The following is a 67,783-nucleotide window of genomic DNA, read 5'->3' as shown; positions in this document are numbered from 1 at the left end:
TGTTTTATGCTTCAGCAAAAAAAAAAAACATTACGAAACCCTTCTCAGTTTTTCCAAATCATGTGATCATGTGACAGAACGAGGCAGTCACCCAATAACGGCGTTGTAAAGTCTGGAAAACACATCAGTACAAAAACACCTGTGCGGAAACTGCTCTGAAACAATGTCAGTTGTGAAAAGTGCTATATAAATACATTTGACTTACCTACAGTAGCCTAAAGATGTGCATGATCTGTATTCAAAAATAAAACATATATTTGTAAAGCATATATTATCCCATCGTAAGTGAATTGATAATATAATGCATACTGATCGTTTTAAAAGTGTAAAATAGGCCTACGTAAAATGTGATGCAACACAACAAAATAGAGGAATGTGCACATTGAATGCTATTAGTCAGTAGCCTATTATTTCGTTTGTGTCCCCGCATGAATATTAGTGGGTTGGGGAAGAATAAATTGTGAGCTTTGTCATTTTGTTAGGCCAATTTTATCACCCGGTTTCACAGACGAGACTTAAGGCCTAGTCCCCGACTTAAAATGCATGTTTGAGCTGTTTTAACTGAAAGTAACTTGCACTGACATATCTAAGGCACGTTTATAAAAGCTACTTAAATGCCATAATTGAACTAAGGCCTAATCCAGGCTTAATCTAAGCCCTGTCTGTGAAACCACCAGGCCTATCTTATTAAGAGAAACTAAAATATGATAACATTGAGAATGGGATCTTAGAAACCTGTTTTTCCGTGCCCAATCTGCGAGTGATCGTCCAGCATGGTAAGGTATAATGCCTTCACAAGTGTGTCATGGAAAAATGAACAGTGCTTGGATCAGGCAGCGCTTAATTAAATCACCTCCTGAGGGTGTAATGGGACTGTAAGAGAAAGAGAGATAGTAAAACACTGAGGAAAACCGAATTCTCGCCACAAGAGCCTATCACTCTACAAATACCTCTCTGTGGATCAATTTTGGAGCAGTCATCAAGGGTCTCGCGCAGCTAATTAAACACAGACCACCTGAAAAAGCCGCGAGCGCAGTGACGTCACCATTAATGTGCCGTCTGCCAACCAGATGGAGAAATTTAGTGGAGTAACTTTGCTTCCAAACGCTGGGATATTAGAGCACAATGTTGACCGAAAAAATAGCTATTTGATCCGAGAGGGGCTGCATTAAAAAAACAGCATGTATTGAGACTTGAAATGAGACACAGAAATGTTGTGCAGCGGAAACACTTCAGCTTCTCCAGAGAAGACACTGGACTGCCAATATCTACAATGAATATACAACACAGCACATGATGACAGATTAATGATAACATCCCGAAACTACCTTCCACAGAAACATTTTGACAGGAAAAGTAACATTTATGATGAATTATATTGGCAAAGAGCAAGTTTTCTTAACACTATCGCTCCCCTGCGTCGTGTTCTGTGTGTATGTTTCTCTTTCTCTCAGTGGTGCAGCTCTGGTGACGACAGCATCTGATTGGAGATAACTGCAGGAAATACTTGGAGGAGGGGGACAATGGAGGACTAATTGGATCTCTAAAATGAGACCGATTTCCTGAGCTGGAGTCCAACCCAGTGAAGGTAGGCATATGGATCCCACCTTCCAAACTAGGACAACGTACCAAAATGCCTGACTTCAACAACAATCTGTGACTTAGGCTATATTCTTCTGCCATATATCTCTGCCATCACCCTCACTGCTTCTATCCTCCTTGATCTTCAACTTCTCCATCTCTTATTTTCTGGACTGGGCCTTATTTTCTGATGCACTGCTGTCACTATCATCATTACTTTCTGGAAAAGGTGCTTTCCCTCTCTGTCTTCTTAAAACGTACTAACGTCAACCTAGTAAAAAGGCTATTATAATGAACAATAGTGCCAGCTAAACAGAAAATATGTATCCAATAAAAAAGGACATTGACATTTTGAAATAACACACAGATTATTAATTTTTTTGGTCTTTGAGTTATTAAATTTGACAAAAAGTGCATTAAAAATTATTAAAAACTTTAGAAAACACATTTGGATGTACAATTATTGCCTTGACAGCATGTGACCTAATATGTTCCAATGTCTCCTTCACTTAGTTGTTGCCAAAAATGTCAAGCACATGCCACATACATTTTAATTTTATTGGCTGAAGGGGATGTCATATGATAATACTAAAATGTATATTTTTTTGGTTAAATATTATAAATCTATTTTAAATGCGTTTTTCCATGCGTCATTTATAAATGAGTTTTCTTTTACCAAAGCTTACAACATAAGATGACACTGAGATTATTATTTTTTTTCTACATTGTCATATGATGTTGCCCTGGCTATAACAACCTCTCCATTTAAAAATAAGAATAAAAATTACTGTTGTTGGATGCTTTCTGCCCTCTAGTGGACAACTGAAGCATCTATCTATCTATCTATCTATCTATCTATCTATCTATCTATCTATCTATCTATCTATCTATCTATCTATCTATCTATCTATCTATCTATCTATCTATCTATCTATCTATCTATCTATCTATGAATCAATTGAAATGGATAATTATGTCCCTGGAAAAGCCCTTTCTAAATAAATACAATATATAGGCCTGCAATAATATAATTCTGTGCATTATAAATGTATAGCATTCTATAAAAGATAGTATATAGTATGCTACATTTATAGTGGGAATTTATTGTCCTCTACTGCAAACTTGAGCTCTTAACTTTTGCTCTTTCTATCAGACCCAATGACTGTGCACTTCTGTTATTTTCTATGAAAACACTCCATCAGCAGGTTCATGGCCTCTGTACATCTGATTGTGGACAGTGCAGTTAATCTTTTAACAGAACTCACGTTGTTTCCCTCCTATATCACACACATCACTGTATGGCCACACAACTCACACAAGCTTTATGTGTAGAGACAAAGTGTACTACAGGGTAACTGAATGATCTTGAAAGAGTTTTTGAATGAATACTAAAGACTACGTGATAGTAAACAAATAGTCAACTAATCGATTATGCCTAGTTCGTTTTAAGACAGTTCCGTAGAAATATCAATTTAGTCATATTTGAAGAGTTGTGAATACATTTTAGGTCCGATTTGGGGAACGTGATTTCACCAAGTACATCATGTTCCTGGATCAACATCTCTGTTGATCCTGGAACAACATTCCAATCAACCAATCAGATTTCAAGGACAAGTTTAGAGTTTATGTCAAGTTTAGGAAGCATTGTCAAGCCTTTCATTTCCCTCTGATTTTATGAGTGAGTTATGGTTAGGGTTAGGACACATTTTTCGGACATAAATGTCGTTCCAGGATCAACAAAATACTAAATATGTATGACAAATACTAAAATGCATGAAAATAGCTGTCAAAACCTATATGTTTTTAAGATATGTCCAACAAACACATTTAAAGGACTGTATCTGCCACTTAAAATTTATAGAGGATTTGCATACATGTCTTTGTCTTAGATGACTAACTAGACATGTATGACCGTATACTGTAAATCAGAGTTACAGAAAGGGTCAAAGTGTTTATCATGAGAGAGAGAATCTTATAGGGTCATATACGCTTTTCAACTTATTTGCTTTAAATGGGACAAGTTACAAGGAACTTGTTGGAAAAAAAGTTACTATAAACCAGATTTTTATAGTTTTATGTTTCTTTTTTATGAAAAACAAAACCATAACACTACAATATGTCCTCATTTGTTACCATTAGTTAATGCATTATCTAACACAAGCTAACAATGAGGAATATATTTGTACATCCTTGTTAATGTTAGTTAATATTAATACAACTCTTAGTTCATGTTAGCTGAGGTCCATTATTAACAGATACAACTTCTTATATTAATAATGTATTAGTACAGTTTGAAATTAACATTGACTAGGATTAATAACTGCTTTAGAAGTAATGCTCATTGTTAGTTTGTGTCCACTAATGCAGTTAACAAATAAAACCTTATTATAAAGTGTTACCAAAAATACCTACTGACCATAAACTTTTGAATGGTAGTGTTGGAGATAAAAATATGATTCAGCTGGTGTTATTTAAAATTAGTTTGATAAATATCAAAAGAGAGAAATCATCACCATTTACTTTGCCAGAGAATTTGTCAAACGAGATAAAAAGTTGTTTTTGCAGAGGTCAAGTGTTGGGTCTCGCTGGTCAGACATTGGTGTATGTAGTTAAGATAACTTAAGATGAGGTTTATAAGGGGCAGGAAGGTTCACAACAGCTCTTAAACATTGCAACACTTTTGTGGAGTGTAAATATTGTGATTTTCATGGCTCAAAAAAAGCAATTTACTTTGGTGAATCTTCAGCAAAGAGATAAAATTAGTATAGAACTAAAAATGGATCACTGATATATCTTTGACCTGGACTAACTAATATTAACAAATGAAAACTTTACTAATTAAGTGTTACTAATAATTATTATGGCATATATAGCTGTCATAATCCAGTTGCAAATATCACATACACCTGAACTGAAACTCTAATCAATCTGTAACTATTGTTAGTTGGGGGGAATTTTTTAATGAATCATAATTAAAAAATGTAAAAATAGAAATCTAAAAATAGCCGACAATTCTTTTTCTAGCAGGATTAACGTCTATATGCTTTTGAAAATGACTCAGAGTAAGGCTCTTAGGCGGGGTTCCAATGCGGCCAGGAAGCTCAAATTCTTATAACTCTTGGCATATTTTGTGGTCAGAGACTATAATTATTATAATTCTAGGCATCTTATGTGGTCAGAGTAGATACAATTCTTATAATTCTACGCATCTTATGTGGTCAGAGTAGATATAATTCGTATAACTCTAGGCATATTTTGTGGTCAGAGTAGATATAATTCTCATAATTCTAGGCATCTTATGTGGTCAGAGTAGATATAATTCGTATAACTCTAGGCATATTTTGTGGTCAGAGTAGATATAATTCTTATAATTCTAGGCATCTTATGTGGTCAGAGTAGATATAATTCTTATAACTCTTGGCATATTTTGTGGTCAGAGTAGATATAATTCTCATAATTCTAGGCATCTTATGTGGTCAGAGAAGATATAATTTGTATAACTCTTGGCATATTTTGTGGTCAGAGTAGATATAATTCTTATAATTCTAGGCATCTTATGTGGTCAGAGTATATATAATTCTTATAACTCTTGGCATATTTTGTGGTCAGAGTAGATATAATTCTTATAATTCTAGGCATCTTATGTGGTCAGAGTAGATATAATTCTTATAACTCTTGGCATATTTTGTGGTCAGAGACTATAATTATTATAATTCTAGGCATCTTATGTGGTCAGAGTAGATACAATTCTTATAATTCTACGCATCTTATGTGGTCAGAGTAGATATAATTCGTATAACTCTAGGCATATTTTGTGGTCAGAGTAGATATAATTCTCATAATTCTAGGCATCTTATGTGGTCAGAGTAGATATAATTCGTATAACTCTAGGCATATTTTGTGGTCAGAGTAGATATAATTCTTATAATTCTAGGCATCTTATGTGGTCAGAGTAGATATAATTCTTATAACTCTTGGCATATTTTGTGGTCAGAGTAGATATAATTCTCATAATTCTAGGCATCTTATGTGGTCAGAGAAGATATAATTTGTATAACTCTTGGCATATTTTGTGGTCAGAGTAGATATAATTCTTATAATTCTAGGCATCTTATGTGGTCAGAGTATATATAATTCTTATAACTCTTGGCATATTTTGTGGTCAGAGTAGATATAATTCTTATAATTCTAGGCATCTTATGTGGTCAGAGTAGATATAATTCTTATAACTCTTGGCATATTTTGTGGTCAGAGACTATAATTATTATAATTCTAGGCATCTTATGTGGTCAGAGTAGATACAATTCTTATAATTCTACGCATCTTATGTGGTCAGAGTAGATATAATTCGTATAACTCTAGGCATATTTTGTGGTCAGAGTAGATATAATTCTCATAATTCTAGGCATCTTATGTGGTCAGAGTAGATATAATTCGTATAACTCTAGGCATATTTTGTGGTCAGAGTAGATATAATTCTTATAATTCTAGGCATCTTATGTGGTCAGAGTAGATATAATTCTTATAACTCTTGGCATATTTTGTGGTCAGAGTAGATATAATTCTCATAATTCTAGGCATCTTATGTGGTCAGAGAAGATATAATTTGTATAACTCTTGGCATATTTTGTGGTCAGAGTAGATATAATTCTTATAATTCTAGGCATCTTATGTGGTCAGAGTATATATAATTCTTATAACTCTTGGCATATTTTGTGGTCAGAGTAGATATAATTCTTATAATTCTAGGCATCTTATGTGGTCAGAGTAGATATAATTCTTATAACTCTTGGCATATTTTGTGGTCAGAGTAGATATAATTCTCATAATTCTAGGCATCTTATGTGGTCAGAGAAGATATAATTTGTATAACTCTTGGCATATTTTGTGGTCAGAGTAGATATAATTCTTATAATTCTAGGCATCTTATGTGGTCAGAGTAGATATAATTCTTGGCATCTTTTGTGGTCAGAGTAGATATAATTCTTATAATTTTATGCGGTCAGAGTAACCACACAGGCGTCAACCAGCGCGGTCAGAGGGAGTCACCTGAGGATAATTTGCAGGACAACCGGTTTAACTTGAGTCGGGTGCGTAGAGGAATTTCTACCGCACTACGGTGACAAACAGGCAGGGAAATAGAGAACAGAACCAATGAACAGACTAGAAGCAAAAAACAAACTAAAACAGTTGGAAAACAGAAATACAAACATGAATGAAAACAAACTCAAAACATTACATTAGCACAATGGTATATATATTTTTTTAATTATGAAAAAAAAGTCCACTTCCACTGATTTGGAGCAGTTCATTTGTTTATTCAGTCATGATGGTCTCTAATTCAAAAAAGTGGTCACAAATATTTACCATCAGAAGCTGGTGAACTGGGATGGAGAAAATTCTGGAAAAAATGTAGTTTATTTTAAGTAGTGATGGAAACATATTTGTTTATTGATGTGGTACACAGTATGCTCACTTAAAACTTAGCATAAAATTTGCATTTCAACTACAGTCCAAATTACATTTTATATAATATTTTGTGTGTGTGTGTGTGTAATCAATGAGCCGCATTCAAAAATATCCTTTTATTGGTACAAAAGACATTTTTTACATACATGTTTCAAATATAAATAGTATGTACAAGATTTCTTGATTTGTTTGTATATACACAATTACTTCATCATTAAACTTCCTTTATCTAGCCTATATCATCTGGAGAGAAGTTTCTAGTTTTTCGATATCTAGTAAATTACGTAAATGGAGCAAAAAGCACAAACTTTAGCTGATCAATAGAGTACTTGGCATTATTCCCGAGTTCTTGGACATTATTTCATTTCATCAGCCTGGACAAACAAGTCTGATCTTCCTAATCTGAATCCTCACCGCTGCATGAATTGTAGGAGCTGTCGTAACACTCGGCCATGTAGGGGAACTTATGGATGTTTGGGTTCAGTTTGGGCACCCATGCACGAGGTACCAGGAATGATGCCAGGTTGAACAAATCCACAAACACTTTGTAACGATCACTGAAAGATGAGAGAACGAGGCATCATTGATTTATGGCAAGCCTTCATCTTTTTAAGCACTTTTCTGAGGTTAAAGTGTTTCTGTTTATCACTGTGTGAAACCCCCATAAATGCATTAAAATGCAAATAAAAGCCTTTTATCATCTTCAAACACATGTAACAATATGGAAGCTTGTTTCTGCCACAAAATAAAACTATTTAAAACATAATTGCGACTTTTTATCTCACAATTCCAACTTTTTTTATCTCACAATTGCGAGATTATTATTATTTTTTATTATTATTTATTTATTTATTTCAAGCAAAATAGTGTGACAACAGAAAAGATACACAATAATAACAAATTATACACGTATGCTTGAAAATGGAGTGGGAAGAAGTAAAACTTATTAAACCCCACCCCAATTATGTAATCTCTTTGACCTTTTTTCTCGCAATTGACAATCTTTTCACAGAACTGTGAGATATAAACTTGCAATTACGAGTTATAAAGTCCAGTTCTGAGGGGGGGAAATAGTTTTTTTTTTCTCTCTTTCTCAGAATTACGAGTTTGCAACATGCAATTGCGACTTTATATCACACAATTCGGACTTTTTTTCACAGTAGGCTATTGTGTGAGATAAACTCGCATATAATCTGAAAAATAATCTGAATTGTGAGATTAAAAGTTGCAATTACCTTTTGTATTTTTTATTCTGTGGCGGAAACAAGCTTCCATGGAGCGGTTCTCAAACATTTTGGGTCACACCCCCCTTCAAACCTTAAAAAAATTTGGCTTTTCTATGGCGAGGAACTTCTATGTTGGGTTTGTTCAGACGATGACAAGTCAACGGTCTGAAGAAGAACGATTCAGTGGAATTGGCGTTCGGTAAACCACTAGGCAGAGTGCCAACCGCTATTCACACACTTGAACGCCGTTGCAAAGGCTGTTTTCTGTATCTACATAATCAGTAGGCCTACAACATTAACGTACAGCGTTGTGTGTTACCGCTGGTTTTAAATAACAACATCATTTTTTTTATGCTAGACATTTGATTGAGATGCACCCCATATGAACCACTGTGTAAATGAGCTGTAATCATGCCACCATGAGTAAGACGACCAAAACACCACATGAAGTTTAGTATTTCAGACTGGCACAGAAAAATAAAAATGAGACACACACCTGACAGTCGAGCGCAGGTAATGGTATCCTGAAGATCCACCTGTACCTGCCTTACTACCAATCATTCTGTGCACCATACAGACATGGTTATCTAGAGAAAACGTTTTGTTATGTTAAATGTGGGACATCATGGCTGTAGATTTCTGAATGAGAGCTCAGAATCAAAGGCTTACATCTCCACTTGGTCATAAGCGTATCGATCTCCATCAGCGCAGTCAGGAGCTGGAAGGGCACCTGGAAGCGAGGCTCTTCCCTGGAAGGGGGAAAATTAAGGTCTGTCTCCATTGTATAATGAATGAAAATAATATTTACATGAATTTAGTGGATATTACATGAAATGCATACCTATAGAAATTGATCATTAGAGCTCCTTGAAGGGCCTTGTAAGAAAGTCGACGTTCACCTTTTGGAAAAAGATTAAAATCGCAGCAGTGTTAATTCATTTTTTTATCATTAACTGCTGAGGTAATATAACAAAGCATAGCGTTATAAACGTGTAGGCCTATTACTGTAGCGGATGGACCAAACAGACACACAATTATCCATTATATTTACTGAATAATCCAGCAAACACCCTCACCCAACCACAAAACAAGGTGCTAATATGCAAAACAGCATGCTCAGACAAAGGGTCGTAAACGTTCCCTCTGTGTTTGTTTAGATTAGTTATGTGTTCGTGATTTAGTCAAATAAAACCTTTGTGCATATTCATGTGGGTTTTGATTGTACACAAAAAAATATCCTTTCTGAGAATTGATAGACGATCAATACTGAGTGCTCGCTGGACAAACAGATTCATTGAATTGTAATATTAATTCAGCTACATCAAGTTAATTTAATTAACTGATCCAAATATTTATAATTAATTATAACAAGTTTATTATTCATATTTCCGCTTTGAGCTAATTTGCTACCTTTTTGTTTTTTTAAAACGAGGAACAACTTTACTAGACTTGCGATGTTGATAACTGTGGAAACGTGTCATCGCAGTCTGTAAAAAGAGTCCATAGTTTTAGTTAAAGGAGAACTCCGGTCAATTTTAACATTGAGCTCATTTTTTGTACATTTGGAGTGCTGTCAGTACAGACAAAAACTTCCTGTTTTTGTTTGAAGTCCACAGTAGCCGATTGTCGAGTTCGCGCGCGCGCGATCATTGGTAACTAATATAACTAATGATCGCGCGCGCGCGAAATCGACAATCGACTACTGTGGACTTCGAACGAAAACAGGAAGTAAATACAGGTATGTGAGCTGGCTGAATTAACATCATTTTTATTAATATCTTTCACATCTACTGCAGTCAGATTGACCGTGGTCACTCTTAATAACACCACTCACATGGCTGTGCACTTGTAATGACACATTAAGGTTGTTAAGAGGCTAAAAGCAGGTTTAGAACTTGCCCCATTGAAGTCAACAGGGTGCGAATTTTAAAAAGAGGATAACACGGTGTAGGCAACACCGATTTTTGCCGTTTTTTTCAGTACTGACAGCACTCCAAATGTACAAAAAAATGAGCTCAATGTTAAAATTGACCGTAGTTCTCCTTTAATAACCCTACTTATTAGTCTATCCTACCTTAGCGGTTAGTGGCAAAGCATTGTGGGCCGGTCCTCACCTTTGCTTAAAAGATGCTCATGGCGTTTTGGGTCAAATAGGGCAGTGAAGACCTCAGTCTGTTTGTTTCGATCCTCTAGAAGCTCCTGCTTTACCTCAGAATCTTCCAGTTTCTATCAGTGAAAGCAATAAGTTAACTTTAAGCTCAGTAACATGACTGGAAAAAATAATAATTGTGATTGGAAATGAGAGCAGAACGAACTTCCAGTTTCTGCTTCTCCATCTTGAGACCCTCTTCGATGTTGGCTTGCAGTTTCCCCCAGAAATTAAACCCATCACTTTCAAGTCCAGGAGTCCTCTCCAGCCATTGCTACAAAACACATAATAGCTTTGACATAGCATTCTAATAACGGAAAAACAATAGTGGCAAAATTTCTATTTCTTTTGAACCTGAAGATGAGAGGTTTTACCTCCACCAGCTGAAGGAGAGAGGGTTCCCGCTCTGAACTCAGCAGTGTCTCACTCTCATGTTCGTGGAAGTTATCTCTGTAGTGTCGACGGTTGTAGGGGACTCTTAAGTGATCCGCCACACCAATCTTACCCTCCAGAAGACGGAACTGAAGACTCTGGAACCCCGAGGCTGGGGACAGATACTCCCTGCAACACGTACACACCATAGTCTGATTCAATTACAAATCACCTGCAGCAAGCTCACTCATGGAAATATATGTTCTAGGGTGGATGTATCAGCAAGATTTTTACAAATTCTGTGTACAATTGAGGCCAGTTGTTTATGGTTGTTTGAGATTCTATGAGTTGACTGAGGCTGTTACCTAAAGTCAAAGAAGTCCAGGGAAGTCATGGTCTCCAGGACAGCAAACTGTTCCACCAGCAGTTTGAAGATCATGGTGACCCTGTGGATCCTGCTCACCACCTTCAGCATGTTTCTCTCATCCCGAACCTGTTGGCGACGTCCACATTTCATCGTTTTTTAATTTGATCGCAAAAAATGCATCTAAATAAAGTCATAATCCTTGAGGTAAAGTCAACTCTTCTCTTTAAAGTTACACTTGTTTGACTCAATATTCACTTTGTTAGTTTAACTCACATGGTTTTTAATGAATAGGTCCCGAACTGAATCGAGCTCCCACAATATCTGCTTAAACCACAACTCGTAGGCTGAAGGAGAAAGCAGGATAATACAGTCAGGATCTGTGAAAATGGAAGCTTAGAATGCGCAATATTTTTTAATGCGACGTGAGAGCGAACAGAGCAGGTTTTCATATGAATACATATAAATCGATTACCTTGGTGTGTAATGATGAAGAGATGCTCATCATGGATTTTGTTGCCTTTCAGTTCACTCTGCAGAACTTGAGCGTTCAACACCTTGTCAAGCTAACAGCAAACAGACTGACGTTATTGCACCTTAATGCACATCAGCTTTTCTTGCTAAATCATTTGCCGCAAAATAGACTGAAATGTTAGATATGAATAATTAATATTTGGATCAGTACAAATATCGATAAAGGTTGATGACTTGAAGTTAATTACCTGTAGGTATTCTCCATAGATGATTCCTCCTTTACTGGCTTTGTTGATGCCCTTTTGGGATTCATCCTCTTCCTCTGCTTTACTGGTAAACAATCTAATTTTGAGATAAAAAAAAGTTTTTGAAATTTTGTTTGGTTAAAAAAATTAAAACATTGCATTTTATGTTGATAACATTGCATTTCATTTGATTTTGATAGAAAATCAAAACATTTAGTTAAAAAACAAATTCTAAAACAATATAAAACCCACTGATGCTTTCTTTCAAAAAACGGACATCCACTCATGTTTTTCCTCAAAAAGTCCAACAGGAATTGATCTTATCAACGTTGACTGAAGGTTATCACAAGGTTCTGGGTGTTTAAAGGTTTACAATGTGAAACCTTTGTGAAAAGTGAAGCATTTAAAGGTTTACAATGTCCAATCAAATGCTGGATTGCCAAACCCTGCCTATCTAAGCAGGATGCAAGGCATGTGAGTGTGTGTTTGTGTCTACAGTTTACAATGTGATTGTGTTTTATTTATTTTGTAAATCAAGCCATTTAGACCATGGGTTGCTAGTTAATTAAAACAAACTAAAACCACAAAAAATAAAATAGTAAAAATAAACAAACCGAAATAAAATAAAATATAAAAAACTTATATTTCGGCTAGATGTCAAAGCAACGTTTCTCATTTTCATTTAGTTTAACGATGTATTAAAATAACTATAAGCGTAAATAATTGTATTTAATATAATAAAAACTATAATCGTATCTCAATGATACTAAAATGTAGACTTTTCTAATGTCTAATTGAATCATGTGACAATGCTGCTCACAGATGTTTTCAAAGCCTGCCTTTTTCAAATGTAAACATTACATTTAATTTTTCATAAAAAAAATGAATAGAATTCCATTGGGAAAAAACCCCGGTCCTTTTATGATTGGCCCATCTTTATGATCCCCAAAAAACTCCCACTGTAAGATTAGACTTGGAGGGTTTGATTATGGATAAAAATAATAATAAATAAAAACCTGTCAAAGCTGCCAAAAAGCCATATGTGCTTGTTGACCATTTAATGTGTTGCCCAGGCTACGTTTGGCCATTTAATGGAGTCTTGAAAATGAGGATTATTTAAATGTTCTGCAATTTGATAATGTGCTTGATTGTCTCATGTCCAAAGGGTAAATGCAGTTAGAATTTTTTTTTTTTTAACTTTAGCTACTGTAATGGTAGGACTACCATGTTTATGGACAGGTAAATATTTACAAGTCCGTATGTTATTACCCTCTTAAAGTTTAACAGGAACAGCCAATGGCATATCACGATGGTCAGGGGGCATGTCACGACAAGGTCATGTGGGTTTAACTGTGTAGAAACTAACGTAGATAAAGACGTCACAAGCACAATATCAAAATGTAGAACATTTAAAAGGTCATGAAACCCCCCTCTTTCAGCTCAAGTCTAGCTCCCAATCTTTTCGAAAAATGCAATTTAAATGGGCGTGGATGGCTGTGAGAAGAAGGGAGGGGAGTGCTTGTGGTGTGGTATGGCACGGCAGGGGAGGGGGACAGCGGGATAACTGTCATCGGCCAGTGGCCCATGCATATCAACTGTCACTAAAAATCAGTGGTAAAACGTGAGGAAATGCTAGATTTTTTATAGCTGGCAAAGTTAAAGTCTAATGAAATACACTGACATCGTATTTTTGTCCTTTCAAAAGTAACTGGCCTGCTACATAGGCCTATATTAGTAATCGTAATTCTATTTAAAACATTAATGTACATGTACAATTATAATGTCATTATAAAATATATATTTGTTTATATACACACTATAAATGCATATATTTGAAAATAATTCATTTTGAATGATTATAAAGATATACTGCTCTTGCCTGGGTGAATAGTACCTATTCGCTGAGTTTTGTTTAAGTTTAGAGACGCGCTCCCGAAAAAAAGTTCACGGAGAGGCAGAAAGCACATCCCGTTTATTTTCTTTATTTTATAAAAGCACACGGTTTTGTTTCGCTTGTAAGTGGACACATAAGAAATGTAGATGAGACCAATGATGAGTCATCAAAGCAATCACTCACACAATGAAGATTTTAAACCCAGAAGACAAAAATAGCGGAAAAAAACTACTATTAAATCTAACAGATAGTGATGGGGACGAGACCTCCTATGCCGAGTCCGAGTCAAGACCGAGTCTTTGAAGGGTCCAGACCGAGTCCGTTCAAATACAGTCCAGTCCGAGTCTTTGAAGGGTCGAGTTCGAGTCAAGACCGAGTCTTTGAGGAAGCAAGTCCGAGTCGAGATTTTGTCTCGACATGTCAGTTTTGATATTCATGATTTAATATCACCCCAGTTAATAATCAACAGTTAGGCCTTTGCATTGCACCATGGGATGTCATTTTCAAATAATGCCCGTCAACATTGCATTTTATTATTATTGTTGTTATGTGTTGTGTGTTTTTTTTCATATGAACATAAAAAAAATGCGTTGTAAAAAAAATCTAGAGGACTCGGTCTGAAATTACGAGTCCTTCTCCTCCCACTGTGGTCCGAGACCGAGTCAAGACAGAGTCTTTGAAGGGTCGAGACCATAGACAGTAAAAGAAAGGTCGAGACCGAGTCTTTGAAGGAACAAGTCCGAGACGAGTCCGAGAAAGCAGAAATCGGTCTCGAGACCGGACTCGAATACTACATCACCACTAACAGATGCTAACTTTGTCTTCAATGGTGTTCAACACACCTCTGTTAAAATCTCAGAAAATTGGGTTTAGGGTTTCATGACCCTTTAAATGCAACCCTCATTTTCAAGACCCCATTAAATGGTCAAATGTAACGACACCATATTAAAACAAGCGCATTTGGCTTTTGTGTTCGGGTGTCCTTTTTGGCATTTTTATCCATAATTAAACCTTAAGTCACTAATTTTCATTAAGCGAGTCTTTCAGGGACTGTAACTATTAGAGCTGATTTTTGCTTTCGCATGCTATGTCCTTGTGGAACCAGCATCAAAACAGTCACAGAACATTACTTGGAGCCCGGCCAGAAGGCCTGACCTAAAAAATAACCAAATCGATATCTTAGAGACAGAGCTTCAGGTCAAAGGGTGATGTAATTTTAATGGGGCTATAGTTCGGTTAATGTGCAAATTTCTATGCAAACACAAGTAAAACACACCCCATGCTCCAAGACACACAAACAGGTGTGCCTAAAATGATGGGAGTATGGTTGGAAACAGTGGACAATCCTAGTAAGGGATGACATTACGTGACATTATTAAAGGATTGCCCACGCTAATTGAAAATGGTGTCCTTTTCTCCGTGGTCTGCAGTTTCCAAGCAGCTCCCTGTTCTATTATATCTGTTCTCACCTGCTAAAAGCCAAAAAAAAGTGAAGAAATTATATGCCAAGTAATTCAGTAAAATCGCAGACATACCTCATACTCTAGTCACACTAAATTAATTCATTATCACTTTCCAAGTTTCCATATTAGATTTCGCTATATTTTTTACTTTTTACTTGCACTTTCGTTGGTGTAAGATTTGTTTACTTTGAAAGAAACTAATACTTTTATTTAAATTGATCAAAGATTTAGCTACATTAAAAAAAATGCTCTTCTTTTGGACTTTACATTAATCAAAAAAATCCCGAAAAAAATTAAGCAGCACAATATTTTCAACAAGAAATCGCAAATCAGCATTAAACATTTTTGAAGGATCATGTGACACTAAATACTAATTACGCTGAAAATTCAGCTTTGTATCACAGGAATCAATTACATTTTATTATATTGTAAAATAAGCCAGCTAAACATGCACTGAAATCTGAAGGAATCCCACACCCCATTTGCATTTTACAGCCAACATGCTGATAAATGACCGATAAGAATTTTCTGTTTCTGCCATTTATTGCAGAGCAGTAAGAAAAAAAGAAAAAAAGTAAAAGAAAAGGGGGAAGAAAAAAAGTAAAAGAAAACAATATTTATTAAAGCAAATCAAATACAAAATAAATAAAAATTACATATTAAAATATAAAACGTGACGGGAGAATATCTACTGAACACTGACCCACGTGACTTTTTCCATATGCATTTATTCAGCAATAATCATTACAAATACAGATATTTCCCTGAGGAAATTAACCACTCCAGCCTTAACAGAACCAGTGGCTGAACTTTTGCTCATGTTTGATAACACCTACGTTCTCACACAAAAAAATGAATATGACATACGGTACAAAATTATGCAAAAGCAAGGAGTAACTGTTTATTGAATGACCTCCAGTAATCAAACACTGTGCGTTTGTATCGTAGGAAACTGCAGATATGACAAAGACGACGTGAACATTGCCCCAGTTTTAAAAAAACACATTTTTTCAGCACATACATGATTGCTATGGAACTTAAAGGGACAGTTCATACCAAAATAAAAGTTCTGTCATAATTTACTCAACCAAGTTGCTGGTCCCCATTAACTTCCATTGTAAGTCAATGGGGACCAGCAACTATTTGGTTACCCACATTCTTCAAAACATCCTCGTTTGTGTTCAGCAGAACATATACTATTTTATCATAAAAGTTTCTATGACAGAATTTTCATTTTTGGATGAACCATCCCTTTCAGTGTTCATCTGCAGGTGTAAAAGTGAACAAAACCAACAAAAATGTGCTGTGCATAAGGTGCAGGTTTGTTATTGTGATGATGTTCTCCAAGTCCTAGCAGCAACCTACTGCCTCCTAGAGGAAGAGAAACTGATTGCGACACCACACAGTTCAGATCAAGACAAACTAAACAATTTAAATTAAAAAAAATACTTCAGAATTAACAATACCAATAATTAAAAAAAAGAAAATAATTTAACATTCCCCAATCCCAAAAGCATTGCATTCACATTTGTTAAGGACATACATGTAAAAATAATAATAATAGGCATGTCTGTTTAACTATCCTGTCTCAGTAGATGGTGCGAGTAGATGCTTTGAGATGTTGTTTTTAAAACGTATACATCATATAATTGATCGTGTCACCCAGGTCAATAACAGCAAGGTGATTTGTTGTTGCCTTGCTCAAGGAATGCCCAGCAAACACGCGTTTATGATATTAACAAACATACAAATACGACATTGGAACGGTTGAAAAGAACACATTGCAAATATGGCAGATGATCAATACCATTTCAAACATCAAACAGTACCAAAGTATTGCAGAAACGGAGCAATAACAAGACAGACAGATTCAGCCCTTTTTCAGATTAAACTGAATTAAAGATGCCCCATATACAGCAAAACAAATCAACATGAACTTGAAAACCAAACAATAAATAAATGCAGACATGTAGGAAAATCCGTGATTAGATTGTTGGATTACTGTTTGAAATTCTATGTTTGCACATCTTGTTCCTTCGTATTCAAAGAACATTTCATGCCAAGGTTCATGTAGATCTTTAATATGTTTATAAATTCTGTTACCTCACATAGTAATTATTAAATTAAGTGCTGTCCAAAAGACATGGAATTGATAGTTTCCATTTATAATAGTACATATAACTATTAATCATTTCCCATTTGATACTTTTTTGATAACACGAAAAGTTGCCGGGAAAAACAACAACAACAAAAAAACATAAAAAGGCATGAAACTTTACCTCAGTGAAATGACTGACCAAAACTCTTCATAATACACTATTAATGGCTTGGATTTTCAGATGAGCAACAATACAAACTGTCAGTGTAATGAAAAAAACAACGGTGATCACCTGATATTGCTTAGTGGTTCTTTTCAGGAACGCCACATATAAAATTATTATATGAAAAACCTGTTTTTGTTTTGTTTTTTCTTCAAAAAACAAATACCAAAAGATGCAAATCTGCAAGTTGAGAATAGTTACGCTGCATTGTATAAATTATGCAAATACATCACATCTGGAAAGGGGGAGGGATCATCTGCAACAGATTTCGAACCTTCCAATGATCATTTAGGATGAAAAATGTTGTTTCCCAGATTAGCAGCAAAACCATTAAGTCGTCATGCACGAGTAATACTGTTAACTGGCCAATTGAGAATGATTTTTTATCAGCGAACTGCTTTGATTTGGATTGCAAAATTTCAACATACAATTGTCAGATACTTAAAGGACTCCAGTTTAAAACTATCATTTGTACTTTTTCCTAATGTGCCCTATATTTCTCGATGTACATCTAAGCCCCTTCCCTTTCAGGACTTGAAATTCAGAGACCGTTTTAAACAAAACCGGTAAAAAGTTTCAGGATGGATCGAATCAAAACCAAATCGCAAATGCTGCGCCAGGAAAAGTGAACAAAACACAAACTTTTACAAATTTGGCCTTCCACAAGTGAATCCCACCTCGATTCTTCCATGGGAAGAGATATGAAAAGTAAAGATCAAGTATAATTATATATCTACGTCGATATATATATATTTTTAAAACGAGCTGGCTGAAAACGAAGCTGGATCTTGGATTCTGTGAGCCACTAGAGTTTGGTTTGTTCCGCATGCAGCGACGGTTTCCAAAGCGTTAGCATGCAGCCCCTGCCGCAGAGCCTGTAGAGATGATGCACTACAGACTACAGTAACAGGACGATGCTTGAAATCCAGTGAAGAGCACTGGATATCTGTAGGAGAGCCACCAGGACCATGGTGTCTGAAATCATGGAGGTGGTGATCTAAAGAGACACATTTGGTAATGAGTTCAATGACTTTGCGGTCTACATGTCTTAAGGGGATATCGGTGAGGTGCTGACAAACAGCACGCATGAGTGGGCGGGGCTTACACAGTTCCCAGCCTGTGAACCCCGCCCATTAAAAAAAAAAATCATCTTGTGCAGCAAAAAAAAGAAAACTATAATGGGAGAACAGAACCTCGAAATATCTTCGAAGTGTTATTAAAAACTCTCCGTTGCAGGGTTTTGTTTTTGGTGTCTTTTTTCGTATCTGTTTGAACAAAATCGTTAAATTTGACAGTGTTTAGGGAACTCCCTGGTGGTTCGGATGTGCAATACGGAGTGTGAGCGGGTGGAAATGCTAGGAAACAGCCTCGATCTGGTAGGAGCAGTCGTCCGGATGAGGGCCGGGTTTGGCTTCAGTGGTGCTCTTAGGTTTGGGAGGCCAGTCGGGATCCACGCTCAGCTCTTGGGCCAGGTGCATGTACCGAGCCTTGGGCACTTTTCTCCGTCGGCAGCACAGCCAGGAGAGGCATTTAGTTCCATACAGCTCCATTCCTTCCTATAGCCACACATACACACACATCGGCCAGAGAGGAACACAGGGGAAGGTGAAGATAAGAAGTCGGTTTTTTTATCCTTTTCTTCAAAAGACAGAATTCAAACCTGTAATGGAATCGCTGTAAACTACAACAAAATGAAATGAGATATTCATATTCATCTGCAGAAACAATGTCAGAGCCTTTGGTCTGTCTGTAGAGTATGTCATGCCTCTGAGCACATGCAAGAGTAATGAATTTTTATTCTTATCCAAATTAATAGCAAAATTTCAATGAAATATAGTTTTTTTTTGCTTTAGCTGAGCTCAAATGGTATTAAAAAGAATGTTCCGGGTTCAAATCCATGGCATGCTTTCAGTTACCACAGAAAATAACTTTGACTTGTCATCAATGTAATGTGCTTTCAATGCAAAATACAAAGTATTAAGTACAAAGTATATGGGAAAGGACACTGCACTGTGATAAAGGTTCAGTTTTAAACGACTTACTCATTATAGTGTTAAATGGAACCAGTAAGAAAAAAAACACTCACTAACCTAATGTGTGTGAAGATATATAACTTTTCTGAGCCCGCTAATTTTATACAATATGCGCACAGAGAAAAATCCACTCACAGGAATCATATTAGTGAAGCATAAACTAAACTACAGTTCATCCACCATTGACATATTTTGGTGTAGAAGCATTAAAATAAGTGCTTTAACAAAAATATGAGTGTATAGCATTTCATCTTCAAAACCCTTCTGAAGGGCTGCTTCATGGACTTACTGTAGACAATATTAGCTTGTTTTAATAATCTAAGGGCTCAAAATTATTATTTTTTTTTTTAAATTGAAGGCAGGCCACAGATACTGTCAATAGAGCTTCCTTTTAAACCCGGGACACTCCTTTAAAAGAATATTCCAGGTTATTTGCAATCTTTTATTAAATATTATTATAATTTATTGACAAGCTAAAAAAAAAAAGTCAACCTGGTCAATTTCTCAGTATCAGTGTTATTATTCTTAACCAAAACTATTTTTAAAAAGAACTGTTTTCAGTAACTGAAATGAAGCTGAACATTTTTTTTAATGAAAAACAAACTAAAAAAAGTTTAAAACTTAAATTAAGCAACTAAAAAGTATGTAATACTAAAATACTACTCCATGTCTGCATGAGTACACCATACAAATTGGTAACTTGAAGTTCATCCACCAACAAAAATAGTCCCAATTTAAAAGGATGATGCAACAATAAATTATTTGTCTGTGATCATCGACAGCAGGCCACAGACTCGTTCTGAACCCAGAGCATTCATTTAAAGGAATATTCAGAGTTATTTACACTTTAAACAGGACCTATTATGCCCCTTTTTACAAGACGTAATGGAAGTCTCAGGTGTCCCCAGAATGAGTCTGAAGTTTCAGCTCAAAATACCCCCCAGATCATTTATTATAACATGTTGTAAATACCAATTTTTGAGTGGAAGCAAAAACATGCTGTTTTCATGCATGTATCTTTGAATGCAAATGAGCTGCTGCTCTCCACCCCCCGCATTTAGAAGAGCGCTGTGCCTTTACAGCCCGAATACTCTGCCAAAACTCACTACACTACCGTTCTAAAGTTTGGGATTGTACGATTCAAGTACAAGTCTCTTATGCTCACCAAGACTGGATTTAAAGGGGTCATATAATGGTACATGCACTTTTACAAGTTGATTGTACTGAAATGTGTGTTGGCAGTGCCTGTACACAACCATCATAAAATGATAAAAATCCATCCAGTGGTTTTGTTTTAATCTCCTTATATGTTTTCCCCTGCCTCAAATCAAGCCGTTCGACCGTGTGACGTCACAAGCTCGCACGCCCCTCCCACGATTGTTGAATGACAGCCGGGTTTCAACACAGGCCCGCCCTCGCTCGTGAGGGAGCTGTCAATCATAGTCCGCGCGGATCGGCGCGGTCATTGTTGATATGCTGGAGCACTGTCTATGAGCAGAATGGCGTCTAAGCGATTCTGGTGTTCTGTTCTTGGGTGTAATAACGAACACAGCAGTCATTTTAATGTTCCTAAATCTGAACCGCTGAAGACGCAGTGGCTGAGTTTGTTTTCGAAGGGAATATTCCCCACGAGCAACGTCAATGCTTTCATATTTGCGCAAATCATTTCACACACTAGACTGCTTATAAACGAGGAGGGTCAGTATAAAGCTGGTTTGCTAAGAAGCTGCTCCTGGACCGGTACCAACTATTCGTGTTCCTGCTGAACCTCCAAAATAACTGAAGTGAGTGTAACGTTTTATTAACCTTTAATATTTATATTAATCTTTGCAAATCGCTAGATGCACGCTTCACAATGAATGCGTCCAAGGTTTACACTCAGGGTACATTACGGCATGTTTTCTATGGAGGGATTATTGGGTCAGATTGAAAACTAAAAGTCTAAAACTAAAAGTCTTAAACGAAAACCAAAAGTCTAAGTTTGAAACTAAAAGTCTAAGTCGAAAACTAAAAGTCTAAGTCAAAAATGAATTTGGTATTTAGGATTGGGCATTTGGTATTTAGGATTGGGCATTTGGTATTTAGGATTGGGCATTTGGTATTTAGGATTGGGCATTTGGTATTTAGGATAGGGCATTTGGTATTTAGGATTGGGCATTTGGTATTTAGGATTGGGCATTTGGTATTTAGGATTGGGCATTTGGTATTTAGGATAGGGCATTTCGTATTTAGGATTGGGCATTTGGTCATTTAGCCATTTAGGATTTAGGATTGGGCATTTAATCATTTAGCCATTTAGGATTGGGCATTTGAGGATTGAGGATTGAGGAGTGTATGCAAATAAGGAGGCGTGGCCCAAATACTGGAGGCTGGGTTTGAAATGGCTGGTGCAGATGCACCTTATGGACAGCAGAGGGAGCTCCAGTGCTAAGGAGCACACTGTAATGAAACCAAACAGAGCGAGTGAGCAGGTCTGGAGCGAGGACTGTACTTTATAATGTGATAACTTCAACTTAATGACAGCGTTGTATAGGGGTACTGGAACGGTACATGTATTCCTATTGAACCGAACCGGTAGCCTACGGGCGTCACGGTTCGGTGCACGAATTTACACGGAGAATAAACGGTATAAAAAAAAATAAAACTCTAAATAGCGATACATTTCGCTCTACTCGCGTTTGGTGTGAACGCAGCATAATAAACAGGCTGCGACGTCAAGGTTGCAATGTTGGAGTGTGTGCTGCAAAGTTCAAACTGCAAAGTGTGTATATTTGTGTACACTCGCAATAAAATACAACATTGTGCTTTTGTCACACTCTAAAATCTTGTCAAACTGTAACCTACAACTGTCACCCAACCAAAATCACACACACACACACACACACACTCTCTCTCTCTCTCACTCACACACACACACACACACACACACACACACACACACACACACACACACCTAGTTCGTTCGCGCCCACGCCTCCCCCGCTCTCTCTCGCGCGCACACACACACTCCAGCATTGCAATCTTGATATCGCAGCCTGTTTATTATGCTGCGTTCACACCAAACGCGAGTAGAGCGAAATGTATCGCTATTTAGAGTTTTATTTATTTTTATACCGTGTATTCTCCGTGTAAATTCGTGCACCGAACCGTGACGCCCGTAGGCTACCGTTTCTGTTCAATAGGAATACATGTACCGTTCCAGTACCCCTATACAACGCTGTCATTAAGTTGAAGTTATCACATTATAAAGTACAGTCCTCGCTCCAGACCTGCTCACTCGCTCTGTTTGGTTTCATTACAGTGTGCTCCTTAGCACTGGACTGACTGGAGCTCCCTCTGCTGTCCATAAGGTGCATCTGCACCAGCCATTTCAAACCCAGCCTCCAGTATTTGGGCCACGCCTCCTTATTTGCATACACTCCTCAATCCTCAAATGCCCAATCCTAAATGGCTAAATGATTAAATGCCCAATCCTAAATCCTAAATGGCTAAATGACCAAATGCCCAATCCTAAATACCAAATGCCCAATCCTAAATACCAAATTCATTTTTGACTTAGACTTTTAGTTTTCGACTTAGACTTTTAGTTTCAAACTTAGACTTTTGGTTTTCGTTTAAGACTTTTAGTTTTCAATCTGACCCAATAATCCCTCCATAGTTTTCTATGTACGATGTTCTCAATATAATTCATAATCCCACGTCCATAATGAACAACGCGTTATGGTTATTGTGTTACAAACAGTGTACACACAGAACAGAGAGGCGGCCAGGCGGGGTGAGCAAAGCTCATTATCATTTAAAGTCATATGCACTGAAACGGCGTGCTGAAAACAGAGCTGTTTTTGACCAGGTAAAATAAGTGTTTTCTTACAATACTAATGAGAATTTTTAATTAAAGTATATTACAAAGTTTTAATTTAGACTCTAAAGAATCATATTAGCTTGTACAAAAATGGCATTATATGACCCCTTTAAAATAAAAAAATACAGTAAAAACAGCAATATTGTGAAATAAAATTACAATTTAAAATAACTGTTTTCATTTATAATATTTTTCAAAATGTAATGTATTCCTGCTGTGACAAGGCTGAATTTATTCCATTACTCCAGTTTTCAAATGTCACATGATCCTTCATTCTAATATGCGGATTTGCTGCTCAAGAAACATTTCTTATTATTATTACCAATGTTGAAAACAGCTGTTCTGCTTAATATTTTAGTGGGAACGGTGATGCATTTTCTTTTCAGGATCCTTTGATGAATAGAATGTTCAAAAGAACAGTATTTGTTTTGACATATATTTTGTAACATTTAAAGCAATTTAAAGAATCCTTGCTGAAAAGTATTGATTTCTTTAAAAACTAAAAAACATCTTACTCACCCCAAACTTTTGAACAGTAGTGTAGTCTAAAAAAAGTAAACCTGGTTGTTTTTTCATCAAGGACTAGTTAAGATGGCACTGCAAATTAGTTAAGCAAAACCAGAAGTAGAAAAAACTGCCCCAACTTCAAAAATGCTTTCCACAGACATTAAGTTGCAAACAACCCAGAATATTCCTTTAACCAAACCAGATGCTTTATAAACACACAAAACACAATATCAGAAGTTTAGTGCAAGTTTTGCAATTCATTATGTTAGACGTTAAATATTGCTCTGTTTGGCACATACCTGCACCGTCATTCCAAACACGGTTGAAAAAGACGCATAGCTTACACACGTATGCAGTAATTGCCACTACAGAAGGAGCATTAGAGGAAAATGGGGGAAGGGGGAGGAGGGGTAATCGTAAGCCCCCGGAGCATGACAAAACAAGAGTCCCCACAGGGGGCGCTAGAGAGCGTTCAGAAAAAATCATGTCGGCGCATGCAAGGCCAAACGTTAAAACAGGGTGTTGCGTGAGAGGGAAAGAGAGAAAGAGAGAGGTTGAGTGAGAGGGAAAGAGAGAGAGAGAGGGAGGGGAGAGCGGGAAAAGAGCGAGAGTGGGAAATAGGGCGGAGTGGACACCAGGAAGTGAAAAGGCAACGGTGAACAGAAGTGTCAGATTTTTTCCCAACCTGTGGTGTCGGGCCTGCAGGGGAGACGCCATAGCTTCCCTGCTTGTCTCTGCTGAACACATGCTTCCATAAGATGACGTCAAGCACGACGGTCTAAAGAGTATCGCAGTAGGGCGGAAAGAATGAAGAGAGCTACGGATCACATGGCTAGCAAAAGATTTATGGTCATCAATTGTTTTTGCTTTTTCCTTGTCAAGAGCAAAACTAAATACATTTCTTCTTGAATTTTTTGGATTGTGTGTTAAAGAGAAATAGAGGGATGCAAGAGAATTATTTTATTCTGTTCTAAAAATAATCAGTTTATTGGCAATGAACATCCAACGAGATCACAGAATCGCGTCCCACTGATTGGCTGCTGGAGTCTAGTGTTCTATGATTGACAGGCGAGAGAGAATGGCTGAGGAGGAGCGTGACCTGTAGTCCGCACCGGGAAGACGGCGGGATCTAGAGGCGAAGCAAACAGCCGCTATATGCCACTACGATGATTGCTGGCATTTCTTTACTAAGCGTGAGGAGTTTGCCCAAAGAGGACGATAGTAATTTGACCTTTTCTTTGGGATTCAGAGGCAGGAGCTGCTGATGGAATCAGACACGCTGTACAATTCATGGCCTGGCTGGCTGTATAGCTCAAAATATAACTTCTGTTTCCTTATCATGTGAATCAGCCTCAGCAGAGCAGATGAAATTGACTTTTGTGTAGGGATGGGAATCGCTCCTTCAATTCATTAATGATTCTTTTAGTGCTTTTCAGGAAGCACCAAATTACTGATCCTAATACCGTTATAACATATTTATCATATAAATATATATTTTAGAGCAATTATATTTTTTGTAATTTATTTAATTACTTGAAATTCTTATGAATCAAATTAATTGCAAATTGTCCCAAATACTTCCATGATCAAGCTATTTTAGACGAATGAGTTAGAAGCTCTTTTGGCTCAATATTCACTGAAAAGAACTGATGTTTTTAAAGAGTAATTTGTTGTGACTATAGAAAAAATTAAATACTTCCCTGCCCCCCAAAAAGTCACTGTTTGGATTTAAATGGGAAAATGCTTAAGAGTCTATGATTGGATCATTATTGCATTGATTATTATGTTTCTAGCATGTTATATGTTTGGAATCAGTTCTTCTAATCCTAATTGATGGAGTGTGTAGCTTTTCATTTCTTAAACAACCGTGTAGAAAGAAACACCATGGCCATATTCCAGGATGACAATGTCAAGACTCATCAGGCTCAAATTGTGAAAGAATGGTTGGGAGGAGCATGAAGAATCATTTTCACACATGAATTGGCACTTCTGAGTCCAGACCATACATTTATTGAAAGTCTTTGTGATGTGCTGGAGGAGACTTTACAGAGTGTTTGACTCTTGCATTGTCAATACAAGATCTTGACCAAAAATGTATGCAACTCTTGACGGAAATAAATGTTGTGATGTTATTTAAAGTAAAGGGAGCCTGATGACACTTGACATTGTCATCCTGGAATATGGCTATGATGCGTCTTCCTACATGGAGTGTGTAGCTTTTCATTTCTTGAACAACCATCAATTAAGGTTAGAAGAACTGTTTCCAAACATATAACATGCTAGAAACATAATAATCACTGCAATAATGATTCAATCATAGACTCTAAAGCATTTGGCTATTTAAATTCAAACAGCAACTTCTTTTTCTTTTGGCCGGGCAGTGTATATATATATAAGAACTTGTGTTTACATGCATATATAGTACATTAACTAAATGATTTTTTTCCATGTTATATAAAAATGGAACCAGTTCTGAAGAACCAGGTTTTGATTCCCAACCCTATTTTTGTCTTTTTTTGTAGCAGTGTATATGCCATCAAGTACAATTGAGGGTTTTAATTGGGTTACAACAAGAGCAGTGTGTTATTGACCCTGGCTGAAGGGTCAACTCTATCTTCCCTAAATACTGTATATGAACTAGCAACAGAATTACATTGAAATACAATTTCTTTTCATATGTAAATATCCACAACAAATAATGTGGGAGATGTAAGAGTCTGATGTTCCCACTTACCTCGATGAACACACTCACTAAGGTGTTGCCCAGCACGATAAGCACCATAACCACACGCCAGCTTAAAGGAACACACACGAGCTGAGGAGAATGGAGACAATGAAGAGAACTTCTTAAAACATGCAGTAAGATCAGTAAAAAAGTATTTTGAAAGAAATGAATACAGTACTTTTATTCAGGAAAGGGGTATTGAATTGATCCAATGTAACATTAAAGACATTTATAATGTTACTTACAAAATATTTCTATTTTTAAATAAATGCATGGTTTTCAGAAAAATATGAAGCAGCACAACTGTCTTCAACATTGATAATAATAAGAAATGTTTCCTGAGCAGGTAATCAGCATATTAGAAGGATTTCTGAAGGATCATGTGACACTGAAGACTGGAGTAATGAATAACGCTTTAATAAATCACATTTTAAAATATATTAAAATGATTAATAAATAATTGAATTGTGAAAGGTATTGAAATAATTGAACAAACAACAGGACATATATTATCTAAAGGAATCAATTAAGAAACAACTATACCTCCAAAAATTGATAGATTCCAGAGATTGGGACAAACATGATGAAAAACAGGAAAATGATGAGAATTAAAGTAGAAAGAACAAACGGCCCTAAAAGAAACAAAACAGACAACCAGAAACACAGTCAATGAACAGTAGCTGAGAACTAGATTTGCCTTCCCTCTGTCAAATCAATACAAATTCAATATTACAATGATACCACTTGTTCATTTTTTTTTGTTCTATTTATTTTAGACATTTAAGTCATTTGGAAATTTTCAAAATGTTCTCAAACTTCTTTCAAATAATATATGCATAAAATGGGGAGAAAAATAATATAAAAACATAAATGCTATCAAGACAATTATTATTTCAAAACATTTCTGCCTTATGATTTGTCTGTTACACTGCACTGTGAATGCATTAAGTTGAAAAAGGTTCATCCTTACAGTTCTTGTAGCTGGGCTGGCGGAAAGGTTTTCCTTTGGAGAAAACAACGGCAACAATGAGGTACTGAAACGAGGAGACGAAGAAGAGTGTGGTATTCACATCATTCTTGATATTTTCTTCTTTGGTCTTGGAGGAGTTATCCATGTGATGAGGAGCAGAGCAGTTGTAGAAACTGTAAATTACAGAACAAAACAATGAAATTGGGGAGCAGTCAGATTATTAGATTGTTTTTAATGCAACTATAAGGTTAGGGCACAAACACATCAGTTGTTCCGCATTGGAGGCAGTGCAGCATACTCACTCTGGCTTGGAGTACCAGTTGAATTTTCGGATCAAGAGAAAGCCCATGATCTGGAAACCCAGGCAAATGAGAATCTGGGTCAGAACTGAGAAGAGGAGAGGAACTGAGACGAGACCAGAGGGAGGTCTTCGGGCGACGAGCTCCTTCCATGCGGAGTTCAAACTCACTAAGAGTGGGTGGGGAAAGCGAAAAAGAGAGAAATTACAGCAAAAAGAATCAATAATGTACTTACAATCAGTGATGGACAGTTATTAAGTAGCTTTACTTAGTTACTGTACTTAAGTACATTTTTCAAGAATCTGTACTTGAGTATTTGTTTTGTTAGGAAACTTCTACCATTTGATTCCAAAGCATAATATCATACTTTTTTACTCCACTACATTTCATAAAAACATATCGTTTCTTGTTTATTTAGAAGAAATCGCCACTCGATTCATGATTTTTACAAATTTCACTGAAAGATTCGTTCACAAATCGGACGGATTCGATTGCGGCTGTTCTTGAGTCAAACGGCTCACTGATTCAATAATCGGGACAAAATGAATTGGGATAATGTAATAGCTTGAATTCCATGAAAAGTAAGTTACTCAATGCCAAATCTTTGTATTGATTATTGTAGATGAAAATCATATTTACGTCATGACTGTCAGCTGTAAATATGTATTAGTATAACAAAAAACAATGTGTACGTTTTAGTAATAAAATAAAATGTTTATTTGCAGAACAATATATATTAAATGTCTGCACTAAACTTTCTTAGGTAAAGTGTCTTTGTTACACGTTACATGTAGCTACTGTAGTAATTACTACAAATTGTACTTAATTACATGGAACTAACCCTATAGTAATGGTGCGTTCACGTGCTATGGAAAATATGATATTTTCCACTTGTGAACTGGTATTTACCAGTGTGTTGCGTTCAAGTGCTTTTGTTGTCGTAATGTGGTAAAAAGATGGAGATCCAGACCTGTTATTTAGCTAAAACTATTTTAGATTGCTAAGTCATCTGCTACAGCAAGAAAATGATTTATCAAAACTCAAACGTAAATAATATATGCTGTATATTTTCTAGATCATGAATAGTACATATTTTTACCATTCACAACTCTTGCGTTGCTCTCCGCCATTTTGAAAAGGTCAAAGGTAATCTCATCTCGGCAACTCGTGCATCAAAATATTCTACGAGTTGCCCAGTGGAAAATACCACATGAGGGGGTGTTCATGTGCATTTTCCATGTCGGCTTTTGGTATTTACCATAATTACCATAGCATGTGAACGCACCATAAGTACATGACATGTAGTTCATTATTATTACTCTGTGTTACAGTGTAATTTACATTTTAAGTACTGACACCTGAAAATAAAATGTAACCCTTTCTTATTATTGCTGATAATGACTAGAATAAATACTTGAGCACATAAAAAATCTACTTTTGTAGTTTTACTCAACTACTTTTACTGCAGTACTATTTTATTAGGGTATCTGTACTTTTACTCAAGTACTTGATTTGTGTACTTCATCCACCACTGCTTACAATTAATTAATAATGCACCATGAGCTCAAACTCTTCTAAATGCTTACTGACAACATAAAATCCAAATTGGCTAATTACTCTATTATTTATTTGATGCAATGTAATCACAATGGATACTATACAGAACAGTCCTATATTATTTCCTCATTTAATATTCTGTGTACCTCTATAATTTCACATTTGGTGAGTTAAACGGAATGAGAAATGCATTGTGGAGGCTAAAAGGTTCAAACCAGATGATCAGAATCCACTAATCCGTATTACAAAGACTAGTTTGCTTTACTGCATAATTCATAAAAACTAAAAAGATAGAACAGGCTAATACAACAGGCAATGCTAAGATAAATTTGAGCTGAACAAGAAAGACATTGCAGATGACACTCACTGGTGAAGACAATAAGAAGAATGATGGCTATGTCGATGAAGAGAAACTGGAAGTCGCCCAGGTTACTCCCAATCTGAAACGCATTATTAACGGATCAGGGTTGTATAAGCAATCTCAGCGAGAACTAATGATCTTTGGTTACTCACAATCTGTCTTCAAGCACAGAAAACCAAGTAAAAGGCTGCGTCCGAAATCGCATACTCTCTTGAGTAGGTACTTATTTTGAACAAGTAATTACTTCACAACCTCTAAAAAAGTATGTTCTATATAGTATGACTGTAATCTGGACGTACTACAATCGCCATGTTGTCACTGTCACGTGACCTACCAGCATCAGTTGCGTCGCTTCACTGCCATTCATAAATCCTCTCCCGTGGCCTCATGGGATAGTGAAGAGCCCATCATATGCACACTTTAGAATCTCGCCGGAAGTAGTAGGTCATCCGGGTACATTTGCCTACTCTTTTATGAGTACTGTGAATTCGGACACACTTCTTTGGTCACATACTGTTTTTCCGCCTACTATATAGTAGGGAAGTATGCGATTTCGGATGCAGTCAAAGATGTATATTAACTACAGATCAGTCAATTGTTGTGGTTGAAATCATGACAGGGGAACTTACGGAGTAGAGAAGGGCGACACTGAGGCACTGAATAATACTGTACAGAGCCATGAACTTAAACACACAGAAGGAGGTGATGAGAGCCGCTCGTCCCTCCCTGGGGAGAAACAACAAGTGAGATTCTGCAAACAAGACATCTACAATGTTGAAGGCCAAAACAGGCACCCTCATCAAGTCACTGTGATTCATTAAAGGTTCAGTGATTTCTGAGAAACGCTGTTGGAAATTAAAATCAACCAAACAAACAGTTTTGTATTCATTTGATAGATTTCTGTTCTGTGTGTGCTGAAACATAAGTGTTTGTACATAGCACTGGTTGTGTAAATTGGAGAAAAACAAAGTGGATTGGACCAATGCACTGACCACAAAACACTCTTTAAGCCAATCAGCAGCAGGGGCGTATCCACGCATGATGGGGGAGAAGCGAGAGTAAGCAAGAGGGGCATTTACAGAAAGACTGTAGAAAGAGAGATGGCTGAGATATTACCAAAGAGGAAATATTATTGGAAAAAGAAGGGTTATGATCAGGCAAGAGCTAGGACTCGCGTTAATATTAGAAAAGCTTTCAGGCGCTGGAGAGACATCAGAGAGCCTCTCAGGTTGCTTTGTTTCTACTCGATATATGTGAGTAGCATTGTTTTTTTTTGTTTTGCTGTTTCACAGAACCAAGATTTGCTGTTGATGAATTCATCCATATTTGCACGAGCTGTCTGATGCGCCAGCTAGCCGTTGCCTCTGTTGCACAGCGTTTTTATTATTTTGGGGGCGGAGCAAGGAAGGGAGAGGGTGTTTCATTCAGATAGGGGTGTGTTTGTTTGGATGTCGCTTTCAAATATCAACAGTGTTTCCCTTACTTCACCTTCAAGACAAAAACTTTAATAAAAAATTATTAAAAAGTTAATCAAACCCAAAAGAGTCATTTTATATCTACTCTTTTTTTTGGCTCTTAGAATTAAACAGGCTGTGTTTTCCTATGCCTGTTCTCCATCCTCCTTATGAATTTAGTAAAAAATAAATAAAACTCAAAATTGTGATAAAACCGACTAAAAAAAGCTCTAGGTTTGCTGTGCTTGTTTGTAGGTCAGCACAATTTAGCCCAAAAATGTGCCATACAATAATAATAATGATAAATTATAAGTAATCCAGGAAAAATATTATTAATCATTTCATTTTACAACACAACTGTAAAATTACAATACAAATATGTATGGCTATTTTAATTTCAGAAAGCCCTTAAAGGAGAACTCCGGCGCAAAATGAACCTTTGGTCTAATAAAACATTGGTACCTAGTCAACCGTTCTCTGAGATTTGTTTGTAAAATCTTATTTTTTGTCTTATTCAGTTCTCACTCAGACCCAAACTCAAAGCACATGCAGAGATACGTTTGTGTGGAGCAGCATTTATTGAAATTCATTTTTATTCATTGTGCAACCCTAATCAAAGGTACCGTTGATGTGTAAATGCGAAACGTCATGCATTTTTGGGTTTCTGAGCTCAGAAGCCAAATTTTTGCAGTTAAAATACTCAATGTTTTCAGTACTGAAACTTGCAGTGTGTTGTAGAACAATGAACTGTTTCAAAAGATACTGAAAGTTTTGATTTCTCATTATAGGACTGCATTAAAACAGAGCCGTGCTGTGGTGCAGTTAGGAGACCTGATCAGATTGGGCACGCAGGTGATGCTGGGAGTTGTGGAGGTGAAGGGAGACGCCACTGAAGCCTCCAGCTCTGACAGGGAGATCCCAGCATGAGCTCTCTTCAGTGCCTGAGCAAGAAACAGACAGACGTCAGCAGCTACACATGACACTTTCAGAACATATGACAGGTGTAAAAGAAACACCATTGAAAAGGTTTTACAACAGATTTTTAAGGTCTCTCACCCCACAGTCGTTCGCTCCATCTCCACACATTCCTACAAAATAGCTGCAGCAGAGAGCAGAAAAAAAAAAAGTTTAGCAAGATTTTTACTTTTTCTCGTTGAGAAAGTGGGCGGTACTTGCCTGGGCAAAACTCATTGTCACAATGTTAAGGTGTTGTGAGTGGTTTCTAGACTGCTAGACGGTTGCCTACTGGACCAAGTCAAATATCAGACTAATCTTGATGATATAGTCTCTAGTTATGGCTCAGGCCCCTCATTCAAGTCTAGACTCTATGCATTTTATTTCCAATTTTATCCTCTGCCAGGCAAAACTGTAACTTTATTTATTCTAGCCAATTAAAGCTTAAAAAGAAACAAACATACAACTACCTTTCAAAAGTTTGTGGTTAGTAAGTTTGGTCACATATTAGGGTCCAATTCTCACTATTAACTAACTATTAACTACAATAATCTCCTTATTACTGCTTATTAATAGTTAGTAAGGTAGTTAAGTTTAGATATTGTGTTTATGATTAAGGGATGTAGAATATGGTCATGCATTAATATGTACTTTATAAGTACTAATAAATATCCTAGTAATATGCATGCTAATAAGCAACTAGTTAATAGTGATAATTGGACATTAAAATAAAGTATTACCTCAAGTTTTTAAAAATGTTTTTAAAAGAAGTTATGCTTCTTATGCTCACCAAAGTTTAAGTTTATTTAATCAAGTAAAATAGTTGTATTGTGAAATATTAATACAATTTAAAAATGCTTTCCTATTTAAATATATGTTTTAAAATGTAATTTATTCCTATGACAACATTCATAGGACATTCATGCATCCTTACTCCAGTCTTCAGTGTCACATAATCCTTCAGAAATCATTCTAATATTCTGATTTCTTATTATAAATGCTTCATATTTTTGTGGAATCAGTGATATATTTTTAAAGGGCTCTTTAATGAATAGAAAGTTCAATTTAAGGCGAGACACGGCAGGCAAAAACATCGTTTTTTTTTCACTGGTCAATTTTGAGATTTCGGGATATTTGTCTTCAAAAACATGTCTTCTTTCAGACTTGTGGTGAAAAAAAGTCCGAAATACACATTTAGGTCTTTATTTTACTGCACTTTGTCTGTTTGCGTCTGTAGATTTCTCATAAATTCATCAAAAGTTGGCGTTGTAAATCATCCGTTGCTCCGCGATCGCGATCTGCACCCTGTCATCACACACACCGTTAGAAAGCTCTCTCTCTCTTGTACAATGTTGTCGGATCCAAATATGGTCATTTCCTTTTTATCAGCAACCAATCGTGAAAGTAAAAGGGCGCAAATGTGCAATCTCATTGGCTGATGCTAAATCTTTAAAGCCCGTTTTCTCAAAATGACTTTTCTCTCATACTCAAAGTCCGAAATCTCCACTTCGGTAGCACCTATATACACCAAACTTTCCAGTCTTGTACCTAGTTATATTATGAAGACATTTACAGAGGGATTTGTAAATATATTATTCCTAGCCCGATTTATATAACATTTTATTCCAAAAAACATGGCAAAAATCTTTTTTTTTAAGGCTATTGACAGTATATTCTGATTTATAGGATAACAAAAGTAGATATCCATAAATCCCTCTGTAATTTTTTTCCCATCTAATATGTGAACACAATGAAAAAAGAATTTTGAACCTGGCTTTATCCAATACTCAGATTTCATTTTTTGAAATATATGCAAATTAGTGCATATTTTATTAGATAATACCTAATTTGCATATTTAAACATTAAATTACAGAAAACTTGTAATACATTTTTTTCTCATCTTAATGTAGGTAATCAACTGGGAAAGTTTCATGGTGATATCTGCCAGTTAAAAAAATTACCCTATTCATCTGTAGTGTCTCGCCTTAACACATCCATGCTAAACATGATTTCCATTACACAAGAGTAGATGTTAAAACTTCATGCTGATTTGTACTCGGCTTTCGCCAAGATTAGTATTAGTATCAACAATAAGTATTAGTAGCTTTCAACAACAACAACAAAAAATTATAAATAAATAAATATATATATACTAGTGCTGTCAAACGATTAAAATATTTAATAGCGATTAATCGCATTAATGTCATAGTTAACTCGCGATTAATCGCAATTAACCGCACATTTTTATCTATTCTAAATGTCTCTTGATTTCTTTTTGTTCCATTATTTTTTCTCATTTTAATGCTCTTATCAACATGGAAAAGTGGATCGGCTTGCTTTGTGCAAATGTTTTTTATTGAAAACAATATTGGCATATACTGTGTTCAATTTCACACTAACATTCTCACTTGGAGCAAATAATCTCTCACACAATGTAACACTGTCCACATGTGCGAGCCGGCCACATGTGTGTGTGTGTGTGTGTGTGTGTGTGTGTGTGTGTGTGTGTATGTGTGTGTGTGTGTGTGTGTGCGCGCATGTGTGCTTGGCCATCATCAAGTGGTATTTCAGACTGGACGTGCTGCGATGATGATAGCTCAGTTGACAACGAGAAAACACACAGATCACTTTGGTCTTGTCAATGGAACCATTTGGCAACTTTTTAAAAGTAAACTTTCAATTCAGAATCTTATTGGCATCCATTTCGGCGTCTCGCGCTTGTCACCCACTCAAAACGCAACGTTAACCTACTATTTGGCCGGCTCGCAAGCCTAAACAAGTGTGTGCGGTGTGCCTGTTGTTTTGTTTCCGGTCTAGCTAGATCCGCTCGCGCTTTGGTCGACGAAGCAACAAAACGTTCTCACGCACCGCAAGCCATTGAAATAAATGGGTTTCATAGCGCAGCGCCGCACATGTGGTTTGTTGCAAAAAGTCCTGTTGCAAAAGCATGTGAAAAAAAACTACAAAGTTTGCTAGGCCAAAAAGACTGTTAATTGCGCGATAAAAAAATTAACCCCGTTAAAATGGGTTTGCGTTAACGCCGTTAATAATGCGTTTAACTGACAGCCCTAATATATACACATACACACATATATATTAAATAAAATCTTACTAACCCCCAAACCTTTTAACGGTAGTGTATTATAGTGTATTTAACGGTAGTATATTCATTATAGATATTTTCACGATTTTATAAAAGTTTTTTAATTTCAAAGCATGAAAATCACCATTAGAAAATCTGTTTTTCATGACCGTCGGAACCCTGCATTTAGGTTGGTCGCACACAAAAGGTGCGGGACGAGTTACACACCTAACATTTGGAGGTGGAGGTTTGTGCAAATTAGATATGAATAGATAATGAGCCATCCTGGTGTGTGTGTAATACTCACTCTACACTTTCCAATGTTTCAACAAGCTGAGTCTTCTGGTCAGGCGCCATCCTTGCAAATACTGTTCCATGAAGCACCAGCTACAACAACAAAAACACCATAGATATCATATATAATATTACGACACACGTGTGTAAATATGGTATAAAAAGCAAATATGCTTTCAGCCAACCTTCTGTAGCAGGTCCTGGAAATGCTCAATAATTACAGCAAAAGATTTTCCGCTCATGGCAAAGTGATACTGTTCCTGTGGTTTCGTCTCAGAATGCCCATCTTCCATAATAATTTCCATCTCCTGCTATCAGAGAACACAAGTACAGAGAGATGCTGAAGCTAAAGCTTTATCGATAACATTTTGGGGTTTTAAAGTCACCATTAAATCAGAATGGACAGTTCTTGTTTCTTTAATGGGATACTGCAGCATTTTCCACAAATAATTATTTCGTGCACAATTATTATTTTTAAACTCGTGTGCCCTCAAAATCTTTCATCAAAATAACTTCCCCTTCCTCTTGCAGGATCTCCTCTTCTCTGATGACGCGTTTACTGGTGCGAGGGCGGGACAACCTGTCACTCACATGACATCACAGCAATAGCAAACCACAACCATCCAATCAATTACCAATGGACAAAATCAAGTCTCACCCTACATTTTCTCGTTCAAGAAGTCGCATATACATCACAATAGAGAAGAAAAGACTTCATTTTCATGCAGACTTCACTTACCAAAGGTTTTTTTATGTATATTGTATGGCCTTGAGTACTTTCATTGTAAGTGTCCTACTGTAAAAGTGATTTTGCTAAAGGACAAGCTGAAATTATTTACTGGGGTAACTGTCAACATGCAAAAAAAGCTGCTGATAGAGCTTCACATGTAACATTCCTGTGACAGCAGTGAAAGGTTCTGGCCAGTAGATGGCACACTGACCTCTAGTTTGGTGGGCTTGTTCGAGGGTTTGCCGGGTTTGTCGGCGTAGTGCCAGTTGATCTTGGCAGCCTGGCCGTCTTTAGGGGGTAGAGCGTCGGCAATAATGACTCGGTCTTGCGGCTGAATCATGCCGCAGTCTCGTGCCACAGAGATGGCCGTCAGCATGTTGTCACCTGCACAAGAGAGGAAAAGATGAAGAAAATAAGAAAGAAACCCTTACTAAAAGCAATAAACTAAAGGTGTCCTTTTTAAACCCCATTCTTTTGGACCTGGGTACGCATCCATTATACTGGTATAATGGTACTTTTTTGTTAGTGAACAGTGATGATGGCTGATATCTGGCAATGACCCAGTGTTCCTCATGATTGTAAGCGTGGGTCATGTACAAACTCAATCTGCTTACGTTCACAATGCTGCATTCAGCCTCATCTGAACTTTGGAGCGCTTGGCTGGTAATCTGGAGAGCTGAGAACCTTATTAGACCAGATTCCAGGAATACCTAATGAATTAAGCTTCAAAGCTCCCAGACTCCTGTCTGTCTGCCCACGGCTGGTCATTCTAAACGCCCTACCATCTTCAAACAACATGGGCATATTCCACTCTTGATAAGCTAATCAAGTAAACTAACACAAATAAGGTAACTGAACCAGAATAACATTTATTATATTTAGCACATGCACATTATCGTTCAAAAGTTTGGTGTCAGTAAGATTTTTTTTAAAAATTTTTAAAGGAATTAATACTTTTATTCTGAAAAAAAAAATGCATTAAATTGATCAAAAGTGACAATAAAGACATTTATAATGTTATAAAAGATTTATATTTCAAATAAATGCTGTTCTTTTGAATTCTTTAAAGAATCCTGAATAAAAAAAAAAAAAATGTATGACCGTTTCCACAAAATATTAAGCAGCACAACTGTTTTCAACATTGATAATAATAAGAAATGTGTCACTGAATACTGAAATAATGATCCTGAAAATTCAGCTTTGCCATCACAGAAAAAAAAACAAAAAACATTTTAAAATGTAATAATATTTTACAATATCACTGCGTTCACTGTATTTTTGATCAAATAAATTCAGCCTTGGCGAGCATTAGAGACTTTTCAAAAATCTCACTGAGCCCAAACTTTTGAACGGTATTCTATAAAATGTATGTGAATAACCACGTTTAAAATGACTTTTTGAAAAGAATATTCAGGAACTGTATTAAACTCCCAGTTTTTCTGAAATCACACAGTTGCAAGCCAGGAAAAAGTCTCGTTTACCTGTGACCATAACGGTGCGTATGTTGGCACGTCGTAGATCTTCCAGAACCCCTGGAGTTTCTGTTTTCAGCTTGTTCTGCATGATAATCAAACCCAGAAAATCCATATTTTTCTCAATTTGATCCCTGTAGAAGAGAAACCAAATACAACTTGGCATTAATCGCATAGTGGCACTACATGATAAAAGTCACAGCATAACACTGCAAATAATTTTATAAAAGACCTTAGTAAAGAGTTTAATGAAGTTTAAACTTTACCTGTTAATGTTCTGCACTTTGTGAAATGTAAGTTTGGATTCTAGTCGTCTGTGTGCCAGCGCGATGACCCGAAAACCCTGTTTGGTGTAGTCCTCCAGAACCTCTGCAAAATCCTCTGGTACTGTGGTGCGTCGTGAGAAGAAAAAAAATCCAATGTTGATTTGAAATTCAGAAAAAAGATGATAATAATGGGCGGAACATCCACTCACCTGACTCTTTCTTACACAGGCTTGCCACAACCTCCGGTGCTCCTTTCAGATACGCATCCATGCGTCTCTCTCCAATCTGACGAACGACCACGCTCATTCTTTGCAGGGCGGAGGAGAAGGAGAACTGCCGCACAATACCGATCATATAGGACGCCTGCACGAGACACGACAGAAAGCATGTACACACCCATATACGTTCATAATGAAATTCAGAAAAATAATAGCCTTTGTACATACCGAGAGCTCATAGAGTTCTGACAGTTCCTGAAAGGAAATCACAAGAGATCAGAACAATGTTGTGAATACACTGATATTTTTAAACAAATACTTTAGACCATAATAAGCAGAGAAATGCTCATCAAACATGCGTAAAACATTTATTATATCTAGCTTCATGGGCAGAATATGTACATTACTATTCAAAAACTTCAGGTCAGTAAGATTATTTATTTATTTATTAATATTTTTATTCAGCAAGGATACATTAAATTGATTAAAAGTGTCAGAGCTAGGGCCCTATGAAATCAGGATTCCGTTTTAATTTCCAAATTCGGTTTTCTGTTCCATTTTAATGGTTTGATTAAATTTTAATAAATCAAAAAGCTTGTCTAATTAATTGAATTCTTAAAAACAACTTTTTTTTCTTCTTCATTTCTATGAAGATTTTCCCCCCCCCAGAAATTCTGTTGTGCATTTTAATTTCTCTGGCAATCAAATGAAGGCATAAAACAATTTAATTTATCTTTTAATCATATGAAATTAAACTTTTTGTCCAACAAAGTGCTGCACAACAGACCTTTACTGTTAAATTTGAAAAACATAGGAGAACAATTGTGATTATTCCTTAAAAATATATAGCTTCAATAGTTATTTATTATTATTATTAGTGTTCGTATTATTACATTGAGACGAAGCTAAATTCTACTGACACAATTTCTTCACGTTAAACCGAACTTTTATTTTGACAGGCTGCTGGAGATGAAGGCTCTGGAAACGAAGTTCATGCATTCATGTCCTCATATAGTGAGGCGGCAGAGGCTGAAAACACCGCAAGCGTCACGAGTGCTTCAGTGAGTGTATGTGTGTGTGTGTGTGCGGTAAATGAAACCATTTATTCACACAGAACATGCAGGATTTGTATTTTAATAGTCTTTTTGCAGTTTAATATTCACAGACACTAGTCTATATCACGATTTGATTCAAGTATTGACCTGCTTTTCATTTATTCATCTAATATTTGACAAATTCCGTGTTATACAGTTTTATGACTGGATTCGGCAATTCCGTCCACGTTTTCTCTATTGCAGAAATAATAGGGCTCTACAGAGCCATAGCCTTGTGGGCAGAGCTCTGACATATAGTGCAACAGTGCTTCGGGCGACCCGAGTTGGGTCTTTTCCCCGATCCTGTGCCCCTCTTCTCCTCCCCTATCGATTTCTGTCTCACCTTGACTGTACTATCCAATTAAGGCAAAAACACCCAAAAATATACCTTTAGAAAATTGATCAAAAAGTGACAGTTAAGACATTTATGATGTCAAAAAAGATGTCTATTTCAAATAAATGCTATTCTTTGGAATAAAGGTTTCACAACTATTCTCAATATTGATAATATTAATGATAATTATTATTATTATTTCCTTTATTTTTCCAGGAAGGTCCCATTGAGATTAAAATAAATCTCTTCCTCCAGGGCAATGATTTAATGATTTCTGAAGGATCATGTGACACTGAAGACTTGAGTAATGACAGCCAAAAATTCAGCTTTGCCATCACAGGAATAAATGAGATTTTTAAACGCTCACCATGTCCTGTTCAGGTGATATTACTGGTGGCGGCAGAAGCTGATTTGGCGGTTTTACATAAGTGAGTTCAATGCGGTCGTGTTGAGCCGTCTCCTCCTCTGTGGCTTCCACCAAGATCTGAAGACCATAGATAGACAGAGTGACACCCAAAAAAATGTAAAAACAAGTACAAATTGTTCCAAAACTTGAATGAGGACATAACAATCTGTTCTCCTGTCACAGCAGACACTGACCCAGCCTGTGGCCTCGAACATCTTGAGGTCGAGTGGATCTCCAGAGAGCTGACCCTCGATCTTAGTGAGGGAGTGACAGGTGGCCATGCAGGAGACAAACTTGGTTGTTACTAAACTCTTATCATCTGCTTTTTCTTCTGAATGGTGGAATCTAGGGAAGAGAGATTCTTTGGTCAAAAAAGACAATTAAAGGTTCCTCCATGTTAATTTAAAAAACAACTGAGAAGGTTTATCTAGTTTATCTTACCTGCCATCTTCTGTTCGTTGAATTCCCCACATGTCCAGACCATCTTCTGTGAGGGTGCCTGTCTGAAATTATACAGAATAATACAATATTTAAAATGTCTAAAAAGCAAGCCTTAATTGTTTTGTTTAGTATAAAAATAATTTCTTATTATTTTTATTATTATCTTTATTGTATTGATATCATTGATGTTGATATTATTGATATCAATAGCACTAATACATAAATAGTTTAAATGGTAACACTTTTTGGTAACACCAATTTTTAACATTAGTTAACTACATTGTTCATGTTTGTTCGCAGTGCATTAAGTAATGAACAGCTGTTTTTATTAACTAAAATTAACAAAGATTAATAAATACTTTAACAAATGCATAGCTCATTGTTAATTAGTCATTTATTAACTAATGTTAACAAATGAGACCTTATTGCAAATTGCAATTACCAGTAGTAGTAATAATATAAAAAGAGTTTATTAAACTTTTTTTTGTTATTAATAGTAAAATTTAAATAAATTATTAAATAAATATTAAATTATCAGATAACTATTAAGTATAAAAATAATAATTTATAAAATAAAGTATTTTACTCATGTCCACAACTTTTAATATTTGCCTTAATGAGCTCATTGTTTCTTCCTTAAATGAACACATGGTATTAGCTAACTGCATGATTTGTATTATCTTAGAACTGTACATTTTTTAAATATGGACATAATGTTGACAGTCACCTGATAACAGCTCACTCTGTAATATAGAAACATGCAGTTTCTGTAAAGCTGCTTAGAAACGGTATGCATTGTAAAAAACAAACTGTGAATTAAGTAACAGTTTATTATTAGGCACTGAGGTGCCAAAATGTCACCCCAATTTACTTGAATTAACCCTAGTTTTATAAATAAAAAAAACCCAGATTAAATGTTTTTAAAAATCATCCAGAATATCTGACTTTTATTTCATTTACGACTATTTCAGGTTTCACCAAACACAAAAAAGGACTTCAGTTTCCCACATTTACCTTGTCAAAGCACACCAGGTTCAGCTGCCCACAGATGTTAATTCTTTGAGGGCTGATGGAGAATATCCCCACTTTCTTGAGGCGCCGCTGAGCATAGACGATGCCCGCTGTCATGGCTGCCGGCAGCGCAGGCGGCACCGTGATGGTAATAATGTCCAGAGACTTGATTATGATTTCCTTTACTGGTTCCTGCAGAGTACACATCATAATGGGGAGGTGCGCTTTTCCCACACTTTATTTACTAGATTAATTCATTGAACAGCTCACATTTTCAATTACATCATTTAAAATTCTGCTCAAATTTTGTTATATATCCTACAACTAAGAGGGACTGACATCACAACAATGTGATGCTGCTCTTTTTAAGACAGTAAAGATGGATAAAAACCTGATTTATGATTTTCATGACTAAAGAATAGACAAAGACGACGCTGGCAACAGCCACCAGGCACAGCAGGAACAGGTAGGCGTCCCGGTACAGCTTAAAGTCTGTGGGTTTGGGGTACAGGATAGACCGGATGAGCTGCCCTTTAGCAGTGCTGAAACCTAGAATAGAAAAAGAAAACATCAAGAAACTGCATTTCAAGCATCAGATGGGCAGCACAATTATGCCGTCTACTAAGGCACCAAATTTAAGGCAGCATCAGATATATCCCACAAAACATTGCAGTAATTCTGGCTTCTTACCTGTCCGCACTACCACCGCTTTAACCATTTCTCCCGTGTAGTAGCGGGTCTGTATGACGTTCGTGCCGCAGAAGAGCGTATGTCTCTTGTGTTCCTCCGTGCCGTAGATCGTGTCACCATCCCCACCCTTCTTGTCCTGCTGAGGGTTCGGAAGGTCCGTCTTGGTGACCGGAACACTCTCACCTAAAAGAAAGGAGAACATGGAAATAAACATTCTTTGGTTACACTATTTTAAGGGATCATTGTTTCAGTGTTATTATATATTTAAGTACTGAGTAATATTAATTAACAACATGTACTTACTATAGGGTTAGGATTAGGTTTGGTTTAGTTGCATGTAATTATGCATAATTACTATGGTAAGTACATGTAACAATGACACTGTAAAATAGTTTTACCCATACTTTATTTTACTCACAAATAATAAACAGTATGATCAATTAAAAAATAACTGTTACAAATAATAATATTACCCGTTAATAATAAACCGAAGATAAAATGAAATCTGTAACACTATTTAAAGTTAATTAGCATGATGCTCATGATTTTTATGATCACATAAAATCCAAACAAATTTCAGAAAAGACAAGTAAATAATAAATGTTAATAATTTCCAGTAAAAGTTTAACTTAATCCTAATCACAACAACATCATTATTATTTTAATTCAAACATTAATTAAAATTTTAATAAAACTTCAAAAAGGTTAGATTTGTTAACATTAGATACCCATTTTAGTTAAACTAACAATTAAAAATACTTCTAGAGCATTAATTCATCTTAGTTAATGTCAAAAGATGTATCTGTTAATATTATTTAATGGATCTTAGCTATCATGAACTAACAATGAACTGTTGTAAATGTATTAACTTACAATAACAGAGAATAATAAATACAACAACAAATGTATTGCTCATTGTTAATTAATGCATTAACTAAAGTCATCTAATGGAACCTTATTGTAATGCGTTACCATATAATTTATATACAGGTGTTTAATAGCGTCTCCAATGTAAACTTCAGTAGCAAATTTGGTTTATAGTTAGTTTATATACATAAAATTTAAGCTATATTGCCCCACTCTAGTGGGCTCGGTTGTTATGACATCACGTTTGGATGCAGCCAATCACCTGTGAGCATGCTCTCATTCACAATGCAGGTTCCACAGATGAGCACTGCGTCACAGGGCATGATGATCCCGTTACTGGGGATGACGATGACATCACCAGGGACCAAGTCTGTGGACAGGGCTTCCTCCGTTTCTGTACAGCAAAAACAGAAGCCAAAGAGAGGGAGGGTGGGGAAGAGCGAGGAGTGAAATAAAACCAGTCTGTCTCAGCAGATCACTTATTACCCATGCTTTCTTGCACAGGAGGCAGAGTGCTGAGTCATCGTGACTTTGGCCACTACATCAGACTCCCTGAAGCAGGTAACCCAGGCCTGCAGCAGTGTACGCCATTACAAATATACTTAGATGTTCTGAAAAAGCATTTTCTTCACTAAGCCGTACCGTTTTCGCCCCTGCAGACCGTAACTCGAACAGTACTGTGTGTTGCCACCATGTCGTGTAGCATTACATATTGCTGTAAAACAAAAGAAAATTTTCCTGTGAAGACCAAATAAACATTTGCGTGTCCAGGCAGCACAGTAAATCTAATAGGCATATAAAATACACACATTAACTGTTAGCATATCTCAGTTAAGCATTCAGAAAATTAGCATCAACTCTAACCTAGGATACGCCCTATGACTAACAGCTAAGCTTGATATCTCTAAAATCCAACTTCATACTGATCTATTAGAGTAATCAAATTGTTACATTAATGTTATATTACAATAAATGTCTATAGTTTTAATATGCATGATTCGTCAGTGCTTGTTATTCTACAAAAACAAATCTTAAAATGTAAAAGCTTTGTAAAATGACACATTTTTGTTTGTTTGTTTATTGGGGATTTTTTGTCTTTAATGAAAATGAAAATGAAAAATGAAATATTTAAATTAATATTTTTTTTATTTTTAGGGGCTTTCCAGTGGGTTTTTTTTAAATAGTATTTAAATATTTAATAATATTAAATTTAAAATAGTATAGAGCACATTTATTGTATGTATAGAGTACAATAATTATGTTGCATATTATACAAAATAACCTATAATGGTCAATATTAAAATTCTAGACTAATACAGGCCAAAAAAATTTTTTTCAGGCATTTTTGTCTTTAATAAAATAACATTATAACAAAATTGAATATACACACACACACATTATATATATATATATATATATATATATATATATAAAATACAAAACAGCAAGTACATATTTTATATAAAAATATTATATAAATATTTTATTTATTTATAAATATATACAAAATAATCATTTTGTATAGCATAGAATTCTAATAATCCATTTGATTTTTTTAGTTAATGGCCAAAACTTGAAAATAATTACTGACATATCATTATTGGTCAGAGTCTCACAATGATCCCAAAATTTTAAATCAACTTCTGCCCTGTCACTCACTCCCTATTCCGTTCCACTCAAAATACATCATTACGGAAATAAAATATTTATATTTAAATGCCGTTTCAAACCGTTTTACAAGCCTGCTTACCTTTTTAATAGTGTAGAGAGAGGTAGCTATTGATATGAAGGACATGACGACTATGGCCATTGCGTAGTAATAATATTCATCGGTACACCACAGGATAACACTGAAGAGCTGGAAGATGTAGAAAGGATTGAGGACCTGCAAAAGAGATGGAGAAGTTTCAGTTCACTTATTTCCCGAGAAGACATATTCTCAACAGCAGAATCAGCAGTGCTGTATCATGCCGTTCTCCGGCCTGGGTCAGTTTCACATGTCACTCGTACCTCCTTAATTAGCAGCTTGAAAAGAGAAGGCACTTTCACGTCTATTTCATTTAGTCCGAAAAAAAATCTCCTAAAATAGAGAAGAAAAGGACTAAGTGAGATTTGTACAGTCAGTGCAATCCAGTTCAGGGCTCAATAATCAGGATGGCCTCCCCACAAAACATTTCATTTCATTATAAGTGACATCTTTTTATGTGTGAAAATATATATTAAAATATTTTAGAAATATTGGTAACAGTTTACAATAATCTCAGAATTTACTAATACCTTTTCAGATCAAAAGTACCTATTAACATTAGTTAATGCACTGCACATTAAAGGTTAATAAATGCTGTAATAAAATATGTTAACACTTTATTTTAAAGTGTCCTTGTTAAATGTTACATGTACTTACTATAGTAATAACAGTACATTATGCATAAATAAATACAAGCAACTAACCTCAAACCAATCCCAACTCCTCACCCTAAAGTACATGTTGTTACTCAGTACTTAATTGCATTATTACACTGTAACAAAGACACCTTAAAATAAAGCGTAACCAATATATTGATCATTATTAGTTCATGTGTTATTAGTTGCATCAACTAATGTTAACAAATGAGACCATATTGTGAAGTTTTACCAAAATATTATACAAAATAGTGGATTTTTAAACACTGTTGCTAGAAAATAATGGCATATTGTGATTTGTTTATAATGTTTCCATCCATCTAAAATTATGCTTCCATGTCCATCCCAGTTACTTTGGTAATTTCGACAAAATCTATGTTGGCCAACTTAACATTGGTGACCTTGACAGGACAACCATTTTACTGAGCCTTTACCTTAAAAAATGTCAAATTCAGCCAAAGGTTTCACCTGTACTCCTGCTGGTTTTTGTTGATCCCGCCACTGTGCTTTGAGTGAACGGATGAGCAGGTCATGCTCAGATCCTCCAGGCCTCTGCAGAACAGAGACAATAGTTTTAACAACAGTATCAGGGATTCAGAGTAACATTTTCACCAATCTTAAAGGGATAGTTCACACAAAATTGAAAATTCCAAGTCATTCCGTCTTCCGTTCATCCTCGGAACACAAATAAAGATATTTTTAAAGAAATCTAAGAGATTTCTCTCCTTCCATTGAAAGTCTATTTACCAAAAACTTCAAAAAGTTCATAAAGATATTGTAAAAGTAATCCATATGAATTGAGCAGTTTAGTCCAAGTCTTCTGAGGACACTTGATCGTTTTATATAGTGAACAGATTTAATTTAGGCTTTTATTCACATATAAACATTGATCAGCGCCAGCGGAAATAAACAGAAGCTCAACCGTACTTGCTCGCAGGAACAAATCTCATTGGTTCTTGTGGAAGCTTAAACGTGCTGCGTAACACGAGAATGAAACCTCATTGGTTCTCGGAAGTCAAGCGAATGTCCTTGAGCTTCTGTGACCAAATTTGAATTATGTAAACATTGTTTGCTGATCAATGTTGGAAAAGCGGCTTTAGGTTAACACTCGACCCTTATGGATTTCTATTACGATCTCTTTATAAACGTATTGAAGCATCTGAATAGACTTTCAATAGAAGGAGATAAATCTCCCAGATTTAATTAAAAATAGCATCATTTGTGTTTCAGAAATTTGATGAACGAAAGTCTTTTAACGGGTTTGGAACAATTTGGGTGAGTAAACGATGACAGAATTTTCATTTTTGGCTGAGCTTCCCATTTAAGATTCAGGAGCTATAAATCAGACATGCTTCCTTACTTCAATACTTCAAAGTTGTGTATGGTGTCGTTCCAAAAGTACTTAGTGCTGTGGAGGGTAAAATAACGTATCTGTAATACAAAAAGAAAAGACACTTATTCAGTCACCAATGAAGCTTAACTATATCGTTTAGAATTTGTGTAGGAAGGATAAGACAGATTTGGTGCATATAATACCTGCACATGCTGGTCCTCTTGATTCCTGGTGATTTTCCCAGGGGCGGAGTCAGAGGGGTTGTGGGCGTGGTCATTGGCCTGAGGGGAGGCGGTCTGAGAGGCAAGGTTGTCGTAAGGGTTCTTCCCAGGGGCCAACATTATCCGAACCCTCGCTCGAAACCAGCGCTTAAACTCATCCTATGGACAAACAAACAGATTATACCCAAACACGTGACATTTTCTATTACAAATAGGCAACAACTAAAACAAATTGTAATCTTAATGAACATAAAAAAACATTTACAGGCAACTTCTCAAAGCTTAAGAATGAAAACAGGAATGTGGCATTACATTAAAGAAACCAAATGTCATTTTATTTAAAAAATGTGTGAATGATGTTTCACTTTAACAAGTGATGTACTTGATTGCCAATGTTCACTTTACAACACAGAGATACAGCACGACACACTAGAATTATGACCGGCAGCCTTTCAGCTGACTCAGAGTTAAGTGTTATCTACCACTGAAGAACATGACGTCTGAAGCATTCCGTAATTCAGAATTATGTTAAAGACTATCAAGTTGAATTATTTGAAATATTTAGTGTTCATAAACTCCTCTGCATAAAGGCACGTGCACAGATAAAGCGGTAACACTTTACGATAAGGTCTTATTTGTTAACATTAATGTATTAACTAACCTGAACTAACAATGAGCAATACATTTGTTACAGTATTTATTCATCTTTGTTAACATTAGCAAAATAAAAATAAAACTGTTCATTGTTTGTTCATGTTAGTTTAAGGTACATTCATGTTAAACAATACAACTTTTTATTTTAATAATGTATTAGTAAATGTTGAAATTAACACCAACTAAGATTAATAAGTCAATAAATGTCTCTAAGTTTAAAATCATAATTATTTATTTATTGTTTATTTCTTTAGGGGCATTCCTGTCTTATTAATAAAATAATATTTTAATATTTAATAACGTTTATAGTATGTATTGTATACAATAAATACTTTAGATAAATGCAATCTAGAATATCTAAGAATTTCAAGATACAATCCAGATTCAAAACGCATGATAATGTAAGGTTTTGTAAAGTTTTGTAGAAGTTTAAGACATACAGTGCTCCGTAAGAGGGCGACTTCTGCGTCTCTGACAGCGGTCCGTGTGCAGGTGGCCTTCACACACCATTCAGGCATCCAATAGAGCAGCAGGAAAAGAAAACCGCCTGTACACAGACCACCTAAACCCACCAGAACCAGCTTCCATCGGCACAGCCGATACCCGCTCAACTCCTACACAGAAAGAAAATCAATGAGCTATATAAGAGGTGGAAAAAAAGCATAAAAAGGAAGGAGAAACAAAAATAATATATACCATCTCATCCTCCAAATCTCTGTTGACAATCTTCAGGTCTTCCTTCTCCATCCTGATCTTCAGTCCTGGCTGGATGACTGCTGCGCTCCTGCACACACACGCAGAGATCACACGCTAAGTGTGTGCGTAGAGCAGTAAGGATTGTGTGAGGCCCAACAACAGCTGTTATACCATTGCTTTGTATTGACAACCAGCTGACCTGAGATGACACACAATCATGTGCACACGTAAACACAAACACTCGGAGAAGAACTTCCTGTGAGTCACGATCCTGAGCGCTACAGCTGAGAACCATGCTGAGAGTCTGAGAGCCAGACAACAGCTGTCAAACCAGTCGGCAACTAGACAATCAAACACAATTAAAAATGTCCCTCTAAACAGAATGAGATTTATAGGCACAGGGTCCAAAATGTAATTTTACCTACCAATGGTAGATGAATTTGCCATTTAAATATTTAAAAGTATTTTCTTTCACCTTAGTTTCACAATAGAACCAACCCTGCTCATATTTGTATGTTTGCGCCTTAAAGGGTTAGTTGATGAAATGAAATGTCAGTAATTACTCGCCCTCATGTTGTTCCAAACCCCGTAAGACTTTGGTTCATCTTCGGAACACAAATTAACGCTTCTAGGTTGTACGTCACATGTAGACTCACTATTGGCCGACGCAGGTCTTGTGTGTGATGCGTGTGAAGTACAACCTAGTAGCGTTGCGCAGTTCCACTACGTGAAATCTCACGGCCCACAGAGAAGGAAATGAATAGTTGAATAAAGTCGTTATTTTTGTTTGTTTTTTTGCGCACAAAAAGTATTCTCGTCGCTTGATAAACTCAAGATTGAGCCACTGTAGTCACTTGGACTATTTTAACGAAGTCTTTAACTTTTCTCGGCCGGCAAGTTTCAATCCCTTAAGAAGCCTATGGGGGAGTGATCCAGCTCTCAGATTTAATCAAAAATATCTTAATTTGTGTTCCGAAGATGAACGAAAGCCTTACGGGGTTGGAACAACATGAGGGTGAGTAATTACTGACAGAATTTTCCTTTTGGAGTGAACTAACCCTTTAATTTGAGAATTATGTCACACAATTATAGATTTAAAACAAATAATAATAAACATGATTCAGGCATCCTGTGAATATTTCAATGACATCCAAGTTGTGATGTTTTCAACAGACTTTTTACAGTTTGACTTTTCAAACTGCTTATGTTTTACATTAGCGAAGGTCAAACTATTATTCTTACAAATCAAAATCCAACCACAATAAAGTAACCACCCAACTGGAACGTTTATTTGACCACAAGTTTTTTTTTTTAATTCTCAACTGGTTCTTAACTGGGCGCTCATTTTGGCCCTTGGATGCAAAACATTTTCTATATGTGTGGAGTGAAGCTGTGGAACAGATCAAGTTCACTGCTCAAACAAAAAAACATTGAGGATTAATGGTTGAATTTCATGTCTGTGCGGTTGCAGTTGTCTTGAAGAGTGACAGGAATGTACAGCGTCCTTGTGCACGTGTGTGTAACCGAAGCTGTTTGCTGAGGAAGGAGTTGGGGATCGGCGAAATACACTGGTGTCAGTCATTCAAGAGGCACTTTCCAGCTCTCATAATCATTAGACAAACTGGCCAATCCGCCATTCTCATTACAAACCACCAGCCAAACAAAAGGTGTTTCTCAATGTCAAGGATACTTCCTTGGCAGGACTCGTCCTTCCAAGTCATTTCCTTCAGAGGCTAGGCGAGGCTCCTCTTAGCATTTGGAGAACACGTAAATGGAACAGGCTAGCAAGTGCACGTTATTGCGTCATTACGTCAGTGAAAAGGTCCGTTGGTCCCTGCTAAAAAAGACGAGAAAGCTATGAATAACGCTCCGAATGGTATAATATTAACTTTACATTACTTTGTACAACTTAAGTAGTTATTTATAAAAGAAATGCCGGTGACGGCAAACAAGCTAACAATTGTTCAAATGACAGGTCCGGTTCAGTTAGCCATCAATAACGTATTAAATTAGTATATATTTGTATAATTTGTAATATCAATACAGGTAGTAATTTGTACTGGCATTTAAACGTTAAACTTTACTTATATGACGGTTATAACAAATGTATGGTAACGTAAATATTTACATTTGAAAGCATATTGCCCCGTTATTGCTCCGACTCCGCTAACGTCCGACATTGTGTATTTTTTTAACAAGATAGCAAAGCTACGCGCATAGGATTGTGGGCGATTTGAGAGCGCGAAGAGCGCGAAGTCTACACATATGCATCCTTTCCTGTGTATGGGATATTTTCCGAACGAAGGACTCAGTCCTTGGTTGAAATTCTGAGGATCCTCGACATTGGAACAGTCCTTCGACGGATGTCGATGACGTAGCATCCTCGAAATTCCGGCTTCCGAGGATCCTTCCTTGACATTGAGAAACGGCTAGTGTCTTGGCAATTAAAGTTGGCAATGTTATAAAAGTATTACATAACCTACCATTTACACACTATATTCACCATTATCTTTTGTAAGGGTGAATCCCATAAAGCTTGTCAAGAACATGTCCAAGTATGTCACCCTAAAATTTACATTTTAAAATAAGTTAATGTGCATTGTGGCATTATTTTGAATTAAGAACATGTATCCTCCAAATCCTCCATGTGTCCGTCAAAGTCAGATAAAACATGAACACACTGGAGAGCCGCTTTATAGTAGAAACTGTAGTAATTCGAATTGAAAGCGACACTGAGAATATATCGTATAAAAATGGTATACAAGTAATCATGACTTGCACATTGCTATCTGTTTGTCATGACATATGGAATACTGTTTCCGTGTCCAAGCCTCTACTTGTTTCACACATTTAAGCTAAGCTTTAAAAAAAACTGACTGGCCATCAGGGATTTCAGTGTGGAGATAAAGGTTAGGATTTTTCAGTAGTATTACATCACAATGTGTGTGTATTGTAGTACCGTTTGTTGTTTGCTTTTGGGATCTGATAAGAGCGTTTGGACCCGGAAGTGGTGGCGTGTGATGTCAGACTTAAACAAATGATCAGATGCTGTCTTATCTGCCGCTTCTTTACCAGCAGCACATATTTACATATTCTTCTAAACGCCACTTTCTGCAGCACGAGCGCTGTCGGGAGGTTCGCTAACACTATTCCGCTGACAAAGTATTTCAAATGTTCTTTTCACCCCTAAAGGCTGGAATCTGAACAGATTTTAAAACGCTAGGCATCATACACTTGCTGACTTTGAAAATGGTTAGAAAAAAACTGGGCATCATACACTGAGGATAATACACTCCAAGACTTTTAACTCGTTCCGAACTCACACAGAAAATACGCACCTCATTGCTAGAAGACGCATGACAGATGAAACAAGCATGGATGTGCAGGAGATGACCGCAGTAGTTGTTGAACGGCTGAGTCACAACGGAAAGCACATTTGGATGCGGTCTTTGGGTGGGTAAACGCAGTGAGTGTGGACGTACAGATTACAACGGAAGTTAGAGGTCAGTGGTGCAGTCAGTTGTTGTATCTGTGCTGATGAGTCAAATATTGAGGCTAATTTGTTACGCGTGTTCTGTTAATTTACTTTTGTATTGCAACACTGGTAGATAAAGGACAGCTTCGGTTTCAGTAGCGACACATCATACACTACGATATTGTTATTGCAATAACAACTATTGTTGACTCATCTAGGGCCTTTATTACACCAGGTATTAAGGTTTGTTTTGGTCGATCGGATTACAAGTGTACAGGTGTAAAAAGGGTCTAATACGTTTTGTGCTTGTCCACTTTTTACCACTTCCAGATGTGGTCAAACGCATTCGACCGGATTGCTTTAGTAGTGTAAACGCTCATGTGGTCGAATGTGTTCGAACAGCCACAAAAGACCACCTTCTCCGCGCTAACCAGACAGGATTTAAACTTTGTTGGCTGAAGAACCAAGTTTGGTTTGAAGACAAAAATCACAATGTTCTCTCACCATTCCTGATTTCGAACACACTCACAGCGTTCGGAGTGGTCTTACGGCTGTCAGAGCAAAAACGAACGCTGCTGCTCGCCATATGTTTTTCTGTTGTCTTTAGGCGCTTTCATGTAAATTGCACAAGCTTATTTTATCCATTGGATTATATAGACCTGCCCATAAACCCTCCCCATAAAGAAATCAGGACAGAAGGGGTTGAAAGTGGACAAAAGAGACAGATTAAAACACCTGGTGTAAACGGGTATGTGTCTTCCTCGTCTATTTGTGATCCGATCAACCCGAAACGCATCTTAATACCAGGTATAAACAGGGCCTAGACTGCAAATTGGGGCAAAAATATGAGCAAAAGTCAGTGTATCTTGAAAAAACTTTGCTGTGAGTGCCTTTAGAAGGCAGCTCACTAGGTTTTGGAACCTGCTTAGAAGGGACAGCAGGGAGGAATCCAGTGCCATGGCTGGTGTGGTCACCTCAACAATAGGGCAGCAGGGAGGCAGCAGGGAGGCAGCATGGCAGAAAACAGGGAAAGTGTGTGAGTGTGTGTTAGACAGACGGGTGTCACTGCTCCCTGATCTTATCAGTCCCCCGCACCCGTACAACACACCACGGAAAGGGGAAACCCAACTCAGGACCGAGCCCTTCCTACCATTCTAGAGCAGCTGCTATGTGGTCACATTCTGCTCTCAGCTACAATTTAGACGCAAATCGTGAATCCAACATGCTGCACCTTTTTTTCTTCCTTCCTCTCGAGCAGACTGTACGATGAATACAAGGAAACACCGCAATCATAAACCTGACAGGCCTATTTACTCAACCCACGTCAATGTGTCATGAAAGTACACAAGCAGTTATTTAGCAGACACTTTTTTCCAGACAATCTTTCAGTCACAAACCCAAGATTAATTAGACAGACTATCCTAAAACCAATTCATATCAGCAAGAGCCAGAGATGGAGTAAGTGAGTAAGGCGTCTTGGGAGACGTTGCCACAGTTCTTCTGGATTTAGTCTATCTCAGTTTTTTCTGTTTCTTCATGTAATCGCAGACGGACTTGATGATGGTGAGATCAGATCTCTGTGTGGAGCATTGGCTGTTGTCAGACTCCTTGTGCATACAAAAATTTCACTGGATTATTACAATTAATGGCAGAATGAATGTTTAAAAATGTAAACTGATATTTCCTACTGAAACACTACAGCAAAAGATATACATAACTGGCTTAAAACTAGGGGTGGAACGGATCGCAGTTGATCCGCACGGACCAGGGCCCACGGTTCGGCACGCATGTGATTCTCGGATTAACTGCTAAATTTAACCATCATAGAGTGAGTTTATAATTCGGATGCGTTTTGTCTTTCCAATTTACACATTAAAACAATTTTAAATGCGGAAGAGGAGGCGAAAATTGGGACTCGCGCGTTATCTATGCGCACAGCCGCGCGCACAGAGAGAGAGAGCGCTCGAACACCGAATTGATTCCTCTTTCGGACACATAAACAAAATGATATCTAAATACCCGTCTCGGCAAGTTCTCTCTCGATTATGTCATAAGTGAAGAGTTGAGAAACCTTATGTTTGTCAGTTTTTTCGGTCCGTGCAGTCTGTCTTAAAGTGACAGCACACTCCTAATATTCAGTGTCAAAAAAATCTCTACTATCTGCAGATTACAATATATAACGCATCTCTATTCGCTACATACAGTATAAACAAATCAGAGGTTGAGAAAACTGTAAAAATTTAAGGCAACCAGCTTGAGGAGATTTGAGTAAACAACTTATCAAAAAATTGAAACATCAATTAAAATTGGCCTGTGCTTTTATCAAACATAATATAATAAGTTCTACAAACTCAAAAATAATGTTTTTACTTGTGGGTCCGGTCCAAGTTCAGTGATCTTGTTTTTAAGCTATGCTGAGCATTAACAACATAAAATTGTTATGTAGTACTTTCTTAGTTTGTCTAACTGAAAAGGTTATATAGAGTTACTACAGCCTGTTATTTGGATCCTCATCACCAAACTTGGCATTGTAAGTTCTTGTGGTTTAACAATTTAAGTTGCTCATAATAAATTGCCTAAAAATAACTAAATTTATGCAACGTCAAGTTTTCTACTTTCAATAGTTCAATCAACTTTTAAAATGGAGTTTGCTTGACAAAATGAAGGAAGAATTTTTTAACAATGTATACAAATCAGTAACGATAACATACAAGCCTCACCATGCAGCAGTATGTAGCAACTTGTTAGTCAAAACACAATGTACCTTTCAGTAGCTTTGATAAAGTCTTCAGACATTATCCAACACCACTGAATTGTGTAATTTTGTTTCCATTACACCTCAAAATTGTCAATCACTGAATGTTAAGGTCCGATCACACCAAGGATGATAACGACAAAGATAGTCTTAGAAATGATTATAAATCAAAACCAATAGCACACCACATAGTCAAAACCACAACAGTTCAGATGAACGATATCATTGGAATCACTTTTTTTGATAAACAATAAACACAGAATCCATCCTCCTTTAAAGAGCTTGAGCATTTAAAGTGGCAGACAACAAATGTACAACAAATGTAAACAGACTGTTATTGTGCACTGGTGTGGACAATAATATAGCTATCATTAAAGTTACCTTTGTAGTTATCGTTCTAGGTGTGAACTCCAATTTCTAGGTTTACTCCAATTTAAGTCAAAAAGCTCTACAACTCAGTGCAGGAATTAAAGAAATAGTTCACTTCAATGACTTAAATGAGGTCCATCAACTGTCTGGTTACTGACATTCTTCAAAATATCTCAGAAGTAAGAAGTTCATAAAGGTTAGGAACAACTTGACAGTGAGTTAATGACAATTTTCATTTTGAAGTGAACTATTCCTTTAAGACTGTTGACAGCTGCTATCCTGACCTTAAGCCACCATAAGGCTTCAGAAGACTTAAATATAAAACACAAATCATTCTGAATACTTCCAAGGGCCGCTTTTGTCTTTTTTCAACCATGACAGCTCCTGGTTACTATCATATTGCTGTAGCCTATAGGTATAGAGTAGCAGAAAAGCAATCAAAGGAAGGTGAATTCTTTCTAACACCATGTCCAAACCAGACGCAACATTGCAACACACAATAAAATATATCTTTCCAATGATAATCAGAGTTTTTGTCCTAACCAGCTCCGCTGGCAATATCCAACGATTCTATTTTAGAAATGGTTTCCATTTCTGCAACGTCACGGTTGGAACAACAACATATGACAATAATAACCCCAAGTACTATTTATGTGCTTTATTTAATGTTAAAAGCATATAATGTGAGTTTGTGTGACCTTTAAAGCCATACTGAAAGCGACAAAGAATAACTCACCAGAAACAAAGATTGTTTCAGTCACTAAGTATGTAGTTTTGATAATAATAAAATTGTGTAATATTTATGATTTTGATTATGTACTAATCCATTTCGTTACGAGTGCAGTGCGCTTGCAGAGAGGCTCCGCCCACTCGCTCTTCTGATTGATTGCGTCATGTCTTGTAGTCGCTTTCGGGTGTGGACAAATCGCTTGTCGCTGGCATCTTATCGCATGAGCTTATATTATAGGACAAGGTGTAAGGGAACTGCAGGAATAAAGCTGAATGATTTTGTGCACATCCACATTCCCTTACCTTCAGATTCTGAGCGCTGTGGCCCTGGGCAATCCTTTCACCTATAAAGAGGCCTCTCTTGTGTACGCTCTCGCAGACGTGGACTCCTGAGAGGAAACAAAAGAGGAAATCTTAATTAAAGTCCATGAATCACACAGCCTTCAGTCTTTTAATGGAAGCGTTCTGCAGCTCTCTCAAATGAGACATGTGAAGAACATTGTCAAAGATTTACAGAGTCTTTATAAGCAGCTCGCAGTGAGAGAAAACATTAAAGTGAACAGCATTTCAAAGCGGTTTCTAGGATTTAAACGTGGAAACACAGACACTGAAGAAATGACATAGAAAAGAGCTCTGTACATTAATAAAACAAACAGTGTCTGGCTGGTAAACTGAGAACTTAACATATAAATAAGCCACAACTCACAACACAGCCAACAGCGCAGCATAAAGCCCACAGGAAATTTATATCATGAGTGCGTTATTCAAAACATCTGATTCTATATTTGCACAAAGACCGAATAAAATAAAGCTCAGAGAGGTTACCATGCCATCCTGTGCTGAGGGGGTTGGAGCTCCACTGCTACACTTCACCTGATTGGTTGGATAGCCTTTCGCATAACTTACTAATTTATCATTTAGCTGATGCTTTTATGCAAAGTGACTTACAGTAGACGTATTATTAATAAAAAATAAAAGATAAAAAAAAGTGTAAAAAAAACATTAATTTATTAATTCTGAGTGCAAATAAATATTTATTCATTTTGGATGCAAATAAATAAATATTTAGTCATTTATTAATTTGAGCACAAATGTTATTATATATATATATATATATATATATATATATATATATATATATATATATATATATATATATATTCATTTATTTAGTCTGGACGCAAATTAAGGAGGGCGAAATTACTCAAAAGTTCAATCAAAAGTTTCCATCCACCTATTTGTATGCGCATTTTGGGATATTGCATTAAAAAAATGGATGGAAATGCCAAGATGCGCATAATTCAAAAAATGCACTCAATTGAGAGGGATACATTTTTTATCCAATAAGAAGACATGCACAAACTATGATGGAAACACATTTACCGAATAAATACCAAAAAAAACAACAACAAAAAAACAAGTGTCTTTGCCTCAACAGTGAAAGTGACTGGAAAACAAACAGCAAATCATACAGAATGGCTCAGTTGAGAAAGTCTGACAGCTAGATTTCACAAAGCCTGTCTGACAAGCTCGTCCTGCATGCATGGATTTCTTCAGCTGTCTGATATCCTTACTGATTGATTTTCAAGGTTTTCGGAGAGAGCTGCATCCGCCGAGTCAGTATTCTGCAGGTAGCTCCATTTACAAGCCAGTTTCACAAGAACGCTCTCTGGGGCGTACATCAAAACAAGCCGTTTCAGCAGTCAAACGCTTTCCAGAAGTGAAATCCCAGTCGAAGACAACAGCTAACAATATGCAATGACCTACTGACGGCCCTCACGATAATTCATGGAAGCCTTCACAGGAAAAAGTATTGAGTTTCTGTCAAGGTTTGGGTTTAACGCGCTTTCTTCATTCTTTCTTAATCACAGCCTGTTTTGTTTCCCGCTGCATTGGGTCACCATCGCTTTGACCTTAACTTTACTCCTCTTTAGGACAGCATGACTCCAGTATCACAGTGTTCAAAAGTGAAGGAGGAAAATCCTCTCGAACAATGACGGAAAAGTCTCATGGCAAATTCGATGATAAGTAGTAAGATAGACAGTAAGGGTTTAATAATTAGATGGCCTTCAACAATGGAGTTAACCGCTGGGTTAATGTGTCACAATAAAGGCGTGTTTTGTTGCATGATTTATTCTAACGTCATAAAGATAAAAGAGCAGGAGAAAATCATATAACGGTGAGGAAAAAAATAAGTTACATGAACACAATGTTAAACACAAATTCAAATCAAACGAGCTGGCAAGTTAATTTGATCCACGAGGACACAGTATTGATTTCACAAGTTTCTCACAAAGTCCAACAAAACACAAACGCTGAATAAAATCAGAATCCCTAACTTTTCTCATCAGCCTGTCTTATATAAAATATAATACATAAAAAAACACAACATAACGGACATTATTTTATAATAAGATTATTGAGATAGAGCTTTGTGGGCGACAGATGTCAATTTTGGACCTTGAACCAAAACAACCTATAAAACCCTTAAAAATACGATTTAAAAACCCACAGATACTGTGGCAGTACCATAGTAAAGCGATGGCACTAAATATATATTGCGGTACTGAATGATTACCACAATATATATCATCTACACAGTACTCCAAAATATTTCAAATAACATAATATAGCCTACCAATTTAACCAAGGTCAAAAACGGACATCATTTTAAATGTAAGATTATTGAGATTGTTTTGTGGAGGTGTTAATTTTGGACTTTGAACCAAAACAACCAATAAACCACTTAAAAATTTTATTTAAAAACCCTGAGATACTGTGGCAGTACCATAGTAAAGCGATGACACTAAATATAGGCCTATATACAGTATCATGGTACTGAATGATTGATTAAAACAATAGTCATAATAAAATGAAATTTCCTTGGTATCTGCCAAGTACTTAAAGGAATATCACAATTTTACCAAGGCCAATAAATATTTTCAATATGTTCCCATATTGCATTTTTCGAGAGGTTTAAGTCTCCACCAAAAAAAAAAAAAAAAAAACCTTCTCATTTTTAAAATAGTGTGGTAACTTGGTATTACAGTAGCTGTCAAAGACAAACATTTTGGAGGGAAAAAACATTTTGAAAGTTTGATGGAGAGCCCATACTCATGAATTTACAGAACCTGTAAAAAAAATTTACTTAGTTACTATGGTAAGAACATACTGGAAAAGGGGCATCTGGTTTTTACAGAATAATCTTGTTCCTCAAATGTTTCTTTCAGGTCCTCAATTTACTTATTTGTCATTCAACTTGTACATTAAATGTAAGCTTTAATATTCAACATAATAAATAGGAAATACGCTTCAAAGTCCTCTAATAAGCTTACTGAAAAAGCTCAGCCAACTCTAAAAACATTTGAATCTCCAACACCAACAGGGCAAAGCTGCTTGACTCTTAGCTGGTCAAGCGGTTCACTAATTCATGGGCACATTTCTTGCCATCATTCGGGATTCAGAGAACAACAAATGTGTGCTTTTCTCATGCATTTTTGAAGCGATTCTTCTGTAGTCAAGGACGCCGCAGAAAAATCCTCTAATCCGATTGCGGTCAATAACTCGGGTCAAGAAAGTATGATCAAAGTAGTGAAAGAAAGAAAGAAAAAAAAGGACAACCTCCTCACATTTTAAAGCTCTTGCCCATGAGAAATTCTCACAGATTGTTATCCAACTGCGGTGATCCTGTTTAAAAAGGTGCAAATGAGCAGTTCAACAAAAACATCTGATTTTGATACACTCTAGTGTCTTAAAGTGTAAACCAAGAAAAAAACCCGGAATAAATTCATTCACGTTATGATATTTACAGTTTACAGCAATATCACTGCAAGATAAACCTGAGCATAGCCTACCAGAAAAGTTATCTTCTCCTTTAGCAATTATCCAGTTAAGAGCCTATAGTTGATAAATCCATTCAAACTTTGCAATCAAAACTCATTCCGAGAACCTTTCATGCAAGATTTCAGTCTTTATCGTACTACGGTTGACTTATAGCTGAAGATGATGGTGAGACGGGAGGAAAAAAGAGAGAGTATGGAGGAGGTGTCAATTGAGAAAGAAGCAGTCTTGAAAAAAAAAAAATGGTGGTGGTGGGCAGAAATAAAAGCCAAAAGATCAAACGGAAAAGTGGACCACATGGTCTTGGATTAGCAACTCCCATTGTGGATGGCGCTTGGGAAAGAAAAACCTGTAGAGTAGGCCGTCAAGAGATTACATTATCATTTGATATATAATGCTGCCAGTTTCAAAGTACTGCAGCCTAGAGTAAATTACCCTTCATAAAAGTTAGTTCCTTCAGGTTTTAGGTGCGGTACAAAACCTTTATCAATCCGTAAGGTTAAACAAGGTTTTTGAATGAAATTTTATTCATTATGAATTTAAAAATAAAATAAATTATAAAAAAATGTAATAAAATAGTTTGATTAATAATAATAATAATAATTTTGTTCACACTTTGATCCCAAATTCTAGATTAGTTACTATTAATCCAGTTTCTTTTAATCGCATTAATTATTATTATATTATTATATAACTATTAATAATATTATTAATCAACCTTAAGCAACAGTACCCATCTGAGTCACATTTATTTGATAAAAAACATTGTGAAATATTAGCACAATTCAAAATAACTTTTCTAATAAAATAAAATAAAAATAGTTTTAAATTTTGAAGTAGTCAAGCAGCCAAAACTGGCTGAAACTGTCTACAGTTTCTCTTGAAGACTCTTTTGGTGTAATCTGTGGTTTTTGGTTCACACTTTGGTCCCAAATTCTACATTAGTTACTATTTTAATCCAGTGTGTTTTATCGCACCTCCCATGAACTGAGTGGGTTTTCTGGGACTTGTCTTAGGTAAACCGCGTACGGACGGCTGGAGAGATCGTGTCCATTCCACCGCCGTCGAGGATTCTGAAAGCAAACACTCGGAAAGCTGCACAAGAGACTTGCACCATGTCACAATATGTCACACGTCGGCTCTGATTCAACACTGGCAGACTTTCTGTCATACACTGTTGTCTTAGAGCGCGTCTGCTAAAAGTATTCTGTGAGTAATGTCGGCATCACCTCAAAGCGCTTCGGTACATGAGAGAGAAACCGCACAGACACATTTGTAAATTCCAGTTAGTCCAGGTCAAAGATATATCAGTGATCCATTTTTAGTTCTACACTAATTTTATCTCTTTGCTGAAGATTCACCAAAGTAAAATGCTTTTTTGAGCCATGAAAATCATAATATTTACACTCCACAAAAGTGTTGCAATGTTTAAGAGCTGTTGTGAACCTTCCTGCCCCTTATAAACCTCATCTTAAGTTATCTTAACTACATACACCAATGTCTGACCAGCGAGACCCAACACTTGACCTCTGCAAAAACAACTTTTTATCCCGTTTAAATTCTCTGGCAAAGTAAATGGTGATGATTTCTCTCTTTTGATATTTATCAAACTAATTTTAAAGGTGCTATATGTAACTTTTCTTCTAGAATGAATCCTTTTTTTATTGCCTGTGTGTGAAGGGGTTGTAATCACACATTACAATGATCCACTTGTCAGGTTTTGCTATTACCTCTGAAGGCCAGTATTCCTATTTCTATGTGAAGTCTCCGGGTCGGATTTTCTGCGAAATCCATCGGATGTGACGTGCATGCGCGCTCCCGAGCCTCTCTCCTTTTTATATACAGTCTATGCGACGGCACTGCAGCTAACGACATGGAGTCTGATAACACCAAAAAACGACCTGCCTCCAGCACAACACACACTCCGACACAAACTCCACATAAATATAAAAAACAAAACAAAAATGTATCTGCTGAAGCTCGTCAGGCCAAACGTCAATCGGATGGACTTAGGACGAAAACACGGATCAACATCAGCAGAGCGTTTGAATTATGGAGAGACCTCCGCTATTTTTAATGTGATAAATTACAAGTTTTCAGATATTAGGGGTGTAAATCAGACAGTTAATCACGATACGATACGATATCGATTCTCTCAGCCAGCGATACGATATTTGCCGATACCTCAAAAAATTCTACGATTCGATTACGATTCGATTCGATTCAGGGCTATATCGATCGATTAATCGATATTTAGATATTATGTGCTAAGTGTACACAACCGGTTACGTTTATTAACTCACAATACATCCAAATATATATAACATGAAAGTTTAATTAAACTCTTTAAAAATTGCACACCCTCTCCCAATTGGGACATTTACAAGTAAAAAAAAAAACATGATAGCCTATATGAAAATGAACAAGAACGCAGTTATCTGTTTTTGCAAATGAACTCTTCTGTTATATTAAAGTTCATTGAAAGGATGTATATGTATATATATATATATATATATATATATATATATATATATTGTGTGGCAAAAGCAGATAACTCCACATTTCATGTTTCAAAGCCAAGTATTTGCTATGATACATAATAAAACACTTGGTTAATCTTTGTAACGCTAATCTCCTCAGCTGATATAGACGCCTGTCAAACTTTGTTGTTGTGATAAACGTACACAAAATACAGAGAGCTGTTCACTCACCACTAAACGTGCTGTTTTAGCAAGATTCCGTGACAAAGTTTCAGCTTTTATTTTACTTTTACGCCCCGAATATCACGGGTTCATCAAGTTCGCTGAAATCCATCCTCGATCACTTTTAGTTAGCTTGACGAAACTCCTCTCAGCTAGCGCGTATTTTCAAAGTGACAAGCAGCCTTGTCACCTGACCTGAATACTGCGCACTGATTTGCTAAAACAGACTTTTAGGGGCTTGTTGTTCCTGCTGTAAAACATGAACTCGCGATGATAGTGGAAAATACCGGCTTCTGCGACAAAGGGTTCAGTCAATCTTGTCAGGCGTCTATTTCAGCGGAGAAAAGTTACGCGAGGATGTGGAGTGTGTCAAAATAAAGGTACCGTACATCGATATTTTATGTGTGGTATCGATGCATCGTATCGTTAGACGTTTGATCGATACATCGATCCATATCGATGTATTGTTACACCCCTATCAGATATGCTGAAATAATGGTAAACTGTAATGAAATAGCAAGGTAAACTACAACATATATGAGACATGAAATGAATACAAAAGAATGTTCCAGGATAACAAAAAGTAGGTGCTTTAGGATGTAACTTTTATTTTATGTACTAGATCTACTGTCTAACGCCACTCATCCCACTATCATATTGTTTATAATACACATTTCCAGACACGTTCAGTACAGTAATGTTACTTCCTACGATCTTACTGTTACACTGAAATTGTTCAGTCTAGGTCACTAACCCGTTTTCGTTATCATATTATACATTCACCTATGTTGACATTGCTGATTGTGAAAGATACACGAATAGTTAGTGAAACACCACATGTCGGCTAAATGCAGTCAATGTAACGTTATCATGGTACGAACATGGAGCATTAGTTCAACGTCAAGCTGATAAAAGTAGCCTATTATTGTAACGTTGCAGTGTGGGAGTTTACATGAGTTTCCAGGATGTTGTGTGTTGTGCCGAATTTCGACCCCCTGCCAAATTATTACGAAATTCGAATTCGAAGTCCGGCACAACACCGGTACCATGAGTGCTCGCTCTTGTGTTCGAGAACGCGCAAGAGCACGAGTGCTCTTGTAAAAATTGGTTGCAATCTGAAACATCACCGATAGAGGCCGCTAAAAAAATACATATAGCACCTTTAAATAACACCAGCTGAATCACATTTTTATCTCCAACACTACCATTCAAAAGTTTATGGTCAGTAAGTATTTTTGGTAACACTTTACAATAAGTTTTCATTTGTTGACTGCATTAGTTAACTTGACAAACTAACAATGAGCACTACTTCTAAAGCAGTTATTAATCCTAGTCAATGTTAATTTCAAACTGTAGGCTACTAATACATTATTAATAGCCTATAAGTATGTGTTAATTTAATGGACCTGAGCTAACACGAACTAACAAAGAGTTGTATTTTAATTAACATTAACAAGGATTAATAAATATGCTGTAAAAATGTTGCTGCCTTAAATTTAAGTACAATCCACTTGTGTTGATGTTTAAGTCATTCCAACTTAAATTACATTAAACTGACTTAAAAAAAAGTTGAAAATTGCTTAACTTATTTTGATTAGCTAAAGCAATGTAAAAACAAATGGTGTCATAACTTATTGATCATATAAAAAAAAATTTACAGTGTACAGTAACAAATGTATTGTTCATTGTTAGTTAACACTAACTAATGTTAACTAACTAATGGGACCTTATAAAGACATTATCATTCTAAATCATTTTAATATGCGGATTTGCTGCTCAAGAAACATTTCCTATTATTATCATCAATGTTGAAAACAGTTTGTCCTGCTTAATTTCTTTTGTGGAAACAGTGATGAATAGAAAGTTCAAAAGAACAGCATTTATTTGAAATAGAAATATTTTGTGAGTGTGACAATGTCTTTACTTTCACGTTTAAGAACTGCATTATCTGATCATAAAAATTGGGAAAAGCCATTGCAAACACATAAACAAGACTTAACAGAACTTCTTCAGTATGATAACAACAGGCAGAGACTGGTTATTTGAAGCAAATCCAAAGTTCAACTACAACAACTTTTAGCTTGAAACATGTTCTTGCTTAGCTCAACACGCAGAAAATGACTGACATACTGAGATGTATACACGCGTTTTCTGGGTCAAAAATGGTCTTCGGTGATGGCGAAAAAAAAGAAAAGGTCATTCACACATAATACAATCAAAGTACCCGACCCATGTGAACTGAAAACCCAGGACTGACAATAAATCCAAATTAAATGCAAAGAAACAGTTTGTAATATTAACTAATCACATCATATTTATTTGTGAAATAAAAAAAACAACCACTGTCAGAAGGACAGATGATAAAACAACTTGCTTAGAACTAGCAGCATCGTGTTTGATTTTTAACGGGAATGAAACCGAGGCTGTGAGGAATACACCTACATCTCTTCAGTGGGTTGTACCGTTATTTAATGTTTTTTGGATTGTTCTGCTGACGAAACATTGCAAAAGCATCTTTCTAAGACAATGTCAGTAGACAAAACACCATAAAACATGAGCTGTGGAAAATTATAAGAGATCAAGGATATTTATGCAGCTTTTTACAGTGGATGCCATTGAAAACATGGAGCGTTTTAAAGCAGCCAACTATCAGCAAGTACCGGTACTGCAGAACGGAAGGTATCGTCACATTAAATGATCAAATATAGCCTAAATCTTTGGTGGGACAAAGATTCTTTTTCGGTGGCCGCTAAAATATTTTCAATGCAGGAAAAACCCTCGTGTTGAAAAGTATGTTCATACCAGGTGTAAATAACAATGTGTCTCAGCTGAACGCTTAATAACAGAAGATATAGAGAGGGCCAAAATTGAAGTTAGCCAATCAAGAAATCCTAAGAAGCCTTCGGTAAATTATGTAAAACGAGGCAAGTGATGACAACTGCCCTTTGAATCAAGGTACAAAACCTATAAATGCCAAAGTTAAAACTTACAATGATTAAAATAAAGATGCCAAACATCAACTAGGCAGAAACATCAACAGCACAGCTCAAGAGAACAAAGGGCCTGAACATTAACTTGCCGGTAAGTTAAATTATATACAAACACTTACACTACCGCTCAAAAGTTTGGGGTCGGTACGATTTTTTTATGTTTTTTAAAATGAAGTCTCTTATACTCACCAATGCAGCCTTTATTTAATTAATAAAATAGAGTGAAACAGTAATTGTTAAATATTATTACAATTTAAAATCGCTTTCATATTTTTATATTTTTTTAAATGACGTTTAAACATGTTCTGTCAAAGCTTAATTTTCACCAGTCATTACTCCAGTCTTCAGTGTCACATGATGCTTCAGAAAACAAGCTGATTTGGTGCTCAAGACACATTTCCAAATAGCTCATCATAAGAAAGTGACAAACCAACCAATACAGCTTAGCCAGCACAAAATGTCTACTCCTCTGTCTCATGAAGCTCAAATTGAACATGAATTGTATTACTTAAATAATTTACACCAAAAAAAGAGAAGAAAATTCTTTAATTTATATGACATGTATGACTTACAAAAGAGGATGGCAGAATGCCATTTTAGTCCCCATTCACTTTCATTGTACTGTTCGGCAAAACGATGCAATAAAGTGAATGGTGACTGAGGCTGCCAGTACCTCACATTCTGCCTAACATCTTAGTTTATGTTCATTTAAAGAAACAATGGCATACAGATTTAGAAGAACATGGCTGAGTAAATAATTGGTGATTCATTTTTCGGTGAACTATCCCTTTAAATCGCGCCGCTAGATGAATCCCCTTAAACGTTACGTTAGTCAAATTCAAAGGACACACGATACTACAGATCACAACAGTGTTACTCACGGACTAATCGGATCCATATAAAACAGTATATTCATCACTACAGCATTGTAAAACACGACCTAGTTGATTTCCAATCATGTAATAATAAAATATAACCCATAAAGTGATCGAAGTAACACGAGGAAGAAAGAATACAGGCAGCCATGACTTCATACTGACACATCAATGAAGAGAGAACCGTGCATGTGTTTGTGTGCGAGCGAGTGAGCGCGCGCGCGCGGTCGTATGTATGAGTGTGTGTTTTAAATCGCACTCACCCAGAACCACCGGGACTGAGGATCACCTTTGGGTCATGATGAGAGCGCTATGATCGCGGACAAAGAGACGCGGGGCTCGGCTCGAATATACTACTGTCAGCAGAGCAGATGAGTGTGAGTAAATGTGCCAGAATCCACAGATCTGCCTCTCAGCATGTACAGGAAGTGATGTAGAGGATATGAGGTCACCGTGTGGAACTGCGTCAGGTGGGCCAGAGACCCCATGAATTGGTGAAGAATCTTATATTATTCAACATGTTGGATAAATGAAGTGGCATATATGTGTATGAAGGAACATTCATTTAGTATAAGCATATATTAATAAAAATGCCTTGGTATGCACTAAATAGTATACACTGAGAAGCTGTAGTGAGACTTTTATTAGATGGAAGATTATATAGTGATTTTGCTTTGTGAACATTTGGTTGGCTGCAGCTGAATTATCCTAAAAAATATTGTGAGAAAAACATTAATATTTAATTATAATTGTATTAAATTATTCATAGCTTATTCAAACATAACAGTAAAAGTATTATAATATTAATAAATATTATAATTATTTTAATACAATCACAAATTCACAGACAAGTTACTAAAAAGTCTTGCTGTTAAATAAATAAATTACACTTTTTAAATATGATAAATTTATTCAATGTATTAATCACAATATTATTGGACTAAACAATGGTTTTATATTTTCATACGTTATAATATATTTATTTTATTGTTTAACTTTAGGGGTATTTGGGGTACATATACTTTAATGTTTTAATACTTTAATGTTAATGTACACTTAAAGGTATGCAGAAATTGAATTTGAAATACAAGTTTACTCTGAAAAATATTAAGATTAAATCGTGTGACAACTTACCCCAGTCTCTTCTATTATATTATGATTATCTTCAGAAAGTGGTGGGATGAAGAAGATTTTTTTACTTTCTCAATATAATGAACTGTTCATTTGAGAGTTGATTTGAAAGCAAAGTGAATGTTTCAAGAATCTCTAGTGGGTTTGCGGTGACATTCAGGATATGACATCACCACAGAGCTATGTGACTGCCCTGAGAGAGAGAGAGAGAGAGAGAGAGAGAGAGAGAGAGAGAGAGAGAGAGAGAGAGAGAGAGAGAGAGAGAGAGAGAGAGAGAGAGAGAGAGAGAGAGAGAGAGAGAGAGAGAGAGAGAGAGAGAGAGAGAGAGAGAGAGAGAGAGAGAGAGAGAGAGAGAGAGAGAGAGAGAGAGAGAGAGAGAGAGAGAGAGAGAGAGAGAGAGAGAGAGAGAGAGAGAGAGAGAGAG

General features: G+C 36.3%; 2 protein-coding genes across 4 annotated transcripts; both read right to left on the bottom strand.

The window, feature by feature from the left end:
• Positions 1 to 7,151: 7,151 nt before the first annotated feature.
• On the bottom strand, positions 7,152 to 12,237 carry tdo2b (tryptophan 2,3-dioxygenase b). Its single transcript, XM_056248643.1, has 12 exons — positions 12,133 to 12,237; positions 11,884 to 11,977; positions 11,637 to 11,727; positions 11,438 to 11,508; positions 11,163 to 11,290; positions 10,800 to 10,986; positions 10,592 to 10,699; positions 10,391 to 10,502; positions 9,118 to 9,175; positions 8,946 to 9,025; positions 8,773 to 8,863; positions 7,152 to 7,607 (listed from the first exon to the last, which is right to left on the bottom strand). The coding sequence occupies exons 1-12, from the start codon at positions 12,165 to 12,167 to the stop codon at positions 7,448 to 7,450; spliced, it is 1,215 nt and encodes a 404-aa protein (XP_056104618.1). The 5' UTR covers positions 12,168 to 12,237; the 3' UTR covers positions 7,152 to 7,447.
• Positions 12,238 to 18,002: 5,765 nt separating this feature from the next.
• atp13a3 (ATPase 13A3) lies at positions 18,003 to 66,651 on the bottom strand. Of its 3 annotated transcripts, XM_056248630.1 has the most exons (34): positions 66,492 to 66,651; positions 56,125 to 56,210; positions 48,494 to 48,581; positions 48,238 to 48,411; positions 47,126 to 47,302; positions 46,950 to 47,020; positions 46,058 to 46,141; positions 45,197 to 45,266; positions 44,937 to 45,071; positions 43,829 to 43,901; positions 43,449 to 43,580; positions 42,320 to 42,502; positions 42,021 to 42,178; positions 41,633 to 41,821; positions 40,619 to 40,680; positions 40,372 to 40,522; positions 40,139 to 40,255; positions 38,572 to 38,598; positions 38,335 to 38,488; positions 38,126 to 38,246; positions 37,869 to 37,993; positions 36,599 to 36,771; positions 35,843 to 35,965; positions 35,671 to 35,750; positions 32,383 to 32,425; positions 32,158 to 32,267; positions 30,502 to 30,598; positions 29,879 to 29,951; positions 27,958 to 28,123; positions 27,656 to 27,828; positions 27,229 to 27,317; positions 26,695 to 26,775; positions 24,646 to 24,738; positions 18,003 to 19,114 (listed from the first exon to the last, which is right to left on the bottom strand). In XM_056248630.1, the coding sequence occupies exons 3-34, from the start codon at positions 48,542 to 48,544 to the stop codon at positions 18,914 to 18,916; spliced, it is 3,756 nt and encodes a 1,251-aa protein (XP_056104605.1). In that variant the 5' UTR covers positions 48,545 to 48,581; positions 56,125 to 56,210; positions 66,492 to 66,651; the 3' UTR covers positions 18,003 to 18,913. The 3 variants fall into 3 exon arrangements, with proteins under 3 accessions (XP_056104605.1, XP_056104606.1, XP_056104607.1); XM_056248631.1 differs by lacking the exon at positions 24,646 to 24,738; XM_056248632.1 differs by lacking the exons at positions 18,003 to 19,114; positions 24,646 to 24,738 and adding an exon at positions 24,818 to 25,218.
• Between the last annotated feature and the right edge of the window lie 1,132 nt (positions 66,652 to 67,783).

Source organism: Rhinichthys klamathensis, unplaced genomic scaffold, assembly GCF_029890125.1.
Source record: "Rhinichthys klamathensis goyatoka isolate OS25496 unplaced genomic scaffold, OSU_Roscu_1.1 h1tg000056l_1, whole genome shotgun sequence".
Taxonomy (NCBI): domain Eukaryota; kingdom Metazoa; phylum Chordata; class Actinopteri; order Cypriniformes; family Leuciscidae; genus Rhinichthys; species Rhinichthys klamathensis.
Note: the sequence above shows the minus strand (reverse complement) of the source record. Positions and strands in the feature narration are given on the sequence as shown.

What these genes read in the sequence shown, in the direction of transcription:
- tdo2b (XM_056248643.1), bottom strand. Translation starts at nt 12,167, where the DNA reads ATGAGTGGATGTCCGTTTTTTGAAAGAAAGCATCA. An exon ending in ACCTATTCATTAAAAACCAT is followed by an intron (nt 11,291 to 11,437) that starts GTGAGTTAAACT and finishes CGTCGCCAACAG; the next exon opens with GTTCGGGATGAGAGAAACAT. An exon ending in CTAATGATCAATTTCTATAG is followed by an intron (nt 9,026 to 9,117) that starts GTATGCATTTCA and finishes TCCCCCTTCCAG; the next exon opens with GGAAGAGCCTCGCTTCCAGG.
- atp13a3 (XM_056248630.1), bottom strand. Translation starts at nt 48,544, where the DNA reads ATGGAGAAGGAAGACCTGAAGATTGTCAACAGAGATTTGGAGGATGAG. An exon ending in AGCGGTGGTAGTGCGGACAG is followed by an intron (nt 42,179 to 42,319) that starts GTAAGAAGCCAG and finishes TTTCTATTCTAG; the next exon opens with GTTTCAGCACTGCTAAAGGG. An exon ending in TCTTCTTATTGTCTTCACCA is followed by an intron (nt 28,124 to 29,878) that starts GTGAGTGTCATC and finishes ACCCACTCTTAG; the next exon opens with TGAGTTTGAACTCCGCATGG.